This window comes from Miscanthus floridulus, chromosome 9 (genome assembly GCF_019320115.1).
Source record: "Miscanthus floridulus cultivar M001 chromosome 9, ASM1932011v1, whole genome shotgun sequence".
In the NCBI taxonomy this organism is placed as follows: domain Eukaryota; kingdom Viridiplantae; phylum Streptophyta; class Magnoliopsida; order Poales; family Poaceae; genus Miscanthus; species Miscanthus floridulus.
The window spans coordinates 8,969,662-9,041,750 of NC_089588.1; the positions used below are offsets into that span (position 1 = coordinate 8,969,662).

Sequence of the window (72,089 nt, forward strand, 5' to 3'; positions counted from 1 at the left end):
TCATTGTAGAACTCGCCGGCGGGGTTTAGGACCTGGTCATTAAGAAATCCTGCTATGGCCTCTTGAATTGCTTTCAGTTGGTCACGTCGTATGACTTTTTACTTCAACCATAGAGTCCTCAATAAAAGTTAAAGGAAAAATATTAATATATATATATATGTGTTGGTCACATGATTACTTATATATATGAGCAATATAAGAAATTGTGAATATATGAATATATTTATATAACGTACTTTGAGGTTCTCCTTAGGAGTTCTTTTTTAGTACGCCATGATGAACTCGCAAACATAATATCCGTAGTAGTTGTTTCTCTGTTCTTGCCTCAGAACCCACTTTTACGAGAAAAAAGATCCGATGAATTGAAAACATGCATGGTGTTAATTGAATTATATATATATATATATATATATATATATATATATATATATATATATATATATATATATATATATATATATATATATATATAAATGTAGCTAGTACTTACTTTGTGTGCGATTACATCCAGTGGCGCTTTGCAATGTTTCATGTGGTGTTCCTCAAATGAAACTTTTCCAAACACTGCGCCTAATAAAATAAAAAATTAATTTGACCTTTAATAATTCTTTAATAATTGTTGCATATATAGTTGCTAGAGAGACCAAATTACCCTTGGATAATATCTATCATGTCTTGGTACTCTGTTTGCTCTTTTCTTAATGAGTCTAAGATGCTCAACCGACTATTGGCCATATCGATGACCATCAATATCCAGTGATTGTTGTATATGTTTTTATACACAAATATGATCGACATTAACTAGAGTCAACATATCTATATATGGGAGATAGCTTAGCTAGTAAGCAAATAACTGAACAAATGTCCATATGATCGACATTAATTATTTAACACTCACTTGAAGTTGTAGGGGAAGAGTATGTCCTTGTTTTGTTGGTTCACTAAGAACCTCATGAGATTTTTTTTGAGTTCAGCTTTTCATTGAGGCGGGGGGTTAGGGTATTTGAATACGACATTTGGATCAACGAAACCAACATCATTATCCTTTCTCTTTCTAAGTTATGTCATCTTATATCTACATATATAAAAATATAGTGTGAGGATATATAATTTATATATATACATGTAGCTTTATATATATACACTTTAATAGTAGAAAATAATCACACTTACAGACAATAGCAGCTAATGAGACTTTTGTGGAGAGAGTCTAGGTGGCATAGTTGGTGTAATTCTGAAAACTCGACATATATAACGTCATCGCCACGGAAGTAATGTTGGTTTCTAACTCTGACAGAAACAAAGGTCTCTCCCCGTTCACACGCCACCATGTACCACTTGTTTAGCAGGTACATTTGCGTACCCAGTTCACCTAAGGCCTCAGGGTTGTATAGACTCTTTCCATGTTCAAATTTCTTTCAAGAATCCACTTTCGGAGCAGATGGTCCTTCAGCGAGCACTTGGGCAAGGTCCAAACCAGTATCCTCGTAAAACCGAGCCAGGTCCTCAAAATTGACACCAGTACGTCTAAGTTTGAACCATATTCATTACGAATGACAAGAGGGGGACTGATTGTTGCGATTGTTGTCCGAGTTGTGCAACACCTTTCCCTGGTCTAGTCTTTTTCTGCTTCGCCTCAAATGACTTGGTAAGAGAGCGGTCGTAGTCCGATTTCGGCAGGGTCTTTTGAGATTCCCGCTTTTTCTGGTCCACCTTCTTTCTTAGAAGATCTGGAGGTAGGTAGAAGTACGGTTTCTCCGGTTCTCACTCGCTTCTCGTTGCTTTCTTACTTTTTCGAAGAAACTGCTCATATCTTTTTGTACTGCAGTATTTAATTCCTTTTCACTTTTCTCATAAGCCAGTTTTTGGGGAATAACTGGATTAGAGGAGGCTTTCTTCTTTGCCGGCTGGTGGGCCAATGGCTTTGTTTACGGGGCGGACCTCTTAGGAGCTGGCTGCTTCTTGGTCATGAAGGGAGGCGGGGCAGCCGTTGGAGACCTCCTTGGAGGTGGCGACGGTGGCGGCGTTGCATAATCATTGCCCGGAGTACTATGATGATCTGGAGATTGAATAATTGGACTTAGGTTGGCGGAGGCCCTACCGTGTGAGTACAAAAAAGAATAATTAGGTATAAAAATTGTTATTATTAATCATGCATGTCAATAGAAAATTAGTGAAAAAATTATTTCGTTCACTTTTGTCCGCACCTATTGTCTAGCAGTTGAGGAAGCGGCGGTGGACTAGAGACCCCAGGAATAATGATGTAGCGCTTGTGCCATAGTATGAATGTCTTCTCTGCTTCTCTTAGAATCTTCTCCCCATCACCTCCTGGAATGTCAAGAGCCAGATCACTAAAACCTTTGTTAACTCTATCCACCGAGACGCTAACATATCCAGGTGGTATTATTGCCCCATGGATTCATGGTGTCTTGGTAGGATCTGGAGGAGAAAAAACACCGAGAGCCCCCATGACTGTGGCATTCCCTTTTGGAATATGTAGCTCACATGATGTAAACGGTGCAGTGATGTCATCCACGGTAAAACATAGCATTGCGTCATCTTGATTTGGCAACTCCGTGGAAGCGCAGCTGCTTTTCAACTGAACAGGGGGGCTAATATTAATGTTGATTCCTAGATCTGATGCCTGTCTTTGGGCACTCATTGCTATTTGCACTTGCTTTATGATTTCGTCCTGCATTCTAGCTTACATATCTTTTTCACGCTCCTGTGCTTGAAGCAACGCCTCCCGTGACTCACGAACATATTCCTCCAACCTGCTGATCCGCGTTGCTTCCTCGTCCTTCCTTCTCTGCTGACTTCTGTAGGTATCTCTATCGTTAGGGAAACCATGCTCCCAAAAAATGTTCCATCCTAAACCTCTCATTCGGCCACTATGTTCAGCAGTCCCGATGGCATACGTCAGTTCATCCTTCTCTCTATTAGGCCTAAACGCACCAATAGCTTTAGCTTGTAGAGCATAAGAAAATCTTTGTGTTGCTCTTTTGAGTTTTGAGCATTGAACTAGCTTCCCGGTCTCTAGGTCTAGTCTTCCCCCATGAGCGAAAAACCAATTCTTTGCGCCTTGGGCCAATTGAGTGATTTTGGTGTGATACCCTTGGCAAGAATGTCCGCTTCCATTTTTTCCCACTTGGGAATGGCAGTCACGTAGCCACCTGATCCCATGCCATGGTGGTATACCTTCTGTCGGGCATTCTCTTGGTTCCTTCTCACCCGTTCCTCACCCTCTTCCGATGTCTTGTACTGTACAAAATCATTCCAGTAGGGCCTCAACTTCGTGAGCGGGCCACTAGTATTGAAATTGGGCGTTAGGTTCTTTTTGACGTATTTCGTGTATAGGGATTTCTTCTAAGTCTAAAATTGTGTGGCCATCTTCTTCATAGCCCACTTTTGAACTAGTTCCTTCAATTCATCATCATTGATAGCATCATAATCATCCGCTTGCAACGTGAAATGTTGAAGGATATCATCCTAAATTAAATTCTTATCAAGATCAGAGACAACTAACATGAGGCTCGTTGATCTTTTGCTTCCATTCATGGGCACTGATCGGAAGTCTGTCCCTTACAAGGCACCCACGGTGTTGCACGAATTTCCTTGCATGTGGACCAAGTGGTTCGCCTGTCTCGATATTGAATTCCGATATTATGTAGCGCCCCTCCAATGGCTTTTTTGGGCCTCGAATATTTTTGCTTTTCGCCGTTGTGGTCGTCGATCCAGAGGGCTACATATAAAAAAGAATAAAAAAATATCATGTGTACACATAATAGATGATAGATATTCAAATATATATATAATATTCAAATATATATATAAATATATATACCTCGCCAGTGTTTTCTTGCACAATATTTTCTTGGTTATCTTCAAGAGCCAGGTATTGACTCCCGTCATCTACATCCTGCTAGTCACCATCGGCCAATTGAGTGCCGGTGTTGATAATATCCATCATTTCTTCATCCATGTTGTCTCTCGGGGCAGCCATCTAGCTTTTACACCACTAGATATATCTATAAAAAATAAAAACTATATCTATCAAATATCCATCAAATTCTAGCTCAAAAACATGTTTAAATAAATAACCATCCGTACTAGTTGACCTTGCTTACGTGATCATCTCGATGAGCATTTCTCCACCAGACGGCACCGTACTTGGCCATAGAAGAGCTCCGATTCTACGAGGAAGGGAACACGGTCTTCCACGACCGTTGCCGCTCTCCCTCATAGAATCAAAGCTCCTCCTTGACGTCCATTACCGCTTGGTAGAGAACATGCTAGCCGAGATGAACACGGTCCGCCTACGTGATCAACAAGTACGGATTTTCTACAATTTTCTAACTATTTTCTAAGTTTTTTATTTCATGGAAAAATTAATTCTAAAAAATAAAAGGCATGATTTCTAAGTATTTCATTTCATGGAAAAATTAATTCTAAGTGACCTGCTCGACATCGGCGAGCTCACGGGCGTTTCATGGAAAAATTAATTCTAAGTGACCTGCTCGACAAAATTGAGAAAAAAACACACACTCTCATGACCTCACACATCTTTTAAGATCACATAAGCTTCCATACTAGTTGACCTTGCTTACGTGATCATCTCAGCAGGCATTTCTTCATCGGACGGCACCGTACGTGGCCACGGAAGAGCTCCGATTCTACGAGGAAGGGAACACGGTCTTCCACGACCGTTGCCGCTCTCCCTCATAGAATCAAAGCTCGTCCTTGATGTCCATTACCGCTCGGCAAAGAACATGCTAGCTGAGATGAACATGGTCCGTAAGTTCAACTAGTACGGATTTTCGACAATTTTCTAACTAGTCTGCGCCAAGGAGGCGGAGGTATGCCCGCTCGAGTACGAGAACTACGTGCCCTGCTACTACAACGTCATGGATGCCGTCAAACGTCTTGGGTCTGGGGGCCAGCGTCGTCATAAGCTACCGCGCAAAAAGGAGGAAACGACAAGACATCGGGCTGCGCCCGTGCTCCACTGAGCTCGATGGCTCAACGCAAAATCGCATTACAAGATTGCCGGCATGAGGGCTCGGCACACGCATCCATCCGATTACAAAAGGTTGGAGCAATTAATCCATCATAAACGGATTATATATGGTGGTGGCGGTGGCTCACATCCAAGGTGTCAAACGCGAGGTCCAGCTCCTGCAGCCAAAAAACATGTTAGAGACTTAGACTTTACTAAAAAACAGTAATAATCTGTTTCATTACAGGCCAATGGTAAATATGGCTGCAGGAAAGCCCATCCATTCGAGCTTTGCCGAGCTTTGCCAAGCTTTGCCTCTTAAGAGCAGTAAGTATGGTTAGGTGAAATCAAATATCGCCATGCAAAAGTAGCAGACTAGCTAAATTGTTACCCTCAACCTCAAGTGGCATGGGTGATTGACCGGTAATAACAGTGGTACACGTCTTTGCCATTTTATTTGATCATCGACATGCACATGCAAATACATATTACATAGGGCCAGACACAAGCATAAATATCAGTATGATTCATGGCCTCAGTCGCCCACATTCTGGCACCAAGGAGCCTAACATATAAACAGAAGTATGCACCAATTGCAAAGGCTACTAGCTAGCACCAAATCAAAGCGATACATTCATTGAGCAACGGCACTGATCAACAACACTGATACATTCATTGAGCAGTAAGAGAGTGTAGAGGAAGAGGGAGACCGGGCCAAACCTGGAGAAGACGTGCCATAATACAGATCTAACACAAGAACGAGGGCTTCAAAGTTCAAACATAGCACGGAGAGGAGGATGAAGAAGGGGATGAATTGGAGGAGATAGACACCTCGAAGAACCTTGAACCGCTTGGGGGCGAGGTGGGCCGGGGACGAGGATGACGCGAGGCGTGCACTGGCCGGCCGGAGAAGAAGCGCGCGTGCGCATGGGGCCGGTGGGGGCAGCGGTGCTGCTGGATCCAGTTGGAGAAGATGAGGCGACGGAGAAGAAGGCTTGGCGGCTACTGGATCCAGTTGGAGAAGAAGGCGGCGGAGACAGAGAGGAAGAGAACTAAGGGAGAAGGGCGTGGTTTATAAAGGGGGACCTGTAGTCCCGGGTGATTGTTAGAACTGGGACTAAAGGTCTGACCTTTAGTCCCGGGTGTAGCCACGACCCAGGAGTAAAGGGGATTTTGGCGGCATGCGAAAACGCAGCCCATCTTTAGTAGTCCTGGGTGATGGTTACAACCGGGACTAAAGGTTCTTTAGTCCTAGGTGATGGTTAGAACCGGGACTAAAGGTCTGACCTTTAGTCCCGGGTGGTTGGTCCACCCGGGAGTAAAGGTGGGCTGCAATTTGGCTTCCCGCCAGTTTGTAGAAGTTTTGCCTTTTTTTATATATTTTTTTATATAAATATGCAGAGAGTTGTTAATTGCCTAGTAAATAAAATATTAGCAAAAAAAATACAAAAAGAATTATGTAACCTGGTTTTGCATTATTGTACATAAGAAAAATCTGTAACCTAAACTCTTTTGTTTTACCGTATAAATATTTAATATAGTGTAAATAATAATCATAATTTTCACCATGCAAAAATGTACTACTTAATTAAAATCATTAAAACTATTGCTTTTCGACAGGAACTTAGTTTTCACATCTTATTGACGTTGATCATTTGTTTTTTCATCACACGTTCTCCATAGGAAATCCACCGTCAAGCAGAAAATTCATTTAAATGGTAGAAAATATGAATACACGATAGAAATATGAATACACTATATATATCAAGCGGGCACAGTAGTGAACTTTTTAACGTATATCCCTTGGTTATGATCGCGCCGTAACCATGGAGTGTCCTCATCATTTAGCTAGATGCTTGGGTCTTTGTTCACTGTGAAGGGTGGAATTCGGTCATCCTTTTCATAATCTTCTGATATGTCTGACTTGTCTTCAATTTCGACGATGTTTCTTTTCCCTGAAAGAACTATGTGGCGCTTTGGCTCATTGATTGGGTCGTTGTTGTTTTTCCCTCTCTTCGATTTTGTAGACATGTCCTTGACATAGAACACCTGATTCACATCCTTGGCAAGGAGGAACGGTTCGTCTTTGTACCCAATATTGTTGAGGTCCACGGTTGTCATTCCATACTGGTTTTCGACTGCTACCCCACCTCCAGTCGCCTTTACCCATTGGCACTTGAACAAAGGTACCTTAAAAGTAGGTGCATAGTTTAGTTCCCATATCTCCTCTATGTGGCCATAATATGTTTGCTTATTTCCATTAGGGTCGGTGGCATCTATGCGGACACCACTGTATTGGTTGGTGCTCCTTTTATCTTGGGCTACTGTGTAAAATGTATTCCCATTTATCTCGTACCCTTTGTATGCGAGGATATGCCATGATGGCTGCCTAGCCAATAAATACAGTTGCTCATCAATACTCTCATCACCCTAACATTCTTTTCGCAACCAGTTGCTGAAAGTTTCCATGTGCTGACGCGTAATCCAAGCTTCAGACTTCCCTAGAAACTCAGATCGGAGCAACTCTTTATGTGTCTCGATATACGGATCCACCAAGGAGGAGTTTTGCAAAACTGTGTAGTGTGCTTTATTAAAATAATTATCCTGCGTACCAATATATGTTTTCTTCCCTAGTGTCCCCTTTCCACTTAGTCTCCCCTCATGTCGTGATTCAGGAACACCAATCGGGTCAAGGTCGGGAATAAAGTCGACACAAAATTCAATGACCTCCTCTGTTCCATAGCCCTTGGCGATGCTTCCTTCTGGCCAAGCACGGTTGTGAACATATTTCTTTAGGACTCCCATGAACCTCTCAAAGGGGAACATGTTGTGCAGGAACATAGGACCAAGAATGTTAATCTCCTTGACCAGGTGAACTAGGAGGTGTGTCATGATATTAAAGAAGGAAGGAGGGAACACCAACTCAAAGCTGACAAGACATTTAACCACATCATTCTGTAGTTTAGCTAGATCCATTGGATCGATTGCCTTCTGAGAAATTGCATTGAGGAATGCACATAGCTTCACGGTGGCTAGACGTACATTTGGAGGTAGAATTCCTCTTAATGCAACTGGAAGCAATTGCGTCATGAGTACGTGGCAGTCATGGAACTTTAAGTTTAGGAATTTCTTCTCTGGCACATTTATTATACCCTTTATATTCGAGGAGAATCTAGATGGTACCTTGATGCTTGCTAGGCATTCAAACATGCTTTCCTTCTCTTCTTTGCTAAGAGTGTAGCTGGCAGGACTTAAGTAATGGCGTCCATCATCTGTCTTCTCTGGATGTAGGTTGTCTCGTTCTTTCAAACATCGTAGGTCCTATCATGCTTCAAGTGTGTCCTTAGGCTTCCCATACACACCCATGAAGCCTAGCAGGTTCACACAAAGATTCTTCGTCAGGTACATCACGTTGTTCGCGCTACGGACCTCTAGGACTTGCCAATAGGGTAGCTCCCAAAATATGGACTTCTTCTTCCACATGGGTGCGTGACCGTCGGTGCCGTTCAGAATAGGTTCGCTGCCATGTGCCTTTCCAAATACTACTTTCACATCCTTGATCATATTGAGTACATCCTCACCAGTTCGGTTGCCCGGCTTGGTCTGGTGGTCTGCCTTATCTTTAAAATGCTTGCCTTTCTTTCTTAGGGGGTGATTCGCAGGAAGAAATCAACAATGGCCAAGGTACACGACCTTTCGACATTTTTCAAGAATATACCTTTAATGTCATCAAAACAGTGCGTGCATGCATTATATCTCTTGTTTGATCATCCTGAAAGATTATTTAGAGCAGGCCAATCATTAATTGTTATAAACAACAATGCTCGTAGGTCAAAGTGCTCCTGTTTGTGCTCATCCCACACACGTACACCTGGTCTGTTCCACAAAAGTAGAAGTTCTTCAACTAGTGGCCTTAGGTACACATCGATGTCGTTGCCAGGTTGCCTTGGGCCTTGGATGAGCACTGGCATCATAATAAACTTAAGCTTCATGCATACCTAGGGAGGAAGGTTGTAGATACATAGAGTAATAGGCCAAGTGCTATGACTACTGCTCTGCTCCCCGAAAGGATTCATACCATCCGTACTTAAAGCAAACCTTAAGTTTCTTGCGTCATTTGCAAACTCCGAGAATTCTCTATCGATTGCTCTCCATTAGGACCCATCAGTAGGGTGTCTCAACATATTGTCTACCTTACGGTCTTCTTTGTGCCATCGTAATAACTTTGCATGGTCTTTGTTTCTAAACAGACGTTTTAAGCGTGGTATTATAGGAGCATACCACATAATCTTGGCAGGGATTTTCTTCGTGGGACGTTCGCCCTCAACATCACTAGGGTCATCTCACATGATCTTATACCGCGATGCATGACATACTGGGCATGCATCTAACTTCTCGTACTCCTCGCCATGGTAGAGGATGCAGTCATTAGGACATGCATGTATCTTCTAGATTTCTAATCCCAAAGGGCAAACTACCTATTTTGCTTCGTACGTAGTGACAGGCAATTCGTTATCCTTCGAAAGCATCTTCTTTTGGATTTTCAGTAACTCCCCAAATCCCTTGTCAGATACACCATTCTTTGCCTTCCATTGCAGCAATTATAGTGTGGTACCCAACTTTTTCTGTCCCGCATCATAAGTTGGGTATAGCAATTTCTTGTGATCCTCTAGCATACGCTCGAACTTGATCTTCTCCTTTTCACTTTCGCATTCTCTTTCTGCGTCACGAATGGCCTAACCAAGATCATCAGCAGGCTCATCTTCTGCCACTACCTCTTCTTCAGCTTCCCCCATTGCAGTCTCATTGAAGGCACCATATTCAGCAATAATGTCATCATCGTCCCATTGTTCTTCTCCACCTTCTTCCATTACAATCCTGGTTTCTCCGTGCTTCGTCCAACAAATATAGTTTGGCATGAAACCCGACTTCAACAAGTGTGAATGAAGACTCCTTGAGCTAGCATATTCCTTCAAATTCTTACATATGGCACATGGGCAGCACATGAAACCATCGCGTTTGTTTGCCTCGGCCACACGTAAGAAAGAATGCACGCCCTCAATGAACTCTTGGGAGCGGCGATCAGCATTGTACATCCAATGCCGGCTCATCTGCATTACATGACATACATACCATATTAAAACCTAGAACATAATTAGTTAATTATACGACATGTATGCCACCACACAAGGTATTAATTTATGAAAGTCTCCCTACAATGTAGACAATCCCAACTACCACTAAAAAACTAAAGCTAAAATGCACTTCAGCAGCATAAGGATTTCGTGACCAATCCCAACTAAAATAGACAGATCATGCGTTTGTTCAACATCTATGGGCTTCTTCCGCAGGATCACTGCCTCATCAGCCATCGTAGCCGCCTGTGCAAGAGAGTTTTGCACGTGTTCAACATACTCTTCCTCCCAGTACTAGCCTGAACATCCAGTGCCATCCCACTGAAATTAAAACAAAAAATTATAACTTTAATCACAATCATCATGAAAATAAGTGTAAATTAACCATAATCATCAAATGCAACAAAATAACTCACATTGCGATCCGAACACTTGTAGAAGATACGGCCCTTGTTGGGACACTCCTTCCTCACCCGGTACTCCATCACAATCTTCTCCTCACACTTGCCGCATGCAATGAGAGGGAGGTCCGGCCTCAGTCGCTTTGGAACCCGATGAGAGGCCAAGGACCTGGAAGCAGTTGACATCTACTCTCTATACTCATTTTTAATATAATATAAATTTCTCATTTTATAAACAAATAAAATTAAAAAAAACTCTAAAATTCTCTATATCTCTAAACCATGAAGTGTGCTATACATGCTAGAAATGAAAACTGAATACTAGTTTTGAATAACTACTTTAACCTTCCTTCATCCAAATATGCAAACTTTAAAGTGATTTTGAGCTTAAATGGCTTACAAGTAAAAAAAAATCCACCATAAAAAACCACATATATCTAGTCCACAAAATGAGATATGCTACTAATGAAACATGAGAGTATAAAATTGGTAACCTTTAGAACTGAAGAATCGATGGAGGAATTGAAGAAATCTTGTGATTACCAGCGATGAGAAAGAAGAGAGGCCGGCGATGAAGCAAGAACACTGAGCTCGAAGTGGCTCGGGCTCGGGGAGGAAGAAGGGCTATATAGGAGGAGACCTTTAGTCCCGGTTGGAGACAGAAACCGGGAGTAAAGGTCCCTTTCTAGTCCCGGATGGAGCCTCCAGCCAGGAGGAGACTTTTACTCCCGGTTGGAGGGACCAACCGGGAGTAAAAGTTAACCTTTAGTCCCGGTTGGTAGTGAAAGCATCTAGGCCCCTTGTTGGGTTTTGGTGATTACTGACAATACGTGATTACTATGACTAACGTGTGTTTTGCAGAAACAATTGAGTTAGGTCACGGTAATGGAGATCAATTGGGCAATCATGGTTGCCATGCCCCTACGATGGAAATCATTTTGGTTTTCAAAGGATGGACGATAAGGTTAAGGATGGACTAGTTTTAAGTGTCAATTGGAGTTGGAGAGACACTTAGAGTAGTTTAGGACTTTGTTTTTCCTTTGGCTGTACTATTAAGGGGGGTATGAATGGGTAGCTTGACCTAGGTGAGTCTAGTGAGTTAGGTGTGGTGCACACTTGTTAAAACTAGCACTAGGTAGCTCCACAACAGCCCTATGATCCAATGGAGCAAACTTTATTCACATATGTTCGAGAGTTGGAAGTGAATGGAGGGTCAAATACTGACCGGACACTGGCTCCGGTGTGACCAGACGCTGGTTCAGAGTCCGGTCAGTTCATTTGACCAAGGTGAAAGCATCTGGAAGTGACCGGACGCTGCTAGGTCATGGTACCGGACATTGAGGGCCAGCGTCAAGTCGACTCCAATAAGGTTCTAGAGAGGGAAAATCATGACCGGACGCGTCTAGTCAGTGCTGACCGGACGCTGGCCAGTGTCCGATCACACTGTAAACACTGGAGTTTGGGGTATACTGACTAGAGCGTCTGGTCAACATGACTGGAGCGTCCGATCACCCCACAGAGGCACATAACGGTTTGTTTTTCAGCCGGTGTTATAAATACCACCTCCACTCATGTGTGGGGGTACTTTTGCTCATTCCAACAGCTGAGAAACACCTTAGAGAGTGCCAAGAAGAGCAAGATCCTAGTGAGGTGATTGAGATTTGAGAATCCAAAAGAGGGACCTCATTAGTGAAGATCAAGAGTAGCAAAGTGTGCATCCACCTTCTCATTAGGCTTGTCGTGGTCAAGTGAGAGTTCGTGCTAGTTACTCTTGGTGATCGCCATCACCTAGACAGCTTGGTGGTGATTGGGAGTTCGGTGATCACCCGGCGGAGCTTGTGGGTGACCCAACTTAAGTTGTGAGCGGTTGTGGGTGATTCACTGCGATGGAGTGTCGAAGAATCAACCCGTAGAGAGCACTTGATCCTTGCACGGATCAAGGGGGAGCTACACCCTTGCATGGGTGCTCCAACAAGGACTAGTGGGGAGTTGAAAGCTCTAGTTTGGTTTTGGTGAATTGATGAAATCCTAAGTGCTAACCTAGTTTATCAAGTGATCATGAGATAGGTAGCACACTTCAAGTGGAGAAGCTAATGAAGATCATAGCATGGCAATGGTGATGATCAAGGGCTTAAACTTGAATGGAAGAATGAGAAAAAGAAAAAGCTCAAGGCAAAGGTATAAACCATAGGAGCTATTTTATTTTGGTGATCAAGACACTTAGAGAGTGTGATCACATTTAGGTTTGATAGTCGTACTATTAAGAGGGGTGAAACTCGTATTGGAATGCGGTTATCAAAGTGCCACTAGATGCTCTAACTCATTGCATATGCATTTAGGATCTAGTGAAATGCTAACACCCTTGAAAATGTTTGTGAAAATATGCTAACACATGTGCACAAGGTGATACACTTGGTGGTTAGCACATTTGAGCAAGGGTGGAGAAGTTAGAAGTGAAAAGGAGTTTGTCGCGAAGACGCTGGCGTCGGTCAACCACCGAACGCTGGCTACTTGCGTCCGGTCAAACTGGTAAGACGTCACAGTGCCTAGGGTTAACCACCGGACGCTGGACTATGTCCGGTTGAGGTGGACCGGATGCGTCCGGTCGAAGAAATACGCCTCGGAGAGCTTACTGGAAACGACCGAGCGCTGGGGCTTTAGCGTCCGGTCAGTTTTACTAGAGCATCCGGTCAGCTTCATAGCCGTTGAAATCTAACAAACAGCGTTTGAAGCTGGTGACGCGTGGCGTCCATCGGGTGACCGGACGGTGAGGGCTAGCATCCGGTCAGTCTGACCGGAGCGTCCGGTCACCCCGTGTTGTGCCTAGTGAAGGGGAACAACGGCTCTATTTCGTGGGGGCTTCTATTTAAGCCCCATGGCTGGCTATGGCTCACATCTTTGGCCATTTTCATTGACATAGCAACCTTGTGAGCCTAGCCAAAGTCCTCCCACTCATCTTCATCATTGATTCATCATCATAGTGAGATTGGGAGTGATCCAAGTGCATTGCTTGAGTGATTGCATCTAGAGGCACTTGGTGTTCATGTTTCGCTGCGGATTTTGCTTGTTACTCTTGGTGGTTGCCGCCACCTAGACGGCTTGGAGCAGCGAGGATCGTTGAGCGGAGGGTGGTGATTGTCTCCGGCTCCGATCGTAGTGATTGTGAGGGGTTCTTGACCTTTCCCCGGTGGAGTGCCAAAAGTTACTCTAGTGGATTGCTCGTGGCTTGTGTGATCCTCATCTCGTGTTGGTTGTGTGGCACCCTATTGAGGGTTTGGCGTGTGAAGCTAATTAGCGCGTGAACCTCCAAGTGAGTGAATCGCCACAACGAGGACTAGCTTGTCGGCAAGCAAGTGAACCTCGGTAAAAATCATTGTGTTCATCATTGATTCCGAGGTGATTGGTCTTCATTGTTATTCATCTTTGTGATTGATTGGTTCTTTCATCTACACGGCGGTATAACCCTCTTGATCAGTCTCTTTACTTTACCGCAAACTAGTTGACAAGCTCTTTAGTGTAGCTAGTTGTGAGAGCTTGCATGCTTGGTTGGTGTGGCTCTTTAGTTAGCTTTTGAGAGCACACTAACATAGGGTAGTGTCATAGATCTTGTGTGAATTGACACTATCTAAACTAGAATTGTGGTAGGTGGCTTGCTTTTTGAGTAGGCTAGTGCAACACTTGCTTCGCCTCATAATTGTCTAACCATTTGGTTAAGTGTTGTTGTAGAAATTTTTATTAGGCTATTCACCCCCCCTCTAGCCATTAGGACCTTTCAAGTGGTATCAGAGCAGAGGTCACTGTTATTTGAGGCTTTACAACCTTCGATGTTAAAATGGCTCAAATCAACAACACTAAGAAGCCACCCCAATTCGATGGCTCCTACTATCCTTATTGGAAGGCTAAGATGACAACATATATCAAGTCAATCAATAGGAAGATTTGGAAGGTGGTAGAAACAAAAATTGAGATAGAAGATAAAGAGGCTCCCACCGCCGCCGAAGAATTGCTACTCCAAAACAATGACATTGCTCTTAGTGCCATCCATGATGCTTTGGATGAGAGAACATTTGAGCAAATTAAGAACATTGAGAGAGCTCATGAGGCATGGAAGAAATTGGAAGAATCATTTGAGGGCACCAAGGCAATCAAGGGTGCAAAGGCATACATTCTCAAGGATAAATTTGCTAGTTTCAAGATAAAAGAAGATGAGAGTGTGTCGGACATGTTCCATCGGATGGAAGTGATTGTAAATGATCTCAAGGCAATTGGTGAGAAGATAGAGGACAAGGAGTTCTCAAACAAGTTCTTGAGATGCCTACCCTCAACCATGACACCAAACCAAGTCTTGGGAGATATCATGACCGATGATGCCTTTAGAGATGATGATGAGAAGGAAGAAAAGAGGGAGAAGAAAGATGAGAAGAAGGAAGACAAGAAGAAGAGTGTGGCATTCAAGGCCACATCATCCAAGGGCAAAGCAAAGCAAGAAACATCAAGTGAGGATGATGATTCATGGGATGATAGTGATGATGAGAAGATGGCTCTCTTTGTCAAGAGGTTTGGCAAGTTCATGGTGAAGAAAGGCTACCGTGCAAGAAGAAAGAAATTTTCATCCAAAAACAAAGATGAGTCAAGAAGATGCTTCAAGTGTGGAAGCAAAGATCATCTTGTTGCCCAATGCCCATATAATAGCGACAATGATGATGACAAGAAGAACAAGAAGAAGGACAAGAAAGAAATGAAGGAGAAGAAGGACAAGACATTCTTCAAAAAGAAGAAGGGTGGATCATATGTGGTCACTTGGGATAGTGATGCTTCCTCAAGTGATGATGATGATGATAGTGATGATCACAAGACCACCAAGAAGAAGGTTCTTGCAAGTATAGCAATCAATGAGAAGCCTTCTCTCTTTGACTCTCCACATGCTTCATGGCTAAGGCCACTAAGGTACAAACTTGTGATGATGGAAGTGATAATGAACATGATAGTGATAGTGATAATGATGATGATGATGAACCTACTAAAGATGAATTAATTGACATGCTAGAAGATGCTAGAGAACACTTTGACATCTCAAGAAAGGAATGCCAAAGCTTGCGTAAGGAACTAAAAGCCCTTAAGCAAGCATTTGATGAGCTCAATGCATCTCATGAGAGGCAAGAGGATGCCCATGAGAAGCTTGGCAAGGCTCACAAAAAGCTTGAAAAGGCTCATTCCTCTCTACTTGATGAGCAAAATAAAAAGAAGCATGTTAAAACTTGCAATGTAGGTTTAACTTGTGATCTAATTGATACATCACTATCTATGCCTATCATTGTTGCTCCTACTAACCCTTCTTGTAGCACTTCCACTTCCACCTCATCTAGTAGTGATGGTCTCACTTATGATACCTCACTAGTGGTTGAGAATGAGAACCTCAAGAAGGAGGTAACTAAGCTCACTCACACCTTGGCTAAGGCTTATGGTGGTGAGGACCGTTTGCTTATGGCCTTGGGTAGCCAAAGAGCTTCTCTCTACAAAGAGGGATTGTGCTATACCCCCAAGAAAGGCAAGGCGGCCTTTGCTCCTCACAAGACAAGTTTTGTGAAGAAGTGGGTTGTCCACATGCTTGTTCACTAAGTCTAGCATGGGTTGGTTATGGCATAGAAGGCTTGGTCATGTTGGAATGAAACAATTGAATAGATTGATTAAGCATGACTTAGTTAAAGGCTTGAAAGATGTGTTTGAAAAGGATAAGCTTTGTAGCTCTTGTCAAGCCGGGAAACAAATTGGAAATACCCATCCTAAGAAAAGCATGATGAGCACTAGTAAAGCATTTGAGTTATTGCACATGGATTTGTTTGGCCCAACACAATACACTAGTATCGGTCGAAACAAATATGGATTTGTGATAGTGGATGACTACACTAGATACACATGGTATTCTTTCTAGTGGACAAAAGTGATGTATTTGTAACATTCAAATCATTTGTCAAAGGCATTCACAATGAGTTTGAAACAACCATCAAGAGAGTTAGAAGTGACAATGGTAGTGAGTTCAAGAACACTAGAATTGATGAGTTGTGTGATGAATTTGGAATTAGACATCAATTCTTAGCCAAGTACACACCCCAATCAAATGGCCTTGTTGAGAGGAAGAATAGAACACTTATTGATATGGCAAGGTGTATGCTTAGTGAGTACAATGTGAGTCAATCTTTTTGGGCCGAAGCTATCAACACGGCTTGCTTTTGTAGCAACCGCCTCTATTGTCACCTATTGAAAGAGAAGACACCATATGAGCTGTTGAATGGTAGAAAGCCCAACATTGCATATTTTCGGGTCTTTGGTTGCAAATGCTATATCTTGAAGAAAGGCACTAGATTGGGTAAGTTTGATAAGAAATGTGATGAAGGATTCCTACTTGGTTATTCCACTACAAGCAAAGCTTATAGAGTTTGGAATTTGGATAGTGGTACTCTTGAAGAAGTTTATGATGTTGAATTTGATGAAACCAAGGGTTCACAAGTAGAGAATGAGAATTTGGAAGATGTTAGAGGCATTCAACTTTCAAATGCCATGAAGAACATGGATATTGGTGAATTGAGGCCTAGGCAAGTGATTGATGATGAAGATGATCAAGTGCAAGTGCTCTCCAACTCAAATATGCAAAATGATACAAATCAAGCTAGTGCAAATGACTCTCATGACATTGATCAAGATCAAGTGGCTAGTACATCATCTCAACCCAATGATCTATCAAGTGCAAGCAATCAAGTTCTATTGCTCCAACCAACAAGTATTGCAAGAGATCATCCTTTGGATACAATCATTAGTGATATTTCAAGAGGTGTACAAACAAGATCAAGAGATTGGCATCATTTTGTGAACACTTCTCATTTGTGTCATCCATTGAACCAAAGAAGATAGATGAAGCATTGAAGGATGTTGATTGGGTGAATGCTATGCATGAAGAATTGAATAACTTTACAAGAAATCAAGTATGGGAGTTGGTAGAAAGACCAAAGGGACACAATGTGATTAGAACCAAATGGGTCTTTAGAAACAAGCAAGATCAAGAAGGGATAGTAGTAAGGAACAAAGCAAGATTGGTAGCACAAGGATATACACAAGTTGAAGGTCTTGACTTTAGAGAAACATATGCCCCAGTTGCTAGATTGAAAGCAATAAGAATCTTACTAGCCTATGCTTGTGCCCACAACATCAAGCTCTATCAAATGGATGTTAAGAGTGCATTTCTCAATGGTTATATCAATGAAGAAGTATATGTTGAGCAACCTCCCAGTTTTGAAGATGACAAGAAACCCAACCATGTGTACAAGTTGAAGAAGGCATTGTATGGCTTGAAGCAAGCACCTAGAGCATGGTATGAGAGATTGAGGGACTTCCTCCTCTCTAAAGGGTTCACAATGGTGAAAGTTGACACCACTCTTTTCATCAAGAAGATTGGAAAAGACCTATTTGTTTTGCAAATCTATGTTGATGATATCATATTTGGATCAACCAATCAAGAATTTTGTGATGAGTTTGGAAAAATGATGGCTAATGAGTTTGAAATGTCCATGATCGGAGAGTTGAGTTACTTCCTTGGTTTTCAAATCAAGCAATTGAAGAATGATACTTTTGTAAGTCAAGGCAAGTATATCAAGGACATGATCAAGAAGTTTGGCTTGATTGATAGCAAAGTCATTAGCACACCAATGGGAACCAATGGCAACTTGGATAGTGATGCAAGTGGAAATAAGGTGGATCAAAAGTTGTATCGATCCATGATTGGAAGCCTACTCTATGTGACAGCATCAAGGCCGGATGTCATGTTTAGTGTATGCATGTGTGCAAGATTTCAAGCCTCACCAAGAGAAAGTCATTTGAAGGCTACAAAGAGAATATTGAGGTACTTGAAGCATACACCAAATGTTGGTTTGTGGTATCCCAAAGGAGCAAAGTTTGAGCTAGTTGGTTACTCTGACTCGGATTATGCGGGATGCAAGGTTGAAAGAAAGAGCACATCAGGCACATGTCAATTGTTGGGAAGATCACTTGTTTCATGGTCATCAAAGAAGCAAAATAGTGTTGCATTATCAACCGCCGAAGCCGAATACATATCCGTCGGTAGTTATTATGCACAAATACTTTGGATGAAGGCCACTTTGAGTGATTTTAGAATCAAGTTCAAGAAAGTGCCATTGCTATGTGACAATGAGAGTGCAATCAAGCTAACCAACAATCCGGTGTAACATGCAAGAACAAAGCACATTGATGTCCGCCACCATTTCATAAGAGATCACCAACAAAAAGGGGACATTTGTATTGAGAGTATAGGCACTGAAGATCAACTTGCTGATATATTCACCAAGCCATTGGATGAGAAAAGGTTTTACAAGCTAAGGAATGAGTTGAACATATTGGATTTCTCAAATATGTGTTGATGCACCCCCCATTCATATGACATGCCTCGCCTTTGAGCAATCCAAGGTAAAAGTTGATTGGCATGGCATACATCCTTGCTAAGGACATGTTTAGTGCATCTAGTCATATTTTCAATCTTATTAGGACCTTTCAAATGGTTCTATTTTATTAGGCTCATTCATGAAAATCAAATGATTTTGATGTCTATATGGTATCACTATTGCTTCTATGCTTGACTTAATCTAGTGATGGCATATGACATGTTTATGGGCTTGTAAACCTAGTGTTTAATCTAGAAAATGAACTATAAGTGTTTAACTCAACATGGTACAAGATAACCCTTATTTGGAGGTGTGAAGAAGCTTATCCTTGGATCAAACCGAGTTAAATATCTTTGGCAAATAATCTAGATTAGAGCAAATTTGGGAAAATGATCCTCACCTCATTGATTGACATTGATAATCTCGACCCTACAAGTAATACTATCTATATTTAGAACCTTTGTGGTCATTAATGACAAAGGGGGAGAGAAACAAAGATAGTGGCAAAGATAGTGAAAAGGGGGAAGAAATATCATAAAGGAAGGGAAACATAAATATATCTTGATATATGACAAAGGAAAGGGATCAACTAAAATCTTTGAGCACACAAGTAGGGGGAGCAAGCTCATAAACTTGTATGGTGCATTTGAATGTGCATTTCATATGTTTGCTTGCATGGCATAAGTTCTAAAATTCAAAATATCCATGTTTGTGTGATATATGCTAGTTGTAAGATTGAATGATGAAATGAAATCACTAGATAACTTTCATTTCCAAGTAAGTCTTTACAAGTGGTATCTTTCTAAAGTATGTTTCTAAGTGGTATTGCGCTAACCATGGTGCTAAGGATGGTATATTGATATACTCTGATTGGTATCACGCTTCAAAGGTCCATCTTTTATACCTTAGCATCATGTGGTAGACATTGACTCATATATTTCCTATCTAAGCATATGTGCAAGCTACAATCCAAACTCTTAGCACATATGTAGGGGGAGAAATTGCTACCATTTGAGGTTCATGAAACTTGTCCATATTCTTTTACACATGGTAAATATGCTTGGGCAAGCAACATGGATTTAATTGAATTTTATTTCATATCTTTGTATAAGGGTTGTCATCAATTACCAAAAAGGGGGAGATTGAAAGCTCTAGTTTGGTTTTGGTGAATTGATGAAACCCTACATGCTAACCTAGTTTATCAAGTGATCATGAGATAGGTAGCACACTTCAAGTGGAGAAGCTAATGAAGATCATAGCATGGCAATGGTGATGGCATGGTGATGATCAAGGGCTTAAACTTGAATGGAAGAATGAGAAAAACAAAAAGCTCAAGGCAAAGGTATAAACCATAGGAGTTGTTTTGTTTTGGTGATCAAGACACTTAGAGAGTGTGATCACATTTAGGTTTGATAGTCGTACTATTAAGAGGGGTGAAACTCGTATTGAAATGCGGTTATCAAAGTGCCACTAGATGCTCTAACTCATTGCATATGCATTTAGGATCTAGTGAAATGCTAACACCCTTGAAAATGTTTGTGAAAATATGCTAACACATGTGCACAAGGTGATACACTTGGTGGTTAGCACATTTGAGCAAGGGTGGAGAAGTTAGAAGTGAAAAGGAGTTCGTCGCGAAGACGCTGGCGTCGGTCAACCACCGGACGCTGGGTCTGAAAGCACCGGACGCTGGCTGCTTGCGTCCGGTCAAACTGGTAAGACATCACAGTGCCTAGGGTTAACCACCGGACGCTGGACTGTGTCCGGTCGAGGTGGACCGGACGCGTCCGGTCGAAGAAATACGCCTCGGAGAGCTTACTGGAAATGACCGGACGCTGGGGCTTTAGCGTCCGGTCAGTTTTACTGGAGCGTCCGGTCAGCTTCGTAGCCGTTGAAATCTAACAAACAGCGTTTGAAGCTGGTGACGCGTGGCATCCATCGGGTGATCAGACGCTGAGGGCTAGCGTCCGGTCAGTCTGACCGGAGCGTCCGGTCAGTCTGACCGGAGCGTCCGGTCACCCCGTGTTGTGCCCAGTGAAGGGGAACAACGGCTCTATTTCGTGGGGGCTTCTATTTAAGCCCCATGGCTGGCTATGGCTCACATCTTTGGCCATTTTCATTGACATAGCAACCTTGTGAGCCTAGCCAAAGTCCTCCCACTCATCTTCATTATTGATTCATCATCATAGTGAGATTGGGAGTGATCCAAGTGCATTGCTTGAGTGATTGCATCTAGAGGCACTTGGTGTTCGTGTTTCACTGTGGATTTCGCTTGTTACTCTTGGTGGTTGCCGCCACCTAGACGGCTTGGAGTAGCGAGGATCGTTGAGTGGAGGGTGGTGATTGTCTTCGGCTCTGATTGTGGTGATTGTGAGGGGTTCTTGACCTTTCCCTAGTGGAGTGCCAAAAGGTACTCTAGTGGATTGCTCGTGGCTTGTGTGATCCTCATCTTGTGTTGGTTGTGCGGCACCCTATTGAGGGTTTGGCGTGTGAAGCCAATTAGCGCGTGAACCTCCAAGTGAGTGAATCGCCATAACGAGGACTAGCTTGTCGGCAAGCAAGTGAACCTCGGTAAAAATCATTGTGTTCATCATTGATTCTGAGGTGATTGGTCTTCATTGTTATTCATCTTTGTGATTGATTGGTTCTTTCATCTACACGGCGGTATAACCCTCTTGATCAGTCTCTTTACTTTACCGCAAACTAGTTGACAAGCTCTTTAGTGTAGCTAGTTGTGAGAGCTTGCATGCTTGGTTGGTGTGGCTATTTAGTTTGCTTTTGAGAGCACACTAACATAGGGTAGTGTCATAGCTCTTGTGTGAATTGACACTATCTAAACTAGAATTGTGGTAGGTGGCTTGCTTTTTGAGTAGACTAGCGCAACACTTGCTTCGCCTCATAATTGTCTAACCATTTGGTTAAGTGTTGTTGTAGAAATTTTTATTAGGCTATTCACCCCCCCCCCTCTAGCCATTAGGACCTTTCAGGAGTGGCGACTCTCTAATACCTCGGCAAAACATCGCCACGTTCCTTTCTCTCTATTTACTTTGAGCATTTACTTTGAGCATTTACTTTGAGCAATTCAATTCATGTCCTTACATTCTTAGAATTGCCATGCCAGAGTAGGATTGGAACTTAGGTTGCAAGTCTTTTGTGCGATAGAACAATTAGAAACACTATCTAGGAACAAGGGGTTAATTGGGCTAACCATAGGATTTAATTATTGCAAAGAAATTTAGAATTAGCCCAATTCACCCCCCCCTCTTGGGTATCTTGATCCTTTCAATTGGTATCGGAGCCTCGTGCTCACGTATTTAGGCTTAACTGCCTAGAGCAAGATGTCTCACGGGGATGAAACTCCTCCTATCTTTGAGGGTGATGACTTTCCTTATTGAAAAATTTGCATGGAGGCGTATCTAGAGGCTCTAGATGTTGGTATACTTAGAGCTGCCTCACAAGGCTTCCCAAAACCTAGGGATGCTACTAACCTACAAGGCGATGAGGTGAACTATGAGAAGTGGAATGCAAAGGCTCGAAACACTTTCTTTAGAGGCCTTTGCAAAGATGTGTTCAATCATGTGAGGAACCACAAAGACGCCCATGCACTATGGTCGGACGTTTGTGCGCTACATGAGAGAACTAAGAGTGAGCATGAGGAATACTATCATCTTGTCATGAAAAAGCTCAACTCTTTTGAAATGCTTCCTAAAGAATGTGCTAATGAAATGTATTCACATTTGAATGTTCTTGTAGAGGAAGTCAATGGGCTTGGACTCACTCAAATGCAACCATCCGATGTTGTAAGAAAGATCTTGAGTGTCCTCCCCATTGACAAATATGGGCATATTGTGACCGTGCTACATCAAGGTGATCTTTCCACCGCTACACCGACACAAATCTTGGGGAAGATCAATGCTCATGAGATGTACATGAACATCACTCCACAAGATGGCTCATCCTCTACCAAGAAGAAAAATAAGGACTTAGCATTCAAAGATAGCCAAGAGAAGGGCAATGCAAGACTTGAGTATGAGAGCTCAAGTGATGATGAAGTTGATGATGAAAGTCTTGCTCTCATGGTGAAGAAGACCGCTAAGATGCTAAAGAAGCTCAACAAGAGTGGCATCAAGTTTGATGGCAAGAAGAAGAAGTTCTTCACAAGCTCTAGAAGGAAGCCAATCTACAAGATGGATTGCTACAATTGTGGAGAACTTGGTCATCTAGCTCATCAATGCACAAAGCCCAAGAAAGACAAGTTCAAGAACAAGAACAAGAGCAAGAAAGATGACTCAAGCAATGAAGATGAAGATGAGAAGAAAAAGAACAAGCCATACAAGAAGAGAGATGGCAAGAAGAAGGATTTCCACAAGAAGAACAAGAGTGAAAAGGCTTACATCGTCGGTGATTGGCTCACGGACATTGATTCATCTAGTGGATCATCCGATGATGAAAGTGACAACGAGAAGGTGGCCACCATTGCTATTGACTTATCATCTTCACCGCCACCACCGCCATCATCCTCTACACACCTATGCCTTATGGCCAAGGGTGAATGCAGGGTATCACATGATGATGATAGTAGTGGTGATGATCATGCTCATAATGATGACAGTGATAGCGATGATGAATATGAGTCACCTACTTATGATGATCTTGATAAATTACTAAAGAAATACACTAAGATCATTATAAAGACTAGAGCTAAAAATGAAAAGCTTAAGATTAAGAATGATTCTCTTTTAGCTAAATGTGAGATAGCCGAAAAGGCTAGTGTTGAGCTTAGAGAAGAAAATGATGCTATGTCATCCAAACTCAAGGAGCTCAAATCTTCTAAGAAAGAGCTTAAAGATAAACATGATAAACTTAAGTGGGTGCACAAAGAGCTCATCACTAGCCATAATAAGCTAAAAGATGAATACACTACTCTTAATGTTAATCATGATACCCTTGTTATTGCTCAAGAATTCTTATCCAATGAGCCACATGATGCTACTAACAATGTTGTTAAGATTGATATAGCTACATCATGTGATGACTTGATTATTGAGAGCATTGAGCAAAGTTCTAGTAGCAAAGGCAAGCAAGTGGTTGAAGCCGATGATGTGATGAGTTTGTCAAGCTCGAGAATGATAATGCAAAGCTCAAGAAGGATCTTGAAGAACTCAAAACCACCAAGCCTATTGTGCTAGAAACTATTGTTCATGATGATGGCTTGATCCTTGAGAATGAGAAGCTCAAAGATGACAACAAGAAGCTCAAGGAAGAAACGAACAATGATGCTCTCAAGGAAGAAAACAAGAAGCTCAAGTTGAAGAAAGAGCATCTTAAGATTGGATTGAGCAAGTTCACTAGAGGCAAATATCTTCAAAGTGAGCTCCTAATGAACACCGTCATGAAGATGGATAGAAGTGGCATTGGGTACATGGCAAACAAAGAGAAGAAGGCTCAAGCTCAACAACAACAATCAAAGCCAAAGCCAAAGCCAAAGAGATGCTTTGAGGGTGGACAAGAAGGTCACTTTGCTCATGAGTGCCAAACTCCACCACCACAACCCTTGCCCAAGCATGTTAGACCCTTTGCTTTCAATGCTCACTACATGCTTAGAAAGGATTCTAGTGGAAAGATGAAAGTGATGTTCTTAGGACCTCCAAATAAGAATAGGCCTAAGAAAATTTGGGTTTCAAAGTCACTTGTTGAGAAGGTGAAGGGCCCTCAACAAGTTTAGGTTCCTAAAGCTTGATCTCTTGTGTGTAGGTGAACTACAAGACCGGTGGAAGTCATTGGGTTATTGATAGTGGTTGCACACAACATATGACCAGTGATCCTCGTATGTTCACCTCACTTGATGAAGAAGTAGATGGCAAGAAAGAATCATATTTAGAGATAACTCAAAGGGCAAGGTCAAAGGATTGGGCAAAGTGGCAATATCAAATGATCATTCTATCTCCAATGTGCTATATATTGCTTCATTAAGTTTCAACTTGCTATCCGTTGGACAATTGTGTGATCTTGGCTTCCAATGCTTGTTTACTAAGAAGGAGGTTGTTGTATCCAAGAAGGATGATGATCATGTGATATTCAAAGGATTTAGATACAACAACCTATATCTAGTGGACTTTACCTCCGAAGATGCAAACTTGAAGACATGCCTATTCACCAATACAACACTTGGGTGGCTATGACATAGAAGACTTGCTCATATTGGGATGAGCTCACTCAAGAAGCTTATGAAGAATGATTTAGTGAGAGGGTTGAAGGATGTGAAGTTTGAGAAGGACAAGCTTTGTAGTGCATGTCAAGCTAGCAAGCAAGTTGCAAATACCCATCCAACAAAAGCTTTCATGTCAACCGCAAGAGTGCTAGAACTCCTTCACATGGATTTATTTGGACCAACAACATACAAGAGTTTGGGAGAAAATCTTTATTGTCTTGTGATTATTGATGATTATTCAAGGTATACATGGGTATTCTTCCTTCATGACAAATCCGAAGTTGCATCTTGCTTCAAGAAGTTTGCCAAGAGAGCACAAAATGAATTTGAAGTGAAGCTCAAGAAGATAAGAAGTGACAATGGGAAAGAGTTTGACAACACAAACATAGAAGCTTATTGTTGTGAAGTTGGAATCAAACATGAAGTCTCCGCAACATATACTCCTCAACAAAATGGTGTAGTTGAGAGGAAGAACCGGACATTGATCACTCTTGCAAGAACAATGCTTGATGAGTACAACACCCCCGAAGCTCTGTGGGCGGAAGCAATCAACACCGCATGCTATGCATCCAATCGCCTATTCCTTCAAAAGTTCCTTGGCAAGACACCTTATGAGTTGCTCAATGGGAAGAAGCCGGACGTCTCTTTCTTTAGGGTGTTTGGTTGCAAATGCTACATCTACAAGAAGCGGCAACACCTAGGGAAGTTCCAAAGACGTTGTGATATTAGTTTTCTTGTTGGTTACTCATCAAAGTCCAAAGCATATAGAGTATTTAATCATGCCACCGGCTTAGTTGAAGAAACATATGATGTGGAATTTGATGAATCTAACGGCTCCCAAGGAGCACATGAGAATCTTGATGATGTAGGTGATAAACCATTGAGGGAAGCTATGAAGAACATTCCGGTTGGAGACATCAAGCCTAAAGATGATAAAGATAATGTACAAGTCATTGATCCACCTTCTTCATCAAGTGTGCCACAAGATGATGAAAAAGATGGGAGAGTAGAAAATGAAGATACTCACATCTCCCATGAACAAATGGTGGTACAAGCACAAGATGTTGATGCTCCACAACCTCCCCCTCAAGTGGTCAATAGAAGAAATACACCCCTACTTCAAGATCATCCACAAGATCTCATCATAGGGAGTCCATCAAAGGGTGTAATGACTCGATCTCAAAAACTTACTTCATTTATTGCTCATCACTCTTTTGTCTCTTGCTTTGAGCTTACTAAGGTAGAAGAAGCTCTTTAACATCCGGATTGGATAAATGCCATGCATGAAGAGTTGAACAACTTCACTCGCAATGAAGTTTGGACTCTTGAAGAGCGGCCAAAAGGTGCAAGAGTCATTGGAACAAAGTGGGTGTTCCAAAACAAGCAAGATGATCAAGGTGTTGTTGTGAGGAACAAGGCAAGACTAGTTGCAAAGGGGTTTTCTCAAGTTGAAGGTTTGGATTTTGGAGAGACCGTTGCACCGGTTGCAAGATTAGAAGCTATCCGTATCCTCCTTGCATATGCATCACATCATGAAATAAAACTTTATCAAATAGATGTGAAAAGTGCATTTTTAAATGGCTTTATTAATGAACTAGTCTATGTTGATCAACCTCCCGGGTTTGAAGACCCTAGATATCCTAATCATGTTTATAGGTTGTCCAAGGCACTATATGGGCTTAAGCAAGCCCCAAAAGCTTGGTATGAGCGCCTTTGGGACTTCCTCATTGAGAAGGGCTTCATCATTGGGAAGGTCGACACCACACTATTCATCAAGAAGCTTGATGGGCATATCTTCATTTGTCAAGTGTATGTTGATGATATTATCTTTGGATCATCAAATGAAGATTCATGCAAAAAATTTGGTGAATTGATGTCGAAGGAGTTTGAGATGTCAATGATTGGAGAGCTTATATTCTTTCTTGGTTTTCAAGTCAAGCAAATGAGAGAAGGAATTTTTATCTCTCAAGGGAAATATACTAATGATCTTCTCAAGAGATTCAAGATGGATGAATGTAAGCCAATCAAGACTCCAAAGCCAACCAATGGACATCTCGACCTAGATGAGGGAGGTAATCCGGTTGATCAAACTCTCTACCGCTCTATGATTGGTAGCTTGTTATATTTGACCGCATCTAGGCCCGACATCATGTTTAGTGTGCGTATGTGTGCAAGATTTCAAGTTAATCCTAAGAAAACTCATTTAATTGCCATAAAAAGAATCCTTAGGTATCTTAAGCACACACCAAGCATTGGCCTTTGGTATCCTAAAGTAGCTAGATTTGAATTAATTGGCTATTCCGATTCGGATTATGCCGGGTGCAAAGTTGATAGAAAAAACACATCCGAAGGGTGCCATTTGCTTGGTAGATCACTTGTGTCTTGGTCCTCCAAGAAACAAAATAGTGTGGCTTTGTCCACCGCCGAAGTGGAATACATTGCCGCGGGTGCTTGTTGTGCACAAATACTTTACATGAAACAAACTTTGCTAGACTATGGTGTAGTTCTAGATAAAGTATCTCTTTTGTGCGACAATGAAAGTGCGGTAAAACTTGCAAATAATCCGGTTCAACACTCTCGCACCAATCACATAGATATCCGCCATCACTTTCTTAGAGATCATGTTGCTAAAAATGATATATCACTAGAAGGTGTAAGGACCGAGGATCAATTGACGGATATCTTCACTAAACCGCTAGATGAGGCAACATTTTGTAGATTGCGGAATGAACTCAATGTGCTTGATTTTAGCAACTTCACTAAAAATTGAGCTTGTGTTATCCCTTGCATTGCATTGTAATATACAACATGTTTAATGCTTTATAATGAATATAGGGCTTGTCTAACATGGTTAAGATAACCGCCAAAAAGCGTGTGAAGAAGCTTAACCTTGGATCAAACTTGACAAGCAACTAGATTTACTTTCAAGTATTGCATTGCATATGCAAGATTGTTGTTTGTCGTTTGTCTTCAAATTGCTCTCTTATTGCCTATTTTCTTAAAAAGAATTATAGCCTAAGGCAAAATATTTTAAAAAACTTGAGGGATTGAGAGAGGTCACTCACATCAGTCCTAATTGGTGTTTATTTGGATCTTATTGGAGTTGGGACTTGATTGGGAACAGGCACCATAAAGGAATTCAAAGATTCGCTGAAGGAGTGACCGGACGTTGCACCGGACTCTGATGTCCAGCGTCCGGTCAGTTCACAGGAGGTGAACCTGCTGCCGAAGGAGTGACCAAATGCTGAAACAATGTTTTTCCAGCGTCCGATCATAAGGAGCTTCAGCGTCCGGTCGATGATGAAGACGTCAAGGCTAGGTGACCGGACTCTGGGTGCGTCCGGTCGGTGTCCACCGGACGCGTCCGGTCGCTATTCCAGATGATTTGGACCTCCCTGGAATCGACCGGACGCTTGGTGGTAGCGTCCGGTCGCTACCACCAGAGCGTCTGGTCAGTAGAAAACGTGTGGCTTCAGATCTCTTTTCCTGTTTCATTCTCTGATTCGGGGGGGGGCACCTTATTTTATCCAACTGCTGGCGTTGACCTAATCCTATTCTTCTCCCACGCTGCGCTGACTTCGCCCGCGCGCCACCGTCGCTTCTCCAGCGCGCTTCCCTGCCAAGCCGCCGCACCGAGCGCCGCTCGTAGCTCCACGCGCCACCGCAGCCGCCGCTAGCCCTGCGCGCCGTCGCTTGTCCCGCGTGCCTCCCTGCCAAGCCGCACTCTAGCACTCCCGAGCACCACCATGCCGGTGACCCACTACAGCGCCACCGTGTGCTCCAGAGCCACCACTCAGCCGCCCTAGCTCCGGCTGCGTCGACTGCATCGCCACCAGTGCCTCCACAGCATTCGAGCCCTACTCCAGCGCCGACGTCTATGCCATGCCCTAGCTCTGCATTGATCCAGCCCCTGCTTCTACACAGCGCCGGTACGACCCTACCGTCGTGCCCTAGCATCCATATCGCGATTTCGTCGTGACCTTGCTATTCATCAAGCCGTCGATTCACTATTCACCACAACCCTAACCCTTGATTTGGTGGTTCCCCGCGTGTCGCTTATCTTTTCATCGGATCGCCAGTTCGTCAGGTAGCAATGCCTCGCGTTTCAATCTTGTATCTAAATTTCTTGCTTCCTAGGGTTTTGCATCTATTAGATACATTGTATTTATTTGTATGTCCTATCTATTCCATCGTGCAGCGAGTCAGTGCCGTTGAGATCGTGTGGCAGTTGTCAGTTAACTCAGGGCCAAGCTCGCGAGTCAGGATCGAGGCCAAGCCTCGAAAGTGTCAGCGGTAGTTGATCTTTGATAGAGACAGTTGTTTCTTTGTCAGGGGCAGTTGATTCTTCTTTGATTCATCAGATGGCTCGCGTGAAGAATGTCGGAGGTGGTCCCAGTGATGAGGATCGAAGGCCCCCGCCTCGCTAGCCTGCAGATCCTAAAGTCAAGGCGACGAAGAAGCTAGCAACCCGGAAGCACAAATATCCAGATGCAGAGACAGCGAGAGTAGCAGCAGTTGCAGAGGCCGCAGAGCGTGCCGAGAGAGGAGGTGCATGCAGTGGAGTTGTTATTGCAGATCCGCTTTCACCAGAGGCGATGGCTTCACTTCAGCGTGTTGAGTATCTTCACGGTGGTCCAGCTGGGACCCTCATGATTGGAGGATGGCGTGTTGCCATTGACGAGGTTCAGCCTCAGGGGGAGCTACAGCAACAGCCTTAGCCAGCTCAGTAGACACAGGAGGCACAGCCGTCACAGTAGTCTCAGGAGGGTGAGCAGGCCCAGCAGGTCGAGGCGACAGAGCCGGCACCACAGCCACAATTACGCCGCTCTAGTCGTACTCATGTCCTAGTTTCACCGAGGCCAGTCACTCAGTGGAGGGGTTCTCGTCCACCGCCTCGACCATAGGGTCCGCCTCTAGTGACTCATCTTGACCTGAGGGCCGCCACGGCCAAGCAGGTGCAGTAGTTGAGGTTTATTGACTTTGAGGTAAGGTTTACACCCAAGAGGGATGAGAGAGCATCAGAGGGATTCTATACACCCCTGCAGGAGGACTTCTATAATGCCTTTCTGAATAGTAGAGCAGTCTTCAGACCACAGAGAGTATGCAACATAGAGTCTATTGTTGCAGCAGCTGGAGAGCACATTCGCCCCTACCTTGCATATCTGCCGGGGCTGACAGATCTGATTGGATGGACTGGATTATATGTTCCATCTTGGGTTCGACAGTTCTATGCTTCTCTCTTTATTGACCCGCACCATAACTTTATTCACTTTGCATTCGGTGGGAGAGACTATCGATTGACGAGCACCAGGGCCAGGGAGATTCTTAGGCTTCGGGAGCATCCAGTCAGGCTCCATGATGTATGCTATAGACAGACTACACCCCCCAGATGTCCTCATGGTGGCATGGTACCCCCTACAGACTTGGTACGTCACTGCTTCACTGAGCCTTTTGGCGAGGGTTCGAGGAGGAACCCCAGTGATCTCACGCTCACTGCTCGCGTGCTTGAGGCTATCATGAGGAGGACTTTACTCCCAAGGATGGGATATAGAGAGGGATTGACTCGGATTCAGCTTTGGCTCCTCAACTCTCTGATGCAGCAGACAGTCTTTGATATCTAGGATCTCCTTCTGTCAGAGATGGAGGATACTATAGCTGAGGGCTTCAGAGGTCATAGGTAGCTACCCTATGCTCACTGGGTCACTTTCCTTATCCATAGAGCTATTTTTGTGAAGTCGCCTGAGATGATTGCTGAGTACAGTGGTTCCACGATAGAGTTCCCTTCTTATAACCTGTCTCAAATGATCAGACACTGTACACCATAGGCACCGAGTTAGCCGCGCCGTCGTCCAGAGGTGCCAGAGACTGCAGCCCAGTAGGATGATATCATCAGGGGTATTGCAGCTACAGAGGAGGCGCTTGCTCAGCAGGAGGGGGTTGGTCACTAGCGAGCCCAGTGATAGTTCTGATGATGATTACCAGCCCATTCCATAGATGCCTCCACGATGACATGATGCAGAGGCCGGTAGCTCCAGTTCAGCGCCACCTACCCCGCGGACTGACCCCCGCTCTTCTTGCTATACTTGAGCGGATGAGGCAGGACCAGGCCAGACAGGCTCAGGAGACAGCTGCCACACTTGCACAGTTCCAGACTCGGCAGGACGAGTTCCAGCGCCAGCAGCTAGTCATTCAGCAATAGACACAGGCACTACATCAGCAGCAGTTAGGCCATGCATCAGCAGCAGCTCCTCATGCAGTAGCAGCTTCTTGGATTTATGCAGCATGTAGTGACAGCTATTGGGGCTCCACCACCACAGCCTACGCCTCAGCTTGGTCAGCCTACCACCACTTCCACGACTCCAGCGTTACAGCCTAGTGGGCTTCAGAGTCAGGGACATCCACCAGCACAGTTTGCTTCTCCTACAGAGCAAGTGTCCCAGTGGTTTGCTATGTCAGTGCCAGCCCCGCAGTTCACACCGTTTTGTACGGGCTTCACACCGGCTAAGACGTCATCGCTGCTAGAGCCAGAGACCATAGTGTCCAGGAGCCTTGGTGCTTCTTTCAGTGAGTTGACAAGGTGGCCTACTCCTCCATACCTGTATGTTCTGGGACCTTCTATGGCTGCACCTATCACAGCGACGACAGAGACGCTCCCCTCTTCAGTGGCATCATCTGAGCCAGCTGCTTCAGTTCTACTAGCTCAGCCTACAGCAGCACCAGTTCCTGATCTGACCCAGACTACTTCAGCGTCAGTACTAGCTACAGAGGGTCAGGCAGCACAGAGCTCCGGATCAGATGATGATGGCACCCAGTTCCACCTTGCTCCTCGTACCTCAGCGCCCGGCTCGTTCGCTGCAGCCCCGCCGACCGACCCGTAGGTTTTGGTGTTTGACGCCAAAAGGGGAGAGGGTTCGAGTATGTTAGGCTTAGGGGGAGTTACTTATCTAGGGGGGAGCTTAGTTATTATATTAGCTTATCTATTTACATTTGGAGTTTCTATTTGTGAGATACACTATTATGCTTTTGTGTGTGTGATACATTATGCATTCATGTTTACTACTATATCTATATGATAGTGATATCTATGTGATCGTGATATATGACATGTGTGCTCTCTACTTTGAATTCTTTATAAGTCATATCACTTGTGCTTTGCTCATTTGACTTTGCTTCCGCGCTTTACTCCGATGCAAATGAGCTTTGTTACTTGTACTCATGCTTATTTCATATCTTTTGAGTACATCATGTTGGCTTGGATCATATAAGCTTATCTAACACTTTTGTTCTTATTGCCTAAAGCTTATATGAACCAAGCACGTTAAAAACTTCATCTCTTTCACATACTCAAGGTAGTATTGTCATCAATCACCAAAAATGGGGAGATTAAAAGCATCTAGGCCCCTTGTTGGGTTTCGGTGATTAATGACAATACGTGATTACTGTGACTAACGTGTGTTTTGCAGAAACAATTGAGTTAGGTCACAGTAATGGAGGTCGATTGGGCAATCATGGTTGTCATGCCCATACGATGGAAATCGTTTCGGTTTTCAAAGGATGGACGACAAGGTTATGGATGGACTAGTTCTAAGTATCGATTGGAGTTGGAGAGACACTTAGAGTAGTTTAGGACTTTGTTTTTCCTTTGGCCATACTATTAAGGGGGGTATGAACGGGTAGCTTGACCTAGGTGAGTCTAGTGAGTTAGGTGTGGTGCACACTTGTTAAAACTAGCACTAGGTAGCTCCACAACAGCCCTATGATCCAATGGAGCAAACTTCATTCACATATGTTCGAGAGTTAGAAGTGAATGGAGGGTCAAATACTGACCGGACGCTGGCTCTGGTGTGGCCGGATGCTGGCTCAGAGTCAAGGTCAGTTCATTTGACCAAGGTGAAAGCGTCTGGAAGTGACCGGACGCTGCTAGGTCATGGTACCGGATGCTGAGGGCCAGCGTCCGGTCACACTGTAAACACTGGAGTTCGGGGTATACTGACCGGAGCGTCCGGTCACCCCGCAGAGGCACATAACGGTTCATTTTTCAGCCGGTGTTATAAATACCACCTCCACTCGTGTGTGGGGGTACTTTTGCTCATTCCAACAGCTGAGAAACACCTTAGAGAGTGCCAAGAAGAGCAAGGTCCTAGTGAGGTGATTGAGATTTGAGAATCCAAAAGAGAGACCTCATTAGTGAAGATCAAGGGTAGCAAAGTGTGCATCCACCTTCTCATTAGGCTTGTCGTGGTCAACTGAGAGTTCGTGCTTGTTACTCTTGGTGATCGCCATCACCTAGACGGCTTGGTGGTGATTGGGAGTTCGGTGATCACCCGGCGGAGCTTGTGGGTGACCCAACTCAAGTTGTGAGCGGTTGTGGGTGATTCACCGCGACGGAGTGTCAAAGAATCAACCCGTAGAGAGCACTTGATCCTTGCGCGGATCAAGGGGGAGCTACACCCTTACGCGGGTGCTCCAACGAGGACTAGTGGGGAGTGGCGACTCTCCGATACCTCGGCAAAACATCGCCGCGTTCCTTTCTCTCTATTTACTTTGAGTATTTACTTTGAGCAATTCAATTCATGTCCTTACATTCTTAGAATTGCCGTGCCAAAGTAGGATTGGAATTTAAGTTGCAAGTCTTTTGTGCGGTAGAACAATTAGAAACACTATCTAGGCACAAGGAGTTAATTGGGCTAATGATAGGATTTAATTATTGTAAAGAAATTTAGAATTAGCCCAATTCACCCTCCTCTTGGGCATCTTGATCCTTTCAGGTAGCTCCAATCAGGACTAAAGGTCCCCTGCAGCAAAAGCCTACCGTTGGGCAAGGATCTTTAGTCCCGGTTGAAGCTACAAACCGGGACTAAAGGTATCTCTAGTCCCGGGCGCGAAAAATACCAGGACTAAAGCCAAATTTCGAGCTAGATCAAAAGTCGTTTCTCTAACAGTGTCAAATACAAATGAAACTCATATATATATATATATATATATATATATATATATATATATATATATATATATATATATATATATATATATATATATATATAGCGTCCTTAGATAGGAATGGAAAAATCCCAGCCTTCACATATTCCTTATTATAATCTAAAGGGACCTGCTATACTTCAGGTGCCTGAAAATAGGCTTTTGTTCAGGCGATAGGTATTTGCACTGCTCTCTGTTCACAGACACTCAAAACGGGTCCACAAATCCTGAAGCAATATCGATGGAGCACACGTTGCCTCAACAGATCAAAAATTTCAGGCAACTGACACATAGAAAAAGTGTAATCAAAATTGCCAACACCGGTTCCATGCCCTCTCTCTACCACACATTCATTCTTATTCACTCGTTCTGGCTTAGCCTCATATCTTCCTTTGCTTCCCCTCCTCACAGCCTCCACCACGAATGCCTCCCACCACGTTGTCTTTACGCTCTTCTCACACCAGATCATCCTCACTTTCAAGCTCGGCCATCCTCGCCAGCAAGTGGAGGCAAAGAGGTTCCTCGTGGTGGAACCTGTAGGGCAGCTAATGGAGTTGTTGTCGTAGCCTATTTTTCTTTGGTGTAACACGCAATTTAATTTGTTTTAGCCATTTCTATTGTGTTCACTACTATACAAAAGTGGTAATCACTGTAGATTTAGGCAGCCGACTATGGGAAGCAATAGTGATAGTCTCACCTATCACTACTGGGTGTGTCGGCTGCCGGTGCTGCCCACTCGCAGCCATGCATCTTGCCGGTGTGCCGCTGGCCCGTCGCCATGCACGCCACTGGGTTCCTAGCCCCAAGTGGCACCCGCGTGACACTTGGTCCACTACCAAGCTCGCCACTCCGCGCGCCAATGCCTAGCATCCCCGCGCTTTACAGGGCCTGCAGCTCCACACGTCGCCGCCCCCTCGACCCCTGCACCGTCATGCCATCTGAAAGATTAGGGTGGGCGGGGTCTGATGGAGGAGGCGGATTAGGGATATGAAGGGGGTATGAAGGAGGGGAACTTGGGAGGGAGGAATGTGAGAGAATTGTTAGGGATAAAGAGGAGTCAACATGGAGCGGAGGGAGCACAGAGGACGTGAGTGGTTCAAAACTAACTTGAATGAAAAAGTTTAGGTGTGACACAATTTTCTCCGCTGGCTCTACATTCAAATCGGCAGTGCTACTACTATCACTATAAGTGTTTTAACAATAATCGTTAATGATAGTTAATGATAATTAATTATTCGGGTCGGCAGTGTTCGCGGGACGTTGACAGTGAGGATGTTGATCGGCTACAACACATCGGAAAGGCAATTGTTTTGAAATGTGATGGTTCACCACTTGCTATTAATTAAAGTAATTATTGCAGGCCTCCTAAGAAAGAACGTAAAGGAGCGTTATTGGAGTAGTATTTTGGAGAAACATCTGTCGGCAGCACATAGAACGAAAGAGCATGAGGTCATCTCTGCTCTACGCTTAAGCTACGATGATCTGTCTCCCCCTCTCAAGCAATGCTTTCTGTACTTCTCCCTTTTCCCTAAAGGATTAGTCATACAGTCTAATCACATTGTTGGGATGTGGATGAGCGAAGGGTTCCTAGGGAACGGCGGGCCTGGTGACAGAAGAACGCGGACACAGATTGAAGAGGATGGGCTCGATTACTACGAGGATCTAGTCATAGAGCCTGCTCCTGAGATAGCTGGAGACGGATCCGTGTGTAAGATGCATGATATTATCCGCTCTTTCGCTCACGAAATCGCCGAGGAAGAGCTTCTGGTCGTTGGCCCTGGCCAGAATTCCCAGCTGGTTAGCACATCATCGGCGATCCGGCAACTGTCCGTAGAGTCAACCGAGTTGGAGTCATCGTCGTCGGTGGCGTTGCCCGAGTGGAGTAGCATTTCATCAGAAAGACACAAGCTGCTAAGAAGTTTGATCATCAATGGCAGGGTGAAATTCGATGCTCCTCCAACTGCCGGCGCCGCCGCCGCCGCCGCCGCTGGGGAACGTACCTTGGCTCGTTTTCCCAGCCTACGAGCGCTGCTCGCGAGGCACGCAGAAACCGAGAGGTTTGTGGAGTCTCTCTGCAGCCTGAGGCACCTCAGGTTCCTGCAGCACATTTGGGCTTGACAACTGCAGCAAGTTTGGTTGCGAGCTCCCTAGGAGCTGGAGCGCCTGACGTCACTCAAGGTAGATTGCACAGAGTGTACTGTGCCTAAGGGGTTTGGCGTCTTGACAGGCCTGAGGAGACTCTCTCTGTTCCCGTTCCCGGCGCAAACGGACGGGGACTGGTGCAGCCTGCAAGAGCTAGGGCAGCTCCAAGAGCTCGTCAGGCTCGAAATAAGGGGTCTCGCGGCGGTGCGCTGGCTGCCGAGGCCAGAATCCACGACAAGGAGCAGCTTGTCATCCTGGTGCGCATGTGCTACAACCCACCGGAGTCCATGCATCAGCATCTCGGAGGGGATGCGGAAGGAGTGCCAGCGGATAGAGGAGGTGTTTGACCACCTCCGCCCACCTCGTCTTCTCGAGTGCCTGGTTCTCAAGGACTACATGGACATGGGGCGCCGGCTCCCAAGCTAGATGTGCGTGGGGGGGCAATATCGACCTGGACAGCCTGACGTCGCTAGAGATGGTTAGCCTCCCTTTCTGCACGCAGCTCCCCGACGGCCTGTGCCGGCTGGCCAGCTTGAAGCGCCTGTACATCGAATACGCTTCGTCCATCCAGCGCGTGGGTCCAGAATTCCAGAGGAACAGCAGCGGGAGGAGGAGGAGCCGAGGAGGAGGAGGAGGAGGTCTTTCCCAAAGCTTGAGTTCCTACGGTTCGATCAGCTGCGACAGTGGGAGGAGTGGGAGTGGGACGAGGAGGAGGAGCAAGCCCAAGGCAACAAAGACAGCATCCGGCGTGCCCTCAGGGAGCTGGTGTTGTGGGATCTCCCCTGCATCACGTCCCTGGAGAACTTCCCTTCGGTGAAGGAGCTCAACGTGGCCAGGTGCCCCCGCCTGAGGATCATCCGCGGCCTCGCCAACCTGCGGGGCGTCAGCATCGAGCGCTGCCCGGCGCTGGAGGTGCTGGAAGATGTGCCGGCGCTCGACACCATGGACTGGACGGACCCGACCGTGGATGAGCTGCCAGACTACCTGGGGGGTCTCAGGCTAAACGTCCTTCACCTCTACTGCAACCCGGAGCTAACACGAGCACTCGCGTCGGGCAACTACCGGACCACGCGGGACAAACACCCTATCTGCAACCAGATCAGGGTTACACCTACCGTCTTGTCAGGTAACCTACCCAAGCACTCGTGTCGGTCGTCTTGCTTTGCATGCATTTTTTTTTACTTTTTTTTGCTTGATTTTAGGAGGACGCTCATCAACGTACACTGTTTAATTCATGATGAGGATCGGATCCACGGCCATTCTACTAGGCACACGCATCAGTGGGATTCCACGCGATAAACACATGATGTTCAACAGTATTCAGCTCGCCGTACCAGGCCATACGTACGTTAAAAGATACTCTATAGCATATATTGTGATTTGTGAATATCTATCTCGGAAGGAGGAATTTTGTACACGTACTGTTATTCTCTGGGCATCTCAGCTGATGATTAAATCATTTTGCTCATTTTTTTTATAGGACAAGACTAGATGAACCAGCGGGTTTAAGAGTGTATTGGCGTTTGTGTGGTGTGTAAGATGTGTTGTACGTTTAGACTACAACTTGTACCACGAGAATAAAGGCCTAAAAAAATCATTGTTGCTGCCGTGGAGCTGAACACTTGCAAAGAAACTTCAGCATTCTAGATTCTACACTAGTTCAATTGTACTACTCAACCCAGCATCATCCATACAGACATTTTCCATAACGTTAATCGTGCTACGCCACGGCAATTGTAATAGCTTTGCCAACACAAGCGCACACCCGACTCAACGATTAAAATCGCAAGAGAAAACTTTTACCAGAAACAGGCACACTACAAAAACATCTATCCAGAGCAGCTAGTTCGAAACAGACGAAAGATCGAGCTATTAGTGCTGTCTTAGGCCCCGTTCGGATGGTATGAAAACCATCCGGTTTTTACTGTGCACGGATTGTTTTCACTGTTCACGCTATCACAGATTCCTCCAAATTCATCCCAGCGAACAGGTCTTTTACTAGTATATACTACAGCTGAGGGTCTCCCTAGTCATGCGATCTCAGTACCTGGTTACCTGCCATACTTTTTATGCTACAAGTCTACAGCTAGAAGCTTGGAACATCACTGGCCTATATATTGTATTGAGGCATTCACCAGTGCTCACCAAGGTACACTGGTTTGCCCCCGTGTTACAAGCAGAGCTATCTATACATTGCTACTACCGTACCTTAGTCGTAAAGGTAATTACAGTAAACTACTGCTGTACAGAAAAGGCCACGTAAGCTGGGAAGACCTTAAGTTCTCAATTCTCACTCCAGCTCAGATTCTGATACTTCCTCCTCCGCCAGTTGAAAGGCATCCACATCTGCAAAGTATGCTCTCTGCTTCTTGACAAATTCTTCTGGTAACTTGGGTGTCCATGCCAGGGGCCGTTCCTGTTCCCAAAGTAGCAACCGGTCAGAAAGTTAAAAGTAACGGCCATGGTAAGGAGCAGAGCTAGTCTTCGAAATGCAGCTTTAACTGTGCTATAAAACAGCTTCCTTTCAAACATTCGTCTCATCATATTGCTATATGGTGTTTGCATAAATGTTTCTGAATAGATGCATTTATGCAAAGCACAGAAGTGAAACATTAACAGAATACAGACTTTATTGCGGGCACAGCTCTTTTGGTTAAATACTAGCCCATGATAAAGTTTGGAAAAAAATGATGAGTTTGTGATGGTAATCTCATTGCGCAGAACCCTAAAGAGAGCAACGGAACACGCCTTGATAACTGAGAACTCGGGTAGGGTCATTATGAGGAAAAGCAATCAGATTGCGGTCATGCTTACCTTTTTAGCTTCACGACAAGTAGCTGACGAAGAGATGGGCCGAGTATCCTTTTTCCTGAAGATAAGTAAGTTTAACAATTCAGTAAATGAAATGCACTCAGACCGTATCTGTTAGATATCAACAAGATATGATGAACTAAAGGATCCCTAAAGTCCTGGATTCTGAATATCCTATGCTTCTGAGTTCTGACACTATATGAAATATATAGAGAAAATTACCGGTATGGTCCTGTGAAACTAACTTAGTTCTTCCATGGCCCTAAAAACTTCAAAATTCCTTGTATGGCCCTGTGTTCGAATTTCAGTGCCCTATACGACACTGCCGTCACTTTTAGACACTAACACTGTTAAGTGCCATGCAAAATGACTATAATACCCCTGTTATAGAAAATGAACTGATTCATTACATGACACTGCTTCCTGGTATGCTTATTCTGTCAGAAATGTGAAAGACCTTACAGCACAACGTCTTCTAGTCTATATCACTATATGTTAGTATACAACAAGCGTTTAAGACTTTGAGTATTATAAGAATTCCATCATCTGAAAATAACAAGAAAGTAACGCCATATCAGTCTGGGACAACCAGGGGCTGAACTCTTGTTACCAAGAAGTGTCTTTGAACTAGAGTGATTCTAATGCCCTGCCCTTTTCAAGTAAAGAACTATTAGTTCTCTCAGGTAGATTAGGAATGTGCATTACATAAAATTAGGTATACTTATCATGCTATGGTGTCACTCTGCCCTTTCAAACATGAACTTATTAGATTGCTACAAACAATTAGGAATGCGCATCTTTGAGGTTTCCACACAAAACAAAAACAGGATTAACTGGTCCAAGCTACACGAGAGGTCTCTGGCACCCACAGAAGGGACTATCATTACTCTATCGGTGTCCAAATCACAAACAATTGCACTGCGGAGATATGGTACTAACTCTGAAGTGGGACTGTATTGAATATACCACTAACGCATGACATCAGTCATAGGTAACAAATACGAGTTTCTCACCTGATATTCTTCATGGATTTTCCAAGAGGCGGGCAACTTGCCGCAGCACCGACAGGTTCCTTGCCCTTGTTGGTGATGGTGGGGTTGATCCGTCCCTCGGCCTCAGCCTCAGCCTCAGCCTCAGCCTCAGCCTCGGTAGTCCTGCGCCTCGCATAAACCGTGCAGATGGTCGGCGATTCGAAAACGCTCCCCACCTCGTCGAGGACTGCAAACCAAGAGCAGCATTAGAAATCACAGCACAATGATGACCGAACATGCCACCACCACACCCAGATGCGGCGGATCGAGCGCGGATGTGAGATGCAGATTCCCTCACCGGCGGCGAAGGACGGCTTGGGCGCGGGCGTGACCGTGGCGGCGGAGGACGGCTCGGGCGCGGGCGTGGCCGAGGCGGTGGAGGACGGCTTGGGCGCGGCCGTGACCGTGGCGGAGGACGACGGTTGGGGCGCGGGCGTGACCGGGGCGGAGGAGGAAGGCTCGGGCGCGGGCGTGGCCGACGCGGAGGAAGATGGCTTGAGCGCCGGCGTGACCCAGGCGGAGGAGGAGCAGGTGGAGGAGACAGCGGAGGCGTCGGAGGGCGCGGGGAGGGGCCGGCGTGCAGTCCTTCTGGGTTTGATCGGGGTCGGGGTCTCGGGGCGGAGGAGGTTGGTGACGTCGCCGAGCGGCACCGCCTTCCGCTGCCGCTTGGCAGCGCTGGTGGAGGGCCTCATCGGATCTCGCCCGCGTGCGGGGAATGGGAGTTGGGGGTTCGGGCTGCGGTGGATTTGGAGGAGAGGGCGGCGGTGAGGATTGAGGAAGAGCGGGGAGTGAAGCGACGGAACGTGTGCGAGGCGGAGCAGCGAGAGTTCCACAAGGGGAAGGGGATCGCACTATGGAAGGCTTGGAGACACAGAAAGATTGGAGAAGAAAGGGTGTCCGTCCCTCTTGGACTGAGGTGGGCTGGTGACGCTCTTTTGGGCTTAATTAGGCCGGTTGTTCCAGCGATTTCACTGACTTTTCTTTATCGGCCACAGAGCACAGCCCACGGTCTGGCCTGCGGGTTGGGCTGCTTGCTCGGAGCCTGTGGCACGGCACAAAGAATGGCTGATTTCTCTGCAATACGCACCACCTTCAATTCTCAGCTCCGTAACGAAGCGGTGGCGAGAAAAATATCAAGCATCCCAATCCATTTGGTGGGATTCTCGCGGTCAACCAACTATAATTGAATTTTAATAGTATCCGCACACGGTCCGAGAGCCTGTTTGGAACAGCTCCCCCAGCCCAGCTCCAGATTCATCGAAAATAGCTCTACTTTATAAAAAGTTTGCCAAACAATCTAGCTTTACCAAATTCAGATTCACCAAAAACTGTGGATCTGAGGGCCAGATTCACCAAAATAGTGGATCTCCTCGAGGGATGCTCCATTAAACTCAAATTGGTGGAGTTGATGAAAATTACCCATCACCACTGTCACTCGTTACGCAAATACTGGTTCGTATCTATTTTCTTTCCTCTTCCTCCAAACTCGTGACCTTCTTCCTCCGTCGTGACTACGTGCTCGCCTCCACCGCGCGTGCCCTGCTCCGCCGACGCCCCAGACGCGCGCGGTCGAGCCCTGCTGCCCCTCCGCACTCGTCCCGCCACCGCCGCTAGCCCTGGCCCCGACCGTACCGCGCGCTTGCGACTGTCCCGCGAGCACCCTGCGACGGCCGCCACCCCCGCCCGAGTCCGACGAGGCCCCCGTTCGCCGCGCCTGCCCCTCCCCTCCGCGTCCTCCCCGGGCGCCGCGCCTGGCCGCGCCCGCCCATCCGCTCGACGTCCTCCCTGGCAGTCGTGCCTGGCCGTGCCGGCCGTGGCTAGCCGTCGTCCACCCCGCGCCCCGCAGGGCCGGCCAGAGGAAGAAGACGACCGTGAAAAGCTTTTCTCACACATTGACAGGTGGGACCTGTCCCAAGGGCAAATCTGAGTATTCCAAACAAAATGCCTTTGCGTGGATCTGGAGCTGCTGTGTTACCTAAACGGTTCTCAGGTGGATCTCAGATCCACTAGTGGAGCTGCTCCATGGTGAATCCTAGATCTAGATTCACTTTTTCGACGGTAGAGTTATCCCAAACAGGCCATTAATAAGTTGGATTGTCAAGATGGTACTACATTAGCATCTTTTGTAGGGTTGGGTTTACTAGAAATCCAGATTGGATGGGTTCTTTTGCTGTTGGTTTGAATGGATTCAACTCATGGTTTTTATGTTAAGCTGTAGGTACCTATCTATGGATTTCAAATAGGTTAAGTGTACTAGGTGTTGCAGCCTTGGTGGCAATATATAGGGTAACAATGTAGAATCCATGCGTCCATCTAGGCAGTGCTAGTTGGAATGATATAGCTTCCTGTTAAACTATATCATTTCCAATAAGTTTTAGTAAATTTTGCTAAAAAAAATAAGGTGCGAATATGAGCTTTTCATTTTAGTGGTTTGGTGTCGTGGGCTCGTTGTTACCAGGACGAGTAATTAGAATATTAATGTATGAGTTTTGGTGGCCAAACACAGACACAAAAGTTTATTCTGGTTGGGCTCGAGCTCAATGCTCAGCGTCGCCTTGGTCGGCGGCGCGACTAGTCGTCGCACTGGCGAGTCGCTCGGCTTCCTGTGCGAATCACGTCCTTATGGCGCGAGAACCGAGCCGACGTCAGCGGACACATATAGCAGATTTTTTTTTTTGGGATATTTTGCTACAGGACACTATTAGTTTGTGAAATTGCTGCAGGACACTGTATTTTTTGTCTTTGCTCTGGACACATTGGGCGGTGTGCCACAGCAAAGAAATTAGTGTCCCATAGCAAAGAAAAAATATTCCAGTGTCCCACAGCAAATTTCACATAACTAGAGTGTGCCACAGCAAAATTTCCCTTTTTTGTTTCCGTCTCCAATTGGTTTCCCCGACTAAAATTTACTTTCCGTCAAATCGTATGTTGAGTATTAAACATAATATAATTATAAAATTAATTATACAGATTGAAGCTAATTTATAAGACGAATCTATTAAGCATAATTAGTCCATGATTCGACAACGTAGTGCTACATTAAACATGTGCTAATGGTGGATTAATTAGGCTTAATAGATTCGTCTCGTGGATTAGCCATGACTTCTGTAATTAGTTTTATAATCAGCTCATGTTTAGTAACTAATATCCGAACATCCAATGTAACGTGGAATAAACTTTAGCCCAAGAATTAAACACATCGCGCACTTGGTATGATGAAACCTAGGCAACAGCTAGCAAACAAATGAGACGACCACAATCTCCTCCGGGCAGTGTTCGCCTAAACGGTTTAAACGGCCGTTTAAACGTCCAGTAAACGATGGTAAACTGTTTTGGTTAGGGGGTAAACGGAAATTCAACGGTCAACCATTTAAACGGTCAAAAAATAAGAAAAACGGTCTAAACGGAACGGAGATAAACAGCAATAAACAGGCTAAACAGTTGTTTAAACGACTGTTTAGACGAACACGATGAAAATCTAGTTCAATTTTGTATGGATAAATTTGTATACTTAAGTTTATTATATTTATAAATGTGTACACTTGATATGTTACATGCATAAATATCTATATTTGGTTCTTTTCACATGCATAAATATATATACATACCAAAATAATTGATTTTTACTCAGATAAATATGTATAAATGCTAGAATACTTGATTTTTTACATGCACATATATAATTATATGTATTTTTTTAAAAGTACAAAACCGTTTAGACCGTTTAACTTCGTTTAAACACCGTATAAATAGCCTAAACGATAAACGAAGAGCGACCGTGTAAAGACTGTTTACCGTTTAGGAAAACATTGCCTCCGGGGATAGTACGTTTCTACGGCTAAGGCTAGCCGTGCCACTGCCAAGTGGAATAATTTTTTTCAATAATCTTTTTTTAATTCATAATTGCAAATATAGCATTTGGATACAAAGAATTGTATATATAGTATCATGTCGGCTACTTGAGAGCCGATAGGGAATCTGTCGGCAACTAGGGGGCCGACCAGATGCTATCGGTAGCCCAGTAGCCGACTGGGCCCACGACATCATTGTAGAGAGCAGTGCAGCGGCCCTGTCGGCCTTTCGCCGGCCGATAGACCCTCAACTATATGCCCGCCTTCTCCGTCGCGCTCTCTCCACCGCCGCCGCGTTGCCCCTCGCCGACGGGCCTTGGGCCGCCGCGCCGCCCCTCGCCGACGGCCGCCGGCGTGCATCTTCTCCGTCGCGCTCTCTCTCTCTCGCTCGCGCTCTCTCTATCTCGCACCGCCACCGCGTCGCCCCTCGCCGGCGGGCCTTGGGCCGCCGCCTGCTCGCCACGCTGCCCCTCGCCGGCGGTCACCGGCGTGCCCCTACCGTCCCCGCCGCCGTCCCCCACCCGGGCCGCGCGAGCCCTCGCCTGGCGCCTACTCGCCATCGCTGCCGTCTGCTCGGGCTGCGCAGGTAATTTTTTTAGTAAATTTAGATTTTCTTTTTTAGTTACATTATTAGTTAGATTTTTTTAGTTTAGTTGGTTTAGTTAGATTTGGTTAGGGTTAGATTAATTAGTATATTTAGTTTTTAGTTATAGATTAGGGTTAGGGTTAGTTTAGTTTGATTTTGTTTGTTTAGGTAGTTTAGTTTAGTTTATTTAGATTACTTAGTATATTTAGTTAGTTTAGTTAATTAGATTAGTTGGTTAGTTTAGTTTTAGGGTTATTTTTTTAGGGTTAGTTTTAGTTGTAGATTAGTTTTTTAGTTAGATTTTTAGGGTTAGTTATTTTTAGTTAGGGTTAGATTTTTAGGGTTAGTTAATTAGATTTTTAGTTAGTTTTTTTAGGATTATTTTTTAGGTCTAGTTTTGGATAATGCTTTTGGATTATGGCTAGTTTAGTTAGTAGTTTCTATTAGGGTTAGTTTTCTTTTAGTTTATTTTGTTTAATTAGATTAGGTTCACGTGATACTTCTTTCAACTGATACGATGCTTTGCACGATGTGGCCAGGAATGTCAACCGATTTAGTCCCTTTCAGAATTTACCATGGCAACGGTGAAATCAGATATGGGGAAAGCGGGATGGACCTTAGCAAGTTCCAGGTCTTTGACACAGAACTGAATTCGCCGCTAGATTATAGCTAGAAACAAGTTTTAGCCTGGCTGCATGCATACTTGGGTGTTTCGCCCTCCCAGCATCGTTTCAGGATTAGTATGTTGGTGCCAAAATTGTCGGAGAATGGATGGAGGCGGGAGCTGTATGAGGCCAGTAACACAAAGAAATGTTATTTTCTTGTGTCCAAGACGTTGGAGCGTAATTATTTCAACATCATGCTTGTTGAGTTCATGGAAGGTGGCATGCAGGGTGAGAGTAGCAACACAGGTGCAGCAGAGGACAACTTAGAGGCTGCAAATGCTAAGCAAACCTATGTTTGCGATCCTCAGGCGGTTCACAACATGACAGAGAATGGAGAAGTGGAAGAGTATGGTCCGTACATGGAAGCTGACCAGGGTGAGGAGGATGAAAGAATCATGGAATAGATGGAGGCTAACGATGTGGAGCACCTCGCCTTCGTGGATGAATTTGTGGGCAGGAGCTTTAATGATATCCCTGAGGATTGGGCTCACATAGCACTAGATGCCATGACGGTCGATGATGGTCATCATTCGTCGGGGGAGTATTCAAGGATTGAGGTCAGACAAGGGCAGATGTTTCATGACAAGGTTCATCTGCAGCATGTAGTTCAGCGGTGGGCTTTATCCAAAAAGAAGCAGTTTAAGGTAGTTATTTCGAACCCCACTATGTGGGACGTTAAGTGTGTGACCCCAGGTTGTATGTGGCATGTTCATAGTCATATGCCATGTACCGAGAGCAACTTCATAGACACTATTGTTCAACCACACAGTTGCTTGCTACAGACAACGCTAATCAAGCATAAGAACATGATGGCGGAATTCGTGGCAAACGTAACGTACAACGAGATAGTTGAAAAAGTTGGCATGTCTCCATTTCGGATAATGCTTGCTATTCAGAATAGAAATTCAGAATAGATATGGCTACAAGATTTCTTATGACATGGCTTGGAGATCAAAACAGCTGGCCTTAGAGAATAGGTTCGGTAATTATAAGGACTCATGTCACCACCTGCCAACACTTCTAGCAACCATTCAAGCGAGAAACCCTAGGACTGTAATTGATATTTATGACTACATCAACAAGAAGGGAGACCATGTCCTTAAACAAGCTTTTTGGTCTCTCGGGTGCATGATACAGGCCTTCAAGCATTGCCGACCTCTGCTTTGTGTCGATGGCACTTTCTTGACTGGGTAGTACAGAGGTACGTTGATAACAGCCATAGGGGTTGACGGCAACAACCAGGTTGTGCCTATTGCTTTCACCCTGGTTGAATCAGAGAACAGCGAAAGCTGGTTGTGGTTCCTAAAGTTGCTAAAACGAGCTCTCGTGGAAGAAAGGGAGAATGTTTGTGTCTTGCATGATCGTAATGCAAGTTCGTTGAATGCAATGGATAAGTTGAAGAACGATAGGGATCCAGAGGTCCAATGGGCCGCTATACAAAGTCGCTGGTGCATGAGGCATCGAGCTAGTAATTTCTACATGCAGTTCAGGAGCAAGCGCCTGATGGACCTGTTCAAGAGGCTATGCAAGCAGAACCAGAAAAAAAATTGATTTCCTTTGGCAACAGTTAGACGAGCTGACCACAAGCCACATGAAAGAAGTGCATCGTCAACCTGTTGTGGCACGAGAGGAGCCACCAGGCCTTGGTCCCGATCCTAATGAGCCTAAAAGTAAAACTTGCCAACAAAAGGGGGGTAGGTCTTTAAAGTGTTTCTCAGATTGGACTAAAGAGGAGCCCATCGAGAAGTGGTCATCGTTGCATGACACCTATGGTGCACGCTACGGCATAATGATAACGAATCTAGCAGAGGTTTACAACTGGGTGCTTAAAGGTACATGGTCGCTTCCTTTGGTTACTATTGTGGAGGGTATCCTAAGGGGCACAATGTTGTATCTACGAGAGCGTTGTCAAGCGGCAGCCATAGTTGTTTAGAATCCATAAATGACATATTCATGGAAGATTTCTGCATACATCGAAGAAAAGAGTGCCAAAGGGTCCCTGCATAGGGTGTTTCCTGTTGGCAACTAGAACTTGTGTATGAAGTCATGCTGCATGACAAGGGCAGACTTGGCACTAGTTAACAAGTGCGAGTGCACATGCAACAAGCCGAAGTACTACCATTATCCATGCTCACATGTGCTTGCTGCATGTGGAAAAGCTAAGATTCTGATGACTTTTGTGTCCGATTATTTCAAAAAGAAAGCTATATTGAACACATGGTGTGGTGAGCTTTGAGGTTGGAGGGCTGTTGACGGTCGTTAACCATCAAAAATTACCATCAAGATAGCGTGTAAAACTGGATAAACAAGATCACCAACATAGGTCTAGGGGTTTAAACTAACAAATTCCATAAGTTTGGTGAATCTATGTTTGTAGGAGGATTTAATCAGAAAATAGGCAAAGTGGACCCAATCGTCAGAGCAAATCATGACCATCCGTGACGAAACCAACTTAGACGAGTCCTAATCCATCGTAGAAGGCAATCCACCGTGACCCGACCCGAGCTGCCATAGGGGGAGGCCAACCAGCCCCATCTATAGGCCGGACGACCTATGGGGCCCACAAGGCAGCCCCTCCTTCCTACGTCGGTTTGCCACCACCTCCAAGATCCAATCTACGCTGTTGCCCAAGGTCAGTTCATATCAAGGGCTGAGATGCATCGTTGCCATGGATTCATGGGCCCAAAGGGTGCCTGGTGCCAAAATAAAAGGAGCCCCCTACCTCCTCCAGAAGGCATCCTCAGATCCTCAAAATTCACAGCCATCATCTGAGAGATCAACTAGAGAAGAATAGGATTGAACTCCAATACCTCAAGGCTTTAGCATAGTCTAGCTAGTGAGGTCCAAGTAGAGTTGAGCCCCTGCTTAGGATTCCGGATCCATCGTTTGGAGACTTCGTATAGCCATTGTATCTATAACACCCTAGGTTTTAGGCTTGCACTTTTGCACTTGTATTGCATGAGCCTAAGCATCATTCATTCATATATGAGCATAAGCATATGGAGTTCATCTCAATCACCTTACTTTTGTACATGTGATGATAGCTATATGCATGTATATGCTTGCCATTATGTGTGACCAATGTATGAAATGCTTGTGGGACCTTAGGGGTACCTTAAACATATTTAGAATGTCACATGGAACAACTTTGGTATTCATGACTTGGACTAGATTGGCCTCTAAGTCATGGTTATAGTGTAAGTTACCATTTTCAAGTTGTATGTTTGACCTAAGTTGAACTATAGCATAGAGTATTTGCATGGTAGTGCACCCTTAAGCAAAGTTGTAGTACTTGACTAGAGTAACAACTTTTATTTTTGGGTGAAGAGCTAATTCAGTGCCTAACATGGTCAAATAGGGCTCACAAGAATCAATAAAGTACTGTTTTCACACTTAGAATTTTCTGTCATAAACCAGTTTTTAGTTTTCAAGTGACCTACTTTGAAGCTTTGCAATTTGAAAACCATGACAAATTAGATGTTACTCCCTAAAGCAAAGTTGGAGTTTACATGTAGCTCTACAACTTTTAGTAATGGAGTTTTTGCTAACTCGCCGTGGATTAGTAGATATATGATGATGAAATGGCGCTATCAAATGGCCTGATGCCGGTTTTGAACCAGGTGCTGCGCGCCGTCAGTGGCCGACCATGCCAGGACACAGCCACCATGTGGTGGCCGTATGCCAGCAATGGCTGAGCTGGTCGGGCAGTAGCGCAGTTAAGGGTGAGGCGACATCGCTCCTCCACTCAGTTTCCACTCTCTCACCCTTGCTCGCCTTCCCTCTCGCCTACCAGCAGCAGCGCCACCGTCGCCATCGCCGCCGTGAGTTCACTAGGCTCACGCGCAGCCATCACCACTCCAGTGTCTAATTGCTCATGCCAGTAGCATTGCCTTGCTTCGCTCTACCACCTCGAGCCACTAATTCGACCGCTCGAGTCCAGGTGAGGCCATAATCTGAGTCACCGTGCCCGCCATGGCCGTGGTGTGCCGCTGAGCGCGAGCTCACCATGGCCAACCACAACGCGTGCACCTTCACTCCTCTCCCTCCTCTAGCCTTCACCATAGGTCCTAGGATCCTAACCCACCTTCCTTTTTACATACTACTAGCGGGTTGTGCCGGAACGCACCGCTGCTCCCACCGCTACCGCCATGGCCGCCGTGACATTCAAGCTCGCCATTGCTAAGCTAACCCATCGCCTCCATCCTCTATCGCATGCCTTAGGTTGAGTAACCATAGATCTAGCAGGTGGCATGGCGAAGACCCGCCTCTCGCCGCTGTCTAGCCGGAACGCCGAGAGCACCACCGTTCTTTGTGCGTGGCCGCAGCGGCATGCACGCGGTCAGAGCTCACCGGCGCCACCCCAAACCCTAACCTACATCCTTTAGCTTTGCTAGGTCACCACATAGATGTAGCGAGCCTCACCTGTGCTTACCGTGGCCAGAGCTCATCGAAGCACTACCGCGTAGCTCCGCCGTCCGCCATGGCCGCCGTTGAGCCTACTTCGGTGAGCCTCCAAGCCAACCAAGTACACCCATCGATGCGGGACGTCAAGGCGAAGCCATCGGTGGTGACCCCATCGCCAGTGACCTCACCGGCGATGAGCAGTGGCCGATCAAACGCTGCCTCTATTATGGTTCGCTGACGGGTGGGTCCCGTTGACCGCGGGCCCCATCTGTCAGTCTGAGTGTTGATTTTAATTTTCTTTTTTTTCATAGATTTGAATACCAACTTCAAAAATTCATATCTAGAGCTAGGAGTGTCCAAATTGAGTGAACCAAATTTTGTTGTATTCCTCATGAAGTGTAGTATTTGATAAAAATATGAAATGCACTATTTCTAATATTTTTCTGGGAGAATAAAATGGAGATATATAAATGCTTTTTGAATGTTTTCAATCTTGTAAAATGTCTAACTTGAGCTAGGAAAGTGATAAAAATATGATTCCAATTTTGCTGATCTTGTGTTGACATGGTCTAGCGAAAATACTAAACCTACAGTAAGCATGCTTGAAATATGGTCTTCATATTTAATCTTAAATAATTGCTAGTTTCTAGTGAAAATAAATGAGGTAAAAATACATAACTAATGATCATGCAAATTTTTACATAGTGTTATGGTACTAGGACATATGTAAGAAAAATATGAAATATGTTGTTTGGCACTTTTCACTAGGCTAAACTATTTTTGCTAAAATAAGCCTATGCAACTTGTCATTTTTGTAGAGATGGCTATATTTATCCAAATGGCATGAAATTTGTATAGTAGACTTCTAGGATCATAAGTAGGCTAATTTAATTTTATAAGAATTTATGGTGCACCTTTGATATGTTTTCCTTATTTCACCTTAGTGTCTAAATAAATTAATAAATGCATTTAAATAAATTATTTGAGCTTGACCATTATGTTTTATAGAGTTTATAGAGTGGGTATGATGCCTAGAAACTGTTCGTACCATTAGTCGTGCCCAATTTTGATAACTTATATGCAGTGAAATATTAATTGCTCTATAATTCAATTTTAGTGACTGTTTGGACAGTTTCGATTGGGAAGTAAATTGCATGGGTAAAACGATGTTTTCTGTGAATATTGTTAATAAAAAAGTTGTATATAACTTACTTATATTGCTTGTGTCAAATTTTCATGGCAATAGGCTAAATGGTTTGAGAGTTATAGCTGTTAGAAGTTGGTCTCCAGAAATGCTTATTCTTTGGAAATTTCTAGATAGATCTGGGAAGTTTACCTATTTTTACTAGGATAATGGTTGAATCACCCTTTGATGATTAAATTAAAGTTGTTGGAAGTTTTATAAGCTTTCCATAAAGTCCAAGATCATAGTATTTGGTTGCGTAGAACTCCAGATATAACCAAATTACGTAGATGCTATTTACAGTAGGAAATGACTAAGTCAATTGTAGTTGTTTGTCTTATATGATGCTTGTGTAGATGTTTAGGCTAATTGAGATTAGTTGTTAGCTGCAGGTTCTAGGCCTCTTACTGATGATGAACAACTTTACCTTAGGTTGCTAGAACTTGGTGAGTGTATGTTTCTTGTATTATAGGAGAGATATGCACCTACTCAATAAAAATCAACTAGCAGAAAGTTATACATCTACTTAGTCAATGAGTGTTAAACTTATCATACACCTTGTAGATAACTATGCTCATGCATGCACAAGTTATCATATCATCTCATCTCTTATGCATTCATGGTACTCATTTGTGCATATGCATGCAATAGGTTCCTCGGAAGGAGTGACGCTTCTCGAGTTTGAACCTGAGCATCAGGAGGAGCAGTAGGCAGCCCAGGAGCAAGAAGTTTAGGTGGAAGGAGGATTCAATGTAGAAGATCTCCCTAAGTGTCCTGACCATCAACCTTCTTCGTTCTTGAAAGGCAAGCCACGGAGCATTATAAGCCTCCTATGTTTTTACAATTATCACTTGCGTCCTTTATGTTTGATGCATTAGGTTATAAGAGTTGATTGAAACCACTTGCTGCATATACTATCTTTGTCCAGATAAATATATCTTGAATTCTTGGTAGGTCCAGGATCGAATATATGCTTAGCCTTGCTTAGTCCGGTAGAAGCCAGGTGATTTCCTAACACCTAAAACATATAGGTAGATAACTGATCACGGTTGGCTATAATTGCTATCATGGAAATAACCATATGTTGATGAATAAAGAGGAGACCGAGCAGGATTGTGATAGAGAAGCACAAGGCATGGAGGTCTTGGTGCCTATTTATCCCCATCTGTGTCGGTTAAGGACTGATTTGTTGTACGTCCTCATGACATGTCGAACACATGCCTAGCACTTAGTTGGCCGGATAAGTCGTTCTGACTGCAAAGCTGAGTAGCTCAATTCAAGCCAAGCCCCAATAAGTGAAAGTGCATACACTGGAGGCAGTAAGGATGTGTGGAGAGCCAATGACGTAAGTCCAAGGGTGGGTTCGAGTCTCGATTATCCTGGTAGATTGGTAGAATCTCTGAGGGTGCGGCGCTGTTCAGACCCACGAAGTTGGTTCCTAAGTTGTACCAAAGGTGACCCAATGCGACCCTGATGGGGAAAGTTTGGGTTTGTGTTAAGAATAATTCCCTAGCTGGGTAGGAATCGATTCGAATCGCCATCACTCCCGGATAGTGAGAACTTGACTGAGCAGCGGCAACGTAGAGTAACTTAATGGAAACTTGTTGGTTATGATGATGCTCAAATTGTACTTATACCGAATATGGTTACTAATGCTTGTTAGCTTAATCAAGTGATTGCTCTAGTATATGTGCTAATCTAGAGATGCTTAATTGAATAGGTATCCAAATTGATGCTAGAGATATTAAACCTTCAAGTTTTGTTACTTAAGCTTTTATGCAAAATGTTGTCAAGCTAACTCCACCGATAAAGCATTGCATACACCTTGGTGTCATATTATTTCTGGTTTATGACGGGTAAGTCTAGCTGAGTACATTCTCGTACTCAGGGTTTATTCCCTCTTGTTGCAGATGACATGATGTACCATGGGTACTGTAAGAACTGCCTTCATCCTGCCGTGGATGAGGACTAAACCATGGGGCATCATACTCCTGAGTTATCCCCTCTGTTATGCTTTTGCTGGAATGACCATAGCACTAGCATGTATTTGAACTACGTGTGTTGTGGATGCTAAACTACTTTGCTTCCACTATTTAAACTTAGTTTGTAATAACTATGTGAACTTCGATGTATGTGAGAAAATTTGTGAACTATTTGTGAACTATGATGTAACATGTGACTGGTTATGTTGAATCATGTATGATCTTGGTTTGTATGTTGGTTTGTTTGAGATCCCTCGTGATTTCATCAGACTATCGGGTTTATATGGGCTCAAGTATGACGGTTTGATCACCCCAGCGATTGCTATTGTACTTGTGCTCTTATAAATTGGACGGTTCTGTTACAGCTAGCACCGAAGCAAGGTTCAACACTAAACTGGTCATATGGGTATTTAAAACAAAGGTTTTGTTTTATAAAATCAGTTTGACAACTTATAGCTATATATAGGTGTGTTAAAAATTTGAATTTTTAAATTTAGAGTATGACAGTGGTCATATCCTTTATGCCCAGTTAAGGACTATCAAGTGGCTAATTAAGTACTAACATGGGGGGTTTTACTTTAGTCATCCATACAGCATGCTATTGTATGGATGTCATTCACTTGAGTGGTAATGTATGGATCGAATGCCTCTACGCCAAGGTAAGAAGGTAAGTTGATAAGTGGCATGACCGCAAGATGTGAGCATGCGGTCGGGGAGAGCTAGCTTTGATACGACTGTATATGCATACTTGCATGTGTGTATGGTGCGTATTTAATTGTGGGTAATAAATTGTCATCGGGTAGCTTTGATACGGAAGTATATGTATGGGTATACATATATGGAGGTATTTAGTTGCAACCTAGAGCCCAGATTTACATTTTTGCATATATAAGTGTTGGGTTGGGCTAAAATGAAATTCTTGTGCAGGTACACTAACAACGAAACATGTAGCCTAATTAGTTACGTATATTGAAAGAACGTATGTATGCCACCATGTATGTCGCTAGAATTTTAAATTTTTCCTAAGATTTGTGAGGACGTACGGAACGTGCATGCATCATGTTCACTCATGCATTTACATTATTGCATTCCTCTCTTACTTATAATTGCTTACCCCATTCATTAAATTTCTTCTCACGTATGATATCCTCTCACAAGAGTTGCACACTTTGCTATAGATGGCAGCACCAGGAGCCCTACCTCGCAGTGACACGTTCCTGGCTGTGTTTGTCACTCCTACCTTGCTGTGGAGGGTGCTAAACTCAGTTGGGTACGCTGAGCCACCCCGCTACTTCTAGAGGGAAGTGGCAGCTGTGGTATGATGTGCGGATGACCATTCTATCCTATGTAGACAATCCACAGTGGCAGGGTTGGAGTATTGAGTTAGATGGGCAGTCTCCTTGGGAAGGTGCCCAAGTGGTAGCTTTGGAGGCACTTAGTGAGATATGTCAGGAGTTTGGTGTTGTGCTTATCAACGGTCCAGCCAGAACCTTTCCCTAGGTGGATCCATTGGTGACCGCTTGGATGCAGCCAGGCAGCAATGCACTGGTAAGAGACCGTGATGAGCAAGCAGAGAGCTCTAGTGCTGCTATGAGCACTATGTTCACTGTCCTAAAGATGTTCTACTCCTGCCAAGACAGCTACGTCAGTTGCATGCTAGAGCTCTAGCGAGCACAGGCCGCACAACGCCAGCTGTGATGGCATGTGCGTAGACATCGAAGGGCAGCTAAAGAGGCTCAGTGGGAAACTAATAATGCTATAAAAGCTTTAGAAGCTCGCTAGGTTCAGTTGGTGAATGCGGTTGTAGAAAGAGATGCAACTAGGGCTGAGTTACAGGGCATTCATACCGAGAGGGACGAGGTCATTCGCCTTGCTAAAACTAGGGAGGTAGCTAGAATCTGGACTGTGTTTTAGGCTGCTAGGTAGGCAACAGAGTTTGATCATAGAGAGCAGGAACTCATACGCCAGATTGAGGAGCTATAGCTAGATATTCATCGTCTCAACAACATGGTGAACCCAATTCTTCCTCCAGCTCCAGTGGTGGAAGAAGATCCTAATGTGTTGATTGCTGAGGATGATGGCATGGAGGTGGACACTGAGCACGAGCCTAAAGATGAGGAGATCAAGCCTTTTGAGGATGACCACGGTGATGGTGTGTCCGACATCGACAGCGACCACCCCGAGGAGTAGCTTAGCTATAGTATCTAGCTAGATGTGTTAGTTCTCTATCTTCGATCATTTATGTAATGAACTCATAATTTAGTTCGATCTCATGGTGTACCCTTTGATGTACTCTTGAAACCTTGCATGTAATCCATGTTGTGGTTGCACTTTTGATGAATGCCCATTGTGTTGGCAAGCAATTTGGTATATACGGAATGCATTACGAATGGCGTTAAGTAATATAATTGGTGATGCATGGTTGTGGAAATGAATTATTGTGCCTCTATTTTATTGTATGAATTTATATTCTCTCCAGTAAATTTAATTTGGCATAATTATATAATTTCTCTACATTTTTTCTGGCATCATCAATAATTACTTATGGTTGCAAATCTGTAGTTGACTCGCACTCGTAGGGGAGCTGGTGGAGATGATGCGAGTGGTAGTGGTGCCTATGACAATGGCAATGAGGACCTCCCACCACCACCGCATCCTACGCTAGCGGAGATGATGGCCCAACTCATGGAGACCCAATGTTCCATAGGGGAAGTGCTACGTGGTCTCGCGCAGAATGCTGGCCATGGACGAGGAAGGGACCAACACCAAGGACCTGAACCTAACCAGTTTAGCACTTTTAAGGACTTTCTTGATACCAAGCCTCCCATTTTTAAGGAAGCAGAGGAGCCATTGCAAGCAGATGAATGGCTAAATACAATTGAGCAGAAGTTTCATCTCTTAAGGCTCACCGAGCACCTAAAGATAGAATATGCGTCGCACCAGCTGCAGGGGCCTATAGGCATTTGGTGGAGTCATCATCGATCCACTTTGCCTGAGGATGCTCAAATTACCTGGAACTAGTTTAAGGCTGTATTTAGGGGACATTATATTCTCCCAGGTCTTATGAGTTTGAAACATACAAAATTCATGAGGCTGACGCAGGGTACCAAGAGCTTGAGTGAGTATCTGCATGCCTTTAACAATTTGTCAAGGTATGCCACAGAGTTTGTCGATACTGATGCAAAGAAGATTGCTAGTTTCAAGAGTGGGCTTAGTCCGAAGCTGATGAAGACCCTAGCTAACAGCAAATGGGCCACTTTTAATGAGTTTGTTAGTGATGCTCTAACTCAAGAGAATCAGAACAACATCTATTCAGTATCTAAGAGTCGTAAGAGAGCTTATGAAGTAGGTGCATCTCAGCCAAAAGCTCCTATTGTTGCGAGACCTCAGTTTTGCCCACCTGCTCCAAAGTATAGGCCATCTCAGAAGAAGGTACAGACCAGTCAAGCCCAGAAAGTGTATCGCAAGGCCTTTTCTGTTGCCCTACCAAAGGGTAGCATAGGACAAGGAAGCTCCAACATTCCACCTAGTTGAATGCCATGCTGGAACTGCAACAAGACTGGCCATTGGTCAAGGAATTGCTCCTATCCCAAGAAGAACAATAACCAAAAGCAGGGTAATCCAAATGCAAGTCAAGGACATGTGTACTATACCACCCTAGAAGAGATCCCTTCAGGTGAAGTTGTTACTACGGGTATGTTTCTTGTGAACCAACACCCCACAGTTGTTTTATTTGATTCTGGAGCTTCACATTCATTTATGAGTCAAATATTTGCATTCAAGCATGATCAAAGGGTTGTTACTATAGATAAAGGTGGTTAATGCATAAGTGCAGCCGAAAATAATATCTCTACCAACCAGATAGTCAGAGATGCGCGCATCTCAATAAGCAACTGAGAGTATACCTCAAATCTTGTAGTATTGCCAGGGTTGGGGATAGATGTAATCTTGGGCATGAAATGGATGAGTGGCCATGGAGTTCTCATTGACACTTCGACTAGAACCATCATGTTGAGAGAAACCCAGAGTAACAATGCTTTCTTAGTGCCACTTCCTAGAAACCTTGATCTCCAAAACTTCACCGGTACTATTTAGACCACAACCCTCCTTGATATTCCAGTGGTATGTGAGTTTCCGAATGTGTTTCCAAATGAATTGCCCGGGTTGCCACCCGATAGGGATGTAGAGTTTAAGATTGAGTTATTGCCAGATATAGCACCCATCTCTCGGAGGCCATATAGAATGCCATTGAATTTGCTAGTCGAGCTTAAGGTTCAATTGCAAGGGCTTTTAGAGAAAGGTCACATTCGACCTAGCTCATCTACATGGGGTTGTCCCGCCTTATTTGTGAAGAAGAAAGACAAATCCTTGCGGATGTGTGTGGACTACCAACCACTTAATACCATAACGGTTAAGAACAAGTATCATTTGCCTTGAATTGATATCTTGTTCGATCAATTGTCAAGGGCTAAGGTGTTCTCTAAGATCAATTTGAGATCTGGTTACCATCAGATTAAAATGAGACCGGAAGACATACCTAATACTATTTTTTCCACTAGGTATGGCTTGTATGAGTATTTGGTCATGTCCTTTGGGCTAACAAATGCTCCTATATACTTTATGTATCTGATAAATTTGGTGTTCATGCCCGAACTGGATAAGTTCATGGTTGTGTTCATCGATGACATTCTGATCTATTCAGAAAACGAGGAGGATCACGCAGAACACCTGAGAATTGTGCTAACCAGACTAAGAGAACATAAGTTGTATGCTAAGTTTAGCAAGTGTAAGTTTTGGCTTTGAAAGGTACCTTTTCTAGGGCATGTGCTGTCAGAAAATGGGATCTCCATAGACCCCTCTAAGGTGCAAGAAGTCATGGATTAGAAGGCCCCGGCTTCAATTCACGAAGTTCGGAGTTTTCTTGGTTTAGCAGGTTACTACAGTCGTTCATTTCGGACTTCTCCAAAATTACCAAGCCAATGACAAGATTACTTCAAAAAGATGAGAAGTTTGTATGGACTCCGGAGTGTGAAGCTGCTTTTCACACTTTACGGACTTTGTTGACTTCAGCTCCTATTTTGGCACAACTTGATATCGAGAAACCTTTTGATTTGTTTTGTGATGCATCAGGTACCGATTTGGGATGTGTTCTTATGTAGGAAGGCTGAGTCATTGCTTATGCCTCACGTCAGCTGAAGAAGCATGAAGTCAATTACCCAACTCATGACTTGGAATTAGCAGCGGTTGTCCATGCATTGAAGATTTGGAGACACTATTTGCTTGGCAATGTGTGTCATATCTACACATATCATAAGAGTCTTAAGTATATCTTCACTCAACCTGAACTGAATATGAGATAGAAAAGATGGCTAGAACTGATCAAAGATTATAATTTAGAAGTACATTATCATCCTGGCAAAGCGAATGTTGTTGTAGACGCTTTGAGTAGAAAGTCTCATTGTAATTCCCTGTTAGAAGATGGCTTCAATTTGTTACATCCTGCTGTGCTGCACAATATTATGACCAGTTGTTCTCTAGAGAGCTAGATCATCGAGCTTTAGAAGACCGATCCAGGTGTGTTCCACATCAAAAGAAAGATGAAAGAGCAAGAGACTAAGCATTTCAGGATAGATGAGAACGGTATTCTATGGTTTAAAGATAGACTAGTAGTGCCAAAGGATAAGGAACTTAGAAACCATATCATAGGAGAGGCTCACTCTTCTAAACTATCCATTCATCCGGGTAGTAGCAAAATGTATCAAGACTCGAAGAACCATTTTTGGTGGACCAAAATGAAGAAGGAGATTGCAGCTTATGTTGCTAAATGTGATAATTGTTGCCGAGTTAAGGTTGTTCATTTGAAACCTGCTGGACTGCTTCAACCACTGTCCGTTCCAGGTTGGAAGTGGGAAGAAGTTATCATGGATTTTATTGTTGGACTTCCACCTACTCATAAGAATTATGATTCCATATGGGTTATTGTGGATTGCCTATGTCACACCCAATTTTAAGGATAAAATTGAATGCACAAAACTCGTGTGTGCCCAGGAATCAATCACACACACAAGCTGACAAATTACATATAGTATCATCACGGTGTCTCATACATCAGAGTTATAATAAAACTTAGTCTTATACATCACAGCGGAAAGATAAAAAGATAATAAACTCTCATGGGCTTCATCACAGGGAAGGTCAACTGGTTGACCACAAGCCTAAAAATCCTCGGGGAATTCCTCATACCCGTTGTCATCTGTTACCCATCCAGGATTTTTATCCAAATAAAGAAAATAAACAAGTGTAAGTACATCCCGTACTTAACAAGCTAACATGGGGTTATGAAGCTCAAAAGGTTGACACTGGTTTACTGCAGTTAGCATTTTTAGTAAGTCAAGCTTTTATTCTCAGGTATTAACAAGTTATGCTTAAGCTCCCATTTAATTCCCATAAGAACATATATCGGGGTCAAGTGTACCATATATCATCATTGAACAACTTTAAATGATCATCAACAAGTAACCAGTTATTCTGTGAGTTTTCCGGGCCACTCGTAACCGTGAGCACGGCTGTCATAACAGTTTGTTAACCTCTGCAGAGGTGGTGCACATTCACCGCGAGTCGTGATCCCCATATGCCCGGGTTAATTACTCCCATGTCACTACCAAGGTGAGCGGGCAAGGTACACCATGAAGCCATTTCATAGGTTTCCCTAACAAGTTAGGGCCACTAGGTTTCCTTGGTAGGCAGATGTAGGAACCCCCCTTTCCTATGGCACATATCCATCGCGGCTATACTCATAGGAACAGAGGCAGCCCTATACCCAACATGGCAAGCCCCATTTGCGCCAAAAAGGTAACCTCTAACTAGCTAGAAAAGATCCTATTATTGAGCTAAAGTCAGAGCCATATGACTCTCCCGGTTGCACTATCAGTCCCAGCTTTTGCCGACAGATAAGTCCTTATGGAGGGCCGGGAGCAACATGAACAAAGGTCATTTGCACTTTTGCCCTATGGAACAGTTGTTATAAATCATGTTACTCACTTTGTTCCATAGTATCATTCATCAACATGTATATCAAGTTCAGTTAGAGCACTAGCAATCTACCCATATGCATTTAACCCATAGGAGACAAGGAACAGGATAAACAATCACTAGGTTGTCCTTACAGGTATCAAAATTAGACACATGCAAATGAGTAATTGATTAAAGTGAAATAGGACATCAAGGAAGGCCCATGCTATACTTGCCTTGGTTCACAAACTCGTGCTGGTCCTGCTGGTCGTCGAAGAGTTCTTGGTCTCCAACGTTTTCCTCACCGTCTGAACGCGACCAACACGGCAACATACAACATTCCAAAAGCATTCATGCAAAGCAAACATTCCTATCATTAGAACAGTACACCAACAGTATTGAAATCAAGATAAAATGTTTGTAAAACTAATCTATGTCTCGCTACGATCTCGTCAACGCGAAGTTCACGAAAAACGGAGCTAAAATGAGAAAGTTATGATTTAAACGGGTTTTCCTATAGCCATATATTTAATTAAATCTAATCATGAAATTAAAAAGTTCCAAACTTGACTAACAGTAGTTCCAATATGTAGCTTATGAAATTACGAAGCTAACATGATTTGAATGGATCAATTCGGAGCTAAAACGACAATTTTATAAGCGAAACAGTTCAAATGGCATTTCTGTAAATACTGAAAACGTATTTTTGACTTAACCCGTGAAGTTTACGCTTTCCAATCGAGATTGCGCATTCGGGGAAATACGCCTTGGACTGCGGGTTCTATTTTCTGAAAACTGAGGGGTTCTTTAGCATAACTACGCGCGAAAGGGTAACTTCCACTGGTGGCCGTTGATCTCGCGATGGGCGGTTGAGATTAAACCGAGGGGGGAGAACAAGGGGGGGGGGCTAGCCGGAACAGTGCCCCAAGCGGCCAGGCGCCATGGCCGGCGGTGAAGTCTCACCGGTGAGCTCGGTTAGGGGGGCCACGGTCCATGTAAAGCATATACGAAAGCACCGGAAAGATGTGGAGGAGCAGGGGATCACGGCTAGGCCAAAAAGGTGACCGGAGGGGAAGGTTGAAGCGGCGGCCGCCATGGCCGACGGCCAAGAGCTTCCTGGCCGCACGCAAAATGGCCATACAAGCCATCAAACGCCAAAGGAGAAGGTCGGGGAGAGAGAGGAGAGCATGGGGGTCTCACCGTGGGGAAGAAATGGGTCAGAGATGGCTCGGGGAAGACGGGTCAGGGCGGTTCCGATCTCGGTGGACGGCGGGGCTTTTCCGTGCGATGGTGGTGGCCTCTGAAGCGTGAGCGAGGGGGAAATTGGAGCGGGGAGCGAGAGAGAGACACGCGGGGGCTCGGCTTCGCTTAAAAAGAGGCCGGGGCGCGGGGAGGGCGCTCCCTTGATGCGCGACGTGGGCACAGGCGGCGATTGCGGCTTACGGCTTGACTAGCGCGGCAGTTTCGGAAGGAGGGATACGGCACCGACAGGTGGGGCCAGGCGGTCAGCGGCTGGGCGCGGGGCGCAGGGGCGCGGCAACGGCTGGCGCCCGAGTGGGCCAGCGGGGCTTGCTGGGCCGAGCAGAGCGCGTGGCTGGGCCAGCGGTGCCAGGCCGAGCGGGGAAAGGGGAGAGGGGAGGGCGAACGGGCCGCGGGAAAGGAAAAAGGCCATGTGGGCCAAAAGTGAGGAAGGAGAGGAGAAAAGAATAAATCTTTTTTTTTCCTTTTTATTTTCCAAACAAATTTTCCAAAAGCATTTTCAAATAATTTTTGAATTCATTTGGAATTTTAATCAAAACCATTCATCACAAAAATAAATATACAGCAGCATGTATGCATCACTTGTAGCTAATCTTAATCTTATATTTGATTTTAGTTTTATAAAAATTATTTGTTTCCTATATTTCAATACTCACCAAAATTGCTTAAATAAATCAATTTGGCTATTTCTAGAAATTGAAAATTTTGGGTGTTACAATTCTACCCCCCTTAAGATGAATCTCGTCCTTGAGATTCGGGTGATTGCTTACTCAAACAGTTGGGGATATGTCTTTCTCAGATCCTCTTCTCTTTCCCAAGTAGCCTCATCCTCTGTATAACGATTCCACTGCACCTTGCACATCTTTACTGTTCGGCTTCTCGTAACTCTTTCGGTAGTTTCCAAGATCTTTATCGGATACTCTTCATAAGTAAGATCTTCCTTGACAGCAAGTTCTTCCAAAGGAATTTGTTCTTCTGGTACCCTCAGACACTTTTTCAACTGGGAAACATGGAACACGTCGTGCACACCTGACAAACTCTCAGGCAGTTCCAACTGATAAGCTACTTCTCCACGTCTCTCTAGGATCTTAAAAGGTCCTATATACCTTGGTGCTAATTTTCCCTTCATATTGAATCTTCTCACACTTCTCATTGGTGACACCTTCAAGTACACATAATCACCAATCTCGAAAGTCAGCTCTCTTCTGCGGGTATCAGCGTAACTCTTCTGTCGGGACTGAGCTACTCTCAAATTGTCTCTAATCATTCTCACTTGTTCTTCCGCGTCTCTAAGGACATCGGGTCCAAACACTTGAGTTTCTCTAGTCTGATTCCAGAACAAAGGCATTCTACACTTACGCCCATACAACGCCTCGAAAGGTGCCATCTTGAGACTCTTCTGATAACTGTTGTTATACGAGAACTCTGCGTATGGCAGACTCTTATCCCAACTATCACCATACTGAAGTGCATAAGCTCTCAACATATCTTCCAAAATCTGGTTGATCCTTTCAGTCTGTCCATCAGTTTGCGGGTGGTAAGTAGAACTGAAATTCAACTTTGTCCCTAAGGATCTATGCACTTTATGCTAGAATTGCGATGTAAATTGGGTGCCTCTATCCGACACAATTTTCTTGGGAACTCCATGTAAGCACACTATTCTTTCCATGTACAACTCTGCTAATCTTGCACCATTATAGGTAGTCTTGACTGGTAAAAAGTGAGCAACCTTGGTGAGTCGATCCACTATTACCCATATAGAGTCATAACCTCTTTGAGTGCGGGGTAATCCTACGATAAAGTCCATACCAACTTCTTCTCATTTCCATTCAGGAATCTTCATTGGTTGTACTAACCCTGCAGGTCTTTGATGCTCAGCTTTCACTCTTTGACAAGTGTCACACAAAGCCACATATTTTGCCATATCTCTCTTCAAACCATACCACCAATACTTCTCCTTGAGATCCAAGTACATCTTGGTACTTCCGGGATGTATAGAATAAGCAGACTCATGGGCCTCTTGCAGAATTGCATCACGGATAGCTTTCACTTCAGGTACACATATCCTTTTCCTGAACCAAAGAGTACCATTCTCATCCATTCTGAATCTAGGTGCCTTTCTAAGTACTACATTCTCTGCTATCTCCTTAAGTTTTTCATCCTCCAATTGACCTTTGCGTATCTCTTTTTCCAAAGTAGGCTCTATCACCAATTCCATTGCATTAGTGACCAGGCCCAAGTTGAGATACTCCATTTTAGCACACAACTCTGCTGACATAGATGTTATCTGAAGTCCATTGGCATAGCTCTTTCTGCTAAGTGCATCAGCTACGACGTTTGCCTTTCCCGGGTGATAATGCACTTCCAAATCATAGTCTTTGATCAATTCCAACCAACGATGTTGTCTCAGATTCAGATCTGATTGGGTGAAAAAATACTTCAAACTCTTATGATCAGTATAGATATCACTCTTATGTCCAATCAGATAATGTCTCCAGATCTTTAAAGCATGAACCACAGCTGCCAATTCCAAGTCATGAGTAGGATAATTCAACTCATGCTTCCTTAGTTGTTTAGATGCATATGCAACCACTCTTCCTTCTTGCATAAGCACACATCCAAGACCCAAACGGGATGTATCACAATATATAGAGAAGTTCTTGTTTAAATCGGGCAAGATTAATACTGGAGCTGTAGTCAACCTCTTCTTTAGCTCTTCAAAGTTTGCATGGCATTTATCCGACCATACATACTTAGCATTCTTTTCCAACAAAGCTGTCATAGGCTTGGCTAGCTTGGAAAAACCTTCAATGAACCTTCGGTAATATCCAGCTAATCCCAAAAAGCTACGAATCTCACTTACAGTTGTTGGTGGTTTCCAATTCAGTACATCTTGCACTTTGCCTGGATCCACTGCTATTCCACCATTGGAGACAACATGACCCAGAAAAGAGACTTTCTTTAACCAAAACTCACACTTGCTCCGCTTAGCATACAACTTATGTTCTCTAAGCTTTTGCAAGACCAACCTTATGTGTTCAGCATGTTCTTCTTCAGTCTTGGAGAATATTAGTATGTCATCTATGAATACTACCACAAATTTATCCAGAAACTCCATGAACACCTTATTCATCAGATACATGAAGTATGCAGGTGCATTGGTCAATCCAAAAGACATAACGGTGTACTCATATAATCCATACCGTGTAGTGAATGTTGTCTTGGGTATGTCTGAGTTCCGAATCTTAAGCTGATGATATCCAGATCAGAGATCAATCTTGGAGAACACATGGGCTCCTCTCAACTGATCAAACAAATCATCAATCCTAGGCAAAGGGTATTTATTCTTGATGGTAACCTCATTAAGTGAGCGGTAATCCACATACATCCGTTGACTACCATCCTTCTTATCCACAAAGATCACAGGTGCCCCCCATGGGGAAGAACTGGGGCGTATGAAACCTTTTTCTTGCAACTCTTTTAGTTGTTTCTTAAGCTCTTCTAATTCATTAACTCCCATTCTATATGGACGTTTAGCTATTGGTGCAGTTCTAGGTAATAATTCAATAATGAATTCAATGTCTCGGTCAGGTGGCATACCTGGCAAGTCATCGGGGAAGACATTCGGGAACTCCTCCATGACACGATCTTGTTCATTGACTTCACCATCTAGCTAATTCACTGTGGCTGTAGGCTGAGCTTGCACTACCACTTCTACATAGATTCTATCTCCATTGAGTGATGTCACAACCACAGATTTCTCCTGACACTGAATCACTGCCCGGTGTTGTTTCATCCAATCCATTCCCAGGATAAGATCAATTCCCGCGGTTCTCAACACAATAGGCTTCACTTTGAAGTCTACCCCCCTTAAGGAAATGCTAGTTGAGGGGCTCCAATAAGAAGCTGGCATACTACCTCCCGGGGAATTCACTAGTATGGGGTTTTTCATGGCACACAAAGGTATGCTATGCATTCTAACAAAAGCTTGGGAGATAAAAGAATGCGAAGCACCAGAATCAAAAAGTACGGTAGCAGAAATAGAGTTGACGCTGAACGTACCCAACATGACCTCAGGCGTCTCCTGAGCTGCATCAGATGACACATAGTTCACCTTCGCTGTAAGAGGTGGTCGGGCGTTGAACTTCTGATTGTTGGCCTGGTTCTGAGGTGCTTGTTGGTTCTGCTTCTTAGGACACTGATGAGCATAGTGACCTACTTCTCCACATCGGTAATAGGCATTGGGATTGTTGGGTGCACCACTCTTCACAGGAGCATTGTTAGGCACTCCCTGGTGTGTTGTAGGATTGCTGGTCTATTGCGGGGGACGCTGATTTCCAAACTATTGCTGATACTGAGGGCGTTGCTGGAACTGGTTCCGCTGGGAATACTGACCACGGTTTCCCTGGTGAGTTGGTCCTTGATTCCTCTGCTGGAAACCTTGCTGGGGATAAGCACGTGGGCGAGTGTTGCTTCCAGAAGCTTGCCCTTGGAGCCTTCTTTTCTTAGCTTCCATCTCCTTGCACTTATCATCAATCACGATTACACGATTCACCAAAGACTGGAAGTTAGGATAAGTATTAGACATCAGCTGGAGCTGCAGTCCATCATAGAGTCCCTTGAGGAAATGGCATTGCTTATCCTTGTCATCTGCTACATCATTAGGAGCGTAGCGTGATAGTTGTGCGAACTTGTCCCGATACTCCGCCACAGTCATTGATCCTTACTTGAGATATCTGAATTCTTCCTGCTTCGGTTCCACTAGTCCATCAGGAATATGGTATGACTGGAAACTGTCCTTAAATTCCTACCAAGTGATAGCAGGAGCATTGTTGGGACGTCCAAACTGGAATGATTCCCACCAATCCTGAGCAGCTCCTTGGAGTTGCCCGGAAGCGTACAACACCTTCTCAAGGTCGTTGCATTGTGCTATGTTCAGTTGTTTTTCCACAGCATGCAACCAATCATCGGCCTCCATAGGGTCTGAGGCATGGGTGAATACCGGTGGACGACCTTTCATAAACTCTCCACGCTTATCTCTAACCTGGACAGGCGGTGGCCCTCTTGCAGGTTCATTGTCCAAGCGCTGCATCATAGCTTACATCAGCTGCGCTTGCATTCCCAATATCTGTTCCATGGTCACTGGTGGCGGTGGTGGATTTATAATAGCATCACACCCACGACCACGGCCTCTGCCTCTTACTCCTCTTGTGGCCATCTGTTTTCCAACAAATGTGCAAAATTTAGAGATTTTTCCAATTATAGAGAGCTTATAAAAGATAAGACACAATGCTGAGAATTTTCTGGACAAGATTCAAATTCAGCAGTTCAGTAAAACTGTTATAACTCGAGTTTCATAGATCCAACAGAGGTGCACCAAGATTCGTTAGAAAGCTTAGGACATCAGCTACAACTTTCATTTAGACCACTTTTACAGATTCGGACTCACACATAGTCAAAAGTAGAGCTAAACCGAAACTGTTCTGAGTTCCAGACAGTGCAGGAACATCAATTTGTGACAGCTAGATCTCCCAAACCTGAACAGCTATTGACGTGATTCCAAAGACACTCGAAAGATACAGAGGTCTAGTTATCTCCACAAAAATTTCAGAATTTTTATCATCCTAGATTTCGAGATACCAGATAAAGAACACAGACTGCTCCAGAAATCAGCACAGCAGAGATAAGATAAAGCGAAACATCTGCATTAAGATTTCATTCTAAACTTAAAGTTCCAATCTAAGGAAGTTGTGGACATGCCCACAAACTCCCTGCAATCAAGCAAAATACCAAATCAACCAAGTTCACAAATTAAACATCTAATCAACCAAGTTCACAAGACCAACAAGACTAAATAAGGACACGAACTAACGACGTGGTAATCTAGATCAAGGCACCTAACACCTATGGAGCGGTGTCAATCATGGTGAAGGAACGGCGCTTCTTCTTGTAGATGGAAGGCTGTCCCAGTTGTGCTCGAAGTTCATCCACTTGTTTCTGAAGACGTCTCTGCGCCCTCTGAGATGCACGCAGTTCTCCTTTGACTTCATCATCCACTCCTTGCATAGCGTGGACATGCTGCACCGTTGCCTCTAGAGTTGGGTCATTCTCTGGTGGAGCCAAAACCTACCAAACACCCTCATGATCATTTTGAGAAAGGAACCTGAAGCGATCCTCCCTCATGGCCTCAAAGCGACAACCATGGTAGTGGATGTAGGCATTCTGTGCTGCATCCTCCATGCCATCCAAAGCATGGGCTCTCCTGGCAGGGGCACAGTGGACTGTCTCCACCTCATGTCCATTATTGATATCGTTCCAAGCGGTGACCACTAGCTCTACCTTCCAGAAGGTAGCCTCCAATGGGTGCTGGTACTCGGCACAGTGGTAGCTGATGGAGGCGTGCAAGTCGGGGAAGTAGTCGTCCAGCACATGGGTGAGGAGAGTGTGGTAGTAGGCTGTCTCTGGAGCTGGCTTGAAGTAGTACTTGCACTTCTAGCCAATCTCCTCGTCCTCCACGGGGGCAGCTGGGGATGGTGTAGGTGTAGGGGAAGTAGCCGTCGACTCCTCAGGTGTAGCTACAACAGGATAGACAGGCACGGCGACTGGCGTAGGAGTAGGTGTAGGCATCGGTGTAACCATCTCCTCGTCGTCAGAGATGATCACAATCTCCCTCTCCGCCGGTGGGGCACGCGGTGTGAACATGGCACGATAGCCGACGGTGCTGAGTCGAGCAGTCTTCGAATTATGAGACATCTATAGATTTAAAGTGAGATAGAATTAGAATCAACAATTTTAAATAATAGATTAAGCTATGAAAAGCATAAATGTTTTAATAAAATAACAAGAATAAGTCAGTAAGCAAGAAACCAGAAGAGCAAAGATGCTAAAATGACCTTTTTCTAACTAGGCTTGCATCCTATAGTCAACACGGCTCTGATATCAATTTGTCACACCCAATTTTAAGGATAAAATTGAATGCACAAAACTTGTGTGTGCCCAGGAATCAATCACACACACAAGCTAACAAATTACATATAGCATCATCATGGTGTCTCATACATCAGAGTTATAATAAAACTTAGTCTTATACATCACAGCGGAAAGATAAAAAGATAATAAACTCTCGTGGGCTTCATCACAGGGAAGGTCAACTGGTTGACCACAAGCCTAAAAATCCTCAGGGAATTCCTCATACCCGTTGTCATCTGTTACCCATCTGGGATTTTTATCCAAATAAAGAAAATAAACAAGTGTAAGTACATCCCGTACTTAACAAGCTAACATGGGGTTATGAAGCTCAAAAGGTTGACACTGGTTTATTGCAGTTAGCATTTTTAGTAAGTTAAGCTTTTATTCTCAGGTATTAACAAGTTATGCTTAAGCTCCCATTTAATTCCCATAAGAACATATATCGGGGTCAAGTGTACCATATATCATCATTGAACAACTTTAAATGATCATCAACAAGTAACCAGTTATTCTGTGAGTTTTCTGGGCCGCTCGTAACCGTGAGCACAGCTGTTATAACAGTTTATCACCCTCTGCAGAGGTGGTGCACATTCACCGCGAGTCGTGATCCCCATATGCCCGGGTTAATTACTCCCATGTCACTACCAAGGTGAGCGGGCAGGGTACACTATGAAGCCATTTCATAGGTTTCCCTAACAAGTTAGGGCCGCTAGGTTTCCTTGGCAGGCAGATGTAGGAACCCTCCTTTCCTATGGCACATATCCATCGCGGCTATACTCATAGGAATAGAGGCAGCCCTATACCCAACGTGGCAAGCCCCATTTGCGCCAAAAAGGTAACCTCTAACTAGCTAGAAAAGATCCTATTACTGAGCTAAAGTCAGAGCCATATGACTCTCCCGGTTGCACTATTAGTCCCAGCTTTTGCCGACAGATAAGTCCTTATGGAGGGCCGGAAGCAACATGAACAAAGGTCATTTGCACTTTCGCCCTATGAAACAGTTGTTATAAATCATGTTACTCACTTTGTTCCATAGTATCATTCATCAACATGTATATCAAGTTCAGTTAGAGCACTAGCAATCTACCCATATGCATTTAACCCATAGGAGACAAGGAACAGGATAAACAATCACTAGGTTGTCCTTACGGGTATCAAAATTAGACACATGCAAATGAGTAATTGATTAAAGTGAAATAGGACATCAATGAAGGCCCATGCTATACTTGCCTTGGTTCACAAACTCGTGCTGGTCCTGCTAGTCGTCGAAGAGTTCTTGGTCTCCAACGTTTTCCTCACCGTCTGAACGTGACCAACACGGCAACATACAACATTCCAAAAGCATTCATGCAAAGCAAACATTCCTATCATTAGAACAGTACACCAACAGTATTGAAATCAAGATAAAATGTTTGTAAAACTAATCTACGTCTCGCTACGATCTCGTCAACGTGAAGTTCACGAAAAACGGAGCTAAAATGCGAAAGTTATGATTTAAACGGGTTTTCCTATAGCCATATATTTAATTAAATCTAATCATGAAATTAAAAAGTTCCAAACTTGACTAACAGTAGTTCCAATATGTAGCTTATGAAATTACGAAGCTAATGCGATTTGAATGGATCAATTCGGAGCTAAAACGACAATTTTATAAGCGAAACAGTTCAAATGGCATTTCTGTAAATACTGAAAACGTATTTTTGACTTAACCCGTGAAGTTTACGCTTTCCAATCGAGATTGCGCATTCGGGGAAATACGCCTTGGACTGCGGGTTCTATTTTCTAAAAACCGAGGGGTTCTTTAGCATAACTACGCGCGAAAGGGTAACTTCCACTGGTGGCCGTTGATCTCGCGATGGGCGGTTGAGATTAAACCGAGGGGGGAGAACAAGGGGGGGGGGGGGGCTGGCCAGAACAGTGCCCTAGGCGGCCAGACACCATGGCCGGCGGCGAAGTCTCACTAGTGAGCTCGGTTAGGGGGGCCACGGTCCATGTAAAGCATATACGAAAGCACCAGAAAGATGCGGAGGAGCAGGGGATCACGGCTAGGCCAAAAAGGTGACCGGAGGGGAAGGTTGAAGCGGCGGCCGCCATGGCCGACGGCCAAGAGCTTCTCGGCCGCACGCAAAATGGCCATACAAGCCATCAAACGCCAAAGGAGAAGGTCGGGGAGAGAGAGGAGAGCATGGGGGTCTCACCGCGGGGAAGAAATGGGTCGGAGATGGCTCGGGGAAGACGGGTCACGGCGGTTCCGATCTCGGTGGACGGCGGGGCTTTTCCGTGTGATGGTGGCAGCCTTCGAAGCATGAGGAGGGGGAAATTGGAGTGGGGAACGAGAGAGAGACACGCGGGGGCTCGGCTTCGCTTAAAAAGAGGCCGGGGCACGGGGAGGGCGCTCCCACGACACGCGACGTGGGCGCAGGCGGCGGTTGCGGCTTGCGGCTTGACTGGCGCGGCGGTTTCGGAAGGAGGGAGACGGCGCCGACAGGTGGGGCCAGGCGGTCAGCGGCTGGGCACGGGGCGCAGGCGCGCGGCAACGGCTGGCGCCCGAGTGGGCCGGCGGGGCTTGCTGGGCCGAGCAGAGCGCGCGGCTGGGCCAGCGGTGCCAGGCCGAGCGGGGAAAGGGGAGAGGGGAGGGCAAACGGGCCGCGGGAAAGGAAAAAGGCCATGTGGGCCGAAAGTGAGGAAGGAGAGGAGAAAAGAATAAATCTTTTTTTTTCCTTTTTATTTTCCAAACAAAATTTCCAAAAGCATTTTCAAATAATTTTTGAATTCATTTGGAATTTTAATCAAAACCATTCATCACAAAAATAAATATGCAGCAGCATGTATGCATTACTTGTAGCTAATCTTAATCTTATATTTGATTTTAGTTTTATAAAGATTATTTGTTTCCTATATTTCAATGCTCACCAAAATTGCTTAAATAAATCAATTTGGCTATTTCTAGAAATTGAAAATTTTGGGTGTTACAGCCTAACTAAGTCTGCACATTTGATTCCAGTTAGAACCAACTATCGACCGCATGAGTATGCTGAGTTGTATATATCCCACATAGTATGTCTACATGGCATGCCAAGAACCATTGTGTCTGATAGAGGGCTTTAGTTCACTGCTCGTTTTGGGGAACATTGGCACAAGATGTTAGGCACCAACTTAGTCAGAAATCTGCCTGTCACCCTCAGACCTCCGGGCAAACTGAATGTGTAAATCAAATATTGGAAGACGTGTTGAGAGCTTGTGTCATCTCTTCAAAAGGTTCATGGGAAAAATGGTTATCTTTAGCTGAGTTTTCCTACAACAATAGTTATCAAGAGAGTATTAAGATGGCTCCTTTTGAAGCTTTGTATGGCCATAAATGTAGAACTCCTTTAAATTGGGTTGAACCCGGAGAAAAGAGATACTATGGTATTGATTTTGTCAAAGAGGCTGAAGAGAAGGTGCATGTAATTCAACAACATATAGAAGTCGCTCAATCAAGGCAGAAGAGTTATGCGGATAAGAGAAGAGACCTATTGAGTTTGAAGTAGGTGATTATGTATACCTGAAAGTGTCGCCAATGAAAAGGGTACAACAGTTTAGGGTAAAAAGAAAGCTTGCACCCAGATATGTAGGTCCATATCCAATCATTGAGAAAAGTGGAAGAGTAGACTACAAGATCCAATTACCTCCAGAAATGAGGGCTATCTTCAACGTTTTTTATGTATCCCAATTAAAGAAATGTTTACGTGTTTCAAAAGAAAGAGTGGAGGTCAGTGATATCAAGTTAGAATCGGATCTAGCCTATGAAGAGAAGCTGGTGCAAATTATAGATAGCAAGGATAGAGTAACTCGAAACCATGTGATCAAGTTTCATAAAGTGATGTGGAATAATCATAGTGAGCAAGATGCTACATGGGAAAGGGAAGATTTTTTACGTGAAGTTTATCCCTCCTTTTATGAAAAATGGTAGGTCTTTCGAATCTCGGGGCGAGATTTCTATAAGGGGGAGGGGCTGTAACACCCTAGGTGTTAGGCTTGCA

The 72,089-nt window shown here is 44.3% G+C and overlaps 2 protein-coding genes across 2 annotated transcripts; one reads left to right on the forward strand and one right to left on the reverse strand.

Moving 5' to 3' along the window:
* The first annotated feature begins 35,738 nt into the window (after positions 1 to 35,738).
* Positions 35,739 to 36,740, forward strand: LOC136479183 (uncharacterized). Its single transcript, XM_066477130.1, has 2 exons — positions 35,739 to 36,168; positions 36,400 to 36,740. Exons 1-2 carry the CDS (start codon positions 35,739 to 35,741, stop codon positions 36,738 to 36,740), a joined length of 771 nt encoding a protein of 256 aa, XP_066333227.1.
* A 1,436-nt stretch (positions 36,741 to 38,176) lies between these two features.
* LOC136481302 (predicted GPI-anchored protein 58) lies at positions 38,177 to 40,997 on the reverse strand. The gene is made up of 4 exons (XM_066478664.1): positions 40,455 to 40,997; positions 40,139 to 40,343; positions 39,129 to 39,183; positions 38,177 to 38,730 (listed from the first exon to the last, which is right to left on the reverse strand). The coding sequence occupies exons 1-4, from the start codon at positions 40,846 to 40,848 to the stop codon at positions 38,605 to 38,607; spliced, it is 780 nt and encodes a 259-aa protein (XP_066334761.1). The 5' UTR covers positions 40,849 to 40,997; the 3' UTR covers positions 38,177 to 38,604.
* Between the last annotated feature and the right edge of the window lie 31,092 nt (positions 40,998 to 72,089).

Excerpts from the sequence above, each read along its gene's own strand:
- LOC136479183 (XM_066477130.1), top strand. The coding sequence starts at position 35,739 with ATGTGGATGAGCGAAGGGTTCCTAGGGAACGGCGGGCCTGGTGACAGA. Across the intron at positions 36,169-36,399 it reads CGCCGCCGCCGCTGGGGAAC|GCCTGAGGAGACTCTCTCTG; the intron begins GTACCTTGGCTC and ends GCGTCTTGACAG.
- LOC136481302 (XM_066478664.1), bottom strand. The coding sequence starts at position 40,848 with ATGAGGCCCTCCACCAGCGCTGCCAAGCGGCAGCGGAAGGCGGTGCCG. Across the intron at positions 40,344-40,454 it reads CAAGCCGTCCTTCGCCGCCG|TCCTCGACGAGGTGGGGAGC; the intron begins GTGAGGGAATCT and ends CTTGGTTTGCAG. Across the intron at positions 38,731-39,128 it reads CTTGTCGTGAAGCTAAAAAG|GAACGGCCCCTGGCATGGAC; the intron begins GTAAGCATGACC and ends CTTTGGGAACAG.